Source organism: Helianthus annuus, chromosome 9 (assembly GCF_002127325.2).
Source record: "Helianthus annuus cultivar XRQ/B chromosome 9, HanXRQr2.0-SUNRISE, whole genome shotgun sequence".
Lineage (NCBI taxonomy): Eukaryota > Viridiplantae > Streptophyta > Magnoliopsida > Asterales > Asteraceae > Helianthus > Helianthus annuus.
In genome coordinates this window covers 73,110,866-73,182,954 of record NC_035441.2, presented here as the reverse complement: position 1 = coordinate 73,182,954, position 72,089 = coordinate 73,110,866, and the positions used below count along the sequence as shown (strand labels likewise).

General features: G+C 39.4%; 4 protein-coding genes and 2 non-coding genes across 13 annotated transcripts; 3 read left to right on the top strand and 3 right to left on the bottom strand.

Moving 5' to 3' along the window:
• Positions 1–3,433: 3,433 nt before the first annotated feature.
• On the bottom strand, positions 3,434–3,540 carry LOC118482511. The gene has a single exon (XR_004868545.1). It is a non-coding gene; the product is annotated as a small nucleolar RNA R71 (small nucleolar RNA).
• Positions 3,541–9,881: 6,341 nt separating this feature from the next.
• On the bottom strand, positions 9,882–9,988 carry LOC118482431. Its single transcript, XR_004868470.1, has one exon. It is a non-coding gene; the product is annotated as a small nucleolar RNA R71 (small nucleolar RNA).
• An 18,599-nt stretch (positions 9,989–28,587) lies between these two features.
• On the top strand, positions 28,588–32,307 carry LOC110899918 (ubiquitin carboxyl-terminal hydrolase 4). The gene is made up of 6 exons (XM_022146810.2): positions 28,588–29,036; positions 30,609–30,725; positions 30,849–30,947; positions 31,096–31,278; positions 31,400–31,581; positions 31,659–32,307. Exons 1-6 carry the CDS (start codon positions 28,920–28,922, stop codon positions 32,059–32,061), a joined length of 1,101 nt encoding a protein of 366 aa, XP_022002502.1. The 5' UTR covers positions 28,588–28,919; the 3' UTR covers positions 32,062–32,307.
• Positions 32,308–33,962: 1,655 nt separating this feature from the next.
• Positions 33,963–37,058, bottom strand: LOC110899917 (sugar transport protein 5). The gene is made up of 4 exons (XM_022146809.2): positions 36,823–37,058; positions 36,254–36,573; positions 35,238–35,873; positions 33,963–34,671 (listed from the first exon to the last, which is right to left on the bottom strand). Exons 1-4 carry the CDS (start codon positions 36,935–36,937, stop codon positions 34,252–34,254), a joined length of 1,491 nt encoding a protein of 496 aa, XP_022002501.1. The 5' UTR covers positions 36,938–37,058; the 3' UTR covers positions 33,963–34,251.
• Positions 37,059–40,632: 3,574 nt separating this feature from the next.
• On the top strand, positions 40,633–42,491 carry LOC110899916 (mitochondrial intermembrane space import and assembly protein 40 homolog). 3 transcript variants are annotated; one of them, XM_022146806.2, is made up of 2 exons: positions 40,633–40,736; positions 41,852–42,491. In XM_022146806.2, the coding sequence occupies exon 2, from the start codon at positions 41,861–41,863 to the stop codon at positions 42,296–42,298; it is 438 nt and encodes a 145-aa protein (XP_022002498.1). In that variant the 5' UTR covers positions 40,633–40,736; positions 41,852–41,860; the 3' UTR covers positions 42,299–42,491. The 3 variants fall into 3 exon arrangements, with proteins under 3 accessions (XP_022002498.1, XP_022002499.1, XP_022002500.1); XM_022146807.2 differs by lacking the exon at positions 40,633–40,736 and adding an exon at positions 40,766–40,921; XM_022146808.2 differs by lacking the exon at positions 40,633–40,736 and adding an exon at positions 40,930–41,037.
• Positions 42,492–44,599: 2,108 nt separating this feature from the next.
• LOC110899915 (copper-transporting ATPase PAA1, chloroplastic) lies at positions 44,600–52,575 on the top strand. 6 transcript variants are annotated; one of them, XM_035977387.1, is made up of 5 exons: positions 44,600–45,071; positions 46,259–46,312; positions 46,512–46,683; positions 47,101–47,175; positions 52,234–52,571. In XM_035977387.1, the coding sequence occupies exons 1-4, from the start codon at positions 44,787–44,789 to the stop codon at positions 47,130–47,132; spliced, it is 543 nt and encodes a 180-aa protein (XP_035833280.1). In that variant the 5' UTR covers positions 44,600–44,786; the 3' UTR covers positions 47,133–47,175; positions 52,234–52,571. The 6 variants fall into 6 exon arrangements, with proteins under 6 accessions (XP_035833280.1, XP_035833279.1, XP_035833278.1 ...); XM_035977386.1 differs by lacking the exon at positions 52,234–52,571 and adding an exon at positions 47,261–47,519; XM_035977385.1 differs by lacking the exon at positions 52,234–52,571 and adding an exon at positions 47,312–47,519 and having other exon boundaries at positions 44,603–45,071.
• Positions 52,576–72,089: the final 19,514 nt, after the last annotated feature.

Genomic DNA, 72,089 nt, shown 5'->3' with positions numbered 1-72,089 from the left:
TGTTTACATCAAATTGCAGGCGCTATCCTTTTAGCCAAAAGTTTACAGGCGGTGTCCTTAAGCTTTCAAAATCTTGCACGTTTTGTCCTTTAGGCCAAACCTGGTTAGTGTGACAACCCTCACAATTCCAGGTATCCGTACAATTAATTAATATTTAATTTGTGCTTAATGACTGTGCTTGATTACCACTGTGATTAAACTACTTTCTGTTTTCTGTTACATACATACATATGCATCACATTTCATATTGTCACTCCGTATATTACACGCAACTTTAGTGACATACTTGATGCACAAAGCACAGTTAGCACACTGAACGAATAATTCAAAAATATGCTGACAATGCCAGCAATAGACAGACAGTGTCTGTAAGACCCAGTATGGGCCAGGGACATGATATTACACTAGTATGGAGTGTAGGGAAATGAGGACCATAAAACTGCGTCACTAGGTGATAGTTACAGTGCCGGGAAGTGCCTAAAACACACTTTAAATGCAGAATTCTGCACTCATTAATGAAATTCAGCATTTTAAAATACTAGTAAAGTGCAAAATATGTCAGAATGGTCCTGTATACTTTCCTAAGTGCCGAAGATTATTTGTGTTGCAAAAATACATATAAAAGACACTTGAGGGAATAATTAAACACTTTAACGGGACAATATCTAACTGGATAACCGGGCATTACCCGGAACACTAAATTTTCGCAAGACACATTCTTTTACTATTTCTTGGCTTGTCGTGATCCCCGAACACCCTAACACTCAATAAAAAGCAACTAACCATCATATAGCATCACATTACTTGAATTCTAACTAGTGATTACACTTTAGTTGAAAAATTGATGTGTGTAAAATGCAACATATAATTTACATCAAATGAGGCATAAAACTAACCCTTTTTAAGTACTAATGTTGGAAAAAGTGTGTTTTTGTCTTCCTTTTGTATTTTCAGGATTAAATGAGTTCATATTAACAAAAGAAGCAAAAAGACAGCTAAATCTAGCATAAATACAAGAAAAGGAACAAAAGTGGATTGCCCGACCCTTCAACAGCATCCTCCCAAGCAAAACAGAGAAGGCAGAAGACTGAACACGCCCCGTGCTCAGCGAGCACGGGGCCGTGCCCAAGAAGCAGCATAAAAGACAAACCTGTAGAAGCTCCTATTGCTCACCACGGGGGCGTGCCCAGTGAACACGGGGGCGTGCCCAAAGTATTGCAGGCGCATTAATTGTAATTGCGAATTACAATTAATGAGGAGAGATAGTGTCAGACGGGCACGGGGCCGTGCCCAGCGGACACGGGGCCGTGCCCAGGCCTCTGTTCAGCCTATAAAAAGGAGTGCTTGGCTTCATTGCAACTCATCCCTTGGCACACCACCTCTCTCACACTTCATCCACCACCATCCACCATCACAACACCATCATCCACCACCACCATCATCCATTGTCCATCATAGAGTGTGTGAGTCGTCTCGGGATCCAAGATTGATCGTAAGAGTTCTTGACAATCAAGGCCATGTTTGCCTAAGTCTCTTACATCACTTGGTGAAGACAAGTGTTTAGTATAATACTTTTTATTTTTAATCTTTTGCATTTTTTATTTGGTTTTGTATTAATGACTTTAATAACTAGTTGCTTATGTTGAAGGTGACTTTTCCTTATCGTTTGTCCGTGGTGTCTTGGAATTATTTTACTGTCTATATAAAATAAAAGATTTTCACCATTCATATCTCCACGGTCTATATGGAGGTATGTTGGCTACCTGGTCGGGGGTTAAGGGAATGGCTTGGTAAGGGTCTTGCCCTTGTTCAGCGTTTAGAGGTCCTGCAAGGGACCTGGGTCAAATTTAGTAGGATCTCCTTCAATACCCAAAGGTATTGGATGGCGGGGATCCAAACTCTTTGACCCCCTCATAAGTTAACTACTATTAATACTATAACCCGGCTATTTAGGACTGTATCCCTGCTGACTCAGACTACTTAGTCGAGGGTAACGTCACCTCCAAAAGAGGGGCCTACCATAATTTGCAGTAATAACTTAATTCATTATCTTTCAATAATCCGACCCTTTAGGATTGTATCCTTGCTGACTCAAACTACTGGATTGAGGGTAACGTCGCCTTCAAAAGAGGGGCCTACTACAATAACTAAGATAATCTCTTAAACAAGTGCAAAAGTGCGAAAATAATCAAAGGTTATACTAATACACGAGTCGGATCCAAGTGATTCATCTTGTCTATCTGTTTTTATTTTTATTTTATTTTTCAGCATTTAGTTAGTTTTATTTTCTTAGTTTAAAATCTTTTTCTAAAATTTTGATTTGATTAGACGTTGAGGATAAACCGGTACTAAAAGCTCTTGTGTCCTTGGACGACCTCGGTATCTTACCAACACTATACTACGTCCACGATGGGTGCACTTGCCCATATGTGTGTTTAGTGTTAGTAAATATCGTGTTTTATAAATTTAAAACTTGGCTAAAAAGTGTAAAAAGGGCTTAAAATATATACCAAAAATATATTACACTACACGCACATCAAGTTTTTGGCGCCGCTGCCGAGGACACAAGGATTTTAAGAAAGTTAGGAATCAACGGCCTAATCATTTTTTTATTTTCTTTTTAATTTTTTTTAGGATTTTCTTAGTTTTTCAGCTTCTACATAGCTCAGCACGGGCCGTGCCTGGTCGGACACGGGCCGTGCCCAACGTTGTTACTTGCAGTTTTTAGTTTTCCAAGTTACAGAAGGCTGACCACGGGGCCGTGTCAGTGCAACACGGGGCCGTGTCCAACTCTCCAGTAACTGGGATCTGGAAAACAATCACTGTAACTCCGACCACGGGCCGTGTTCACTGAGCACGGGGCCGTGGTGAACCTTCTGACCAGCATTCTTTTCTGTTTTTGTTGCAGGACTTGGAACCAGACGCCACCCCTACGTAGTGTATGAGCTCCAGTTCTAATAAGGACATAAAAGAACCTCTAGAAGAACCCGAACGCTTTCTCGGAAAAAGACTAAAAGCCAAAAACCAAGAGAAGGTTTCGGGGAACCCACTTCCAATGGCGGACCAACGTACCCTCATGGATTATCTACGATCCATCGTAGGTAATCTCGACGCCGCTATCAATGCACCGAATGTTGAAGCCAATAACTTCGAACTTCGGCCGCATTTGATACAGATGCTTCAGAACTCCGCAACCTTCCATGGGTTTGCGGACGAGGATCCCCATCTACATATTACTCATTTCTTAGAAATATGTGATACCTTTCGTATCAATGGGGCATCAAATGACGCCATCCGCCTCCGAATGTTTCCTTTTTCACTAAAAGACCGAGCAAAAGCTTGGCTTAACGCCCTCCCAGCTGGATCGGTAAACACCTGGGATGAACTAGCCCAAAAATTTCTATATAAGTATTTCCCTCCCGCTAAAACAGGTAAATTAATGACTGAAATTAATACATATTCATAAGAGGACGGGGAATCCTTATATGAAACTTGGGAAAGGTTCAAGGAGCTATTGCGAAAGTGTCCACATCACGGCCTTGCGATATGGCAACAAGTATCCACTTTCTATAATGGATTGTTGCCACACACAAGGCAAACACTTGACACTAGCTCCGGGGGACTTTTAGGTAATCACCGCCCGCATGAAATATATAATCAAATTGAGGAAATTGCTCAAACCAATTTTCAGTGGCACACTCCCCGAGGTAATAAATCCATTGCCCCGGGCGCCCATAAGGTTGATGAAAGCACTTCTTTACAAGCTTAAATCGAGGCCCTTTCTTCGAAAATAAAAAAATTGGAAATGACAAAAACGGTCTCGGTTATGGCTTGTGAAGGGTGTGTGGGCCACATGAAAATTGGAGTTGTATGAAAGAAACAGACAATCAACAAGAATCGGTAAACTACATTGATAATAGACCTAGGCCGTCGGGTCCTCCAACGGGCACCTACAACCAAGGATGGCGAAATCATGCTAACCTTGGTTGGAGAGAACCCGGCAATAGTAGTAACCAACAAAACTGACGAACGAACTTTCAACAACCAAGAAATGAGTCACAAAATTTCCCTCAACAACAAGGTGGACGAGAAAGGCTTGAAGATACTATATCTTGCCTCATCTCCGACACTGAAAAGAAAAACTCGGAGAGGTTTCTACAATTAGAATCAAATTTTAGAAATCAACAAGCTAGTATTCAAAACATCGAAAAACAAATAAGTCAACTAGCCCAAAATTTTTCCGAGAGACCACAAGGCGCGTTACCAAGCAATACCGAAACCAACCTAAAAGCGCAAGTTCATCTCATCACATTACGGAACCGCACCGTGGGTCCTACGGAAGGCCCGCCGCCTACCGAGGAGACCATAACGCCGCCCCTACAAGAAAAGGGTTCCCCTCCCTCACCAGAGCCTACCAAAGCTCCTCCGGTTCCGTACCCTGGTAGGTTAATCCGTCAAAAGACCAACGAGCAATTCGCAAAATTTGAAAGTCTACTAAAACAATTACATGTCAACATTCCTTTTATTGATGTCCTAACTCAAATGCCTAAATACTCTAAGTTTATGAGGGACTTCCTCACTCATAAAAGGAAAACTGAAACATAGCAATTAGTTAACTTAGGCGAAGAATGCTCCGCCCTCGTACTCAACAAACTCCCCCAAAAGAAAATTGATCCCGGAAGCTTCACAATTCCTTGCTCGATCGGGGACTCCCCCGTTCGTAGTGCACTAGCCGACCTTGGGGCTAGCATTAACCTCATGCCCGAATCAATGTTCAAAAGACTCGGCCTAGGAAAAACGAGTCCTACAAAAATGAGTATACAACTTGCTGATCGATCCGTCAAATTCCCACAAGGTGTCATTGAAAATGTTCTAGTCAAGGTGGACAATTTCGTTTACCCGGCCGACTTTGTCATACTTGATATGGAAGAAGATACCGAAGTCCCCCTCATACTAGGGAGACCCTTTCTCGCCACCGCACAAGCAGTGGTGGACATGAATGACGGAACCCTCACTTTAAAATATGGGGATAATGAAGTAAAATTCGGGGTTGGGAAGAAGAAAGAGGACGATGACCCGGTCAATTACATGAAGGTTATTGATTCGAGTTTGGATGCTGCTCTCCGACGGTGCAACATGGGATGCAAGACATTCCACTCAGAAAATATATAACCTCACCTTGGGTCTAGCCAAGGACCCTTACAAACGTGGCGCACCACGGAGGCATTCCGCGGAACTATCCTTAGTTTAGTTTAATCTTTTAGTTTTAACTTGCAGGAATAAAACACACTCATGGTGGTAAAGGATGACAAGGGAAATGAGGAACATGGCCCCATGCACAAAAACAAGGCCACCCGACAACAATTTCTCCATTACAGTAAGTTCAGCACGGGCCGTGCCCAGCCAACACGGCCCCGTGCTGAACACCCTGTAGACAAATGCCCAGTTCAGGTAACTGGACCCGGGCCGTGTTCACCGAACACGCCCCCGTGTCCAGGCTTCTGTTTCTTTTCTTTAATTATTGTTACTGGCACCTGAACACGAGGCCGTGCCCGGTCCCCACGGGGCCGTGTCCAGACTGCCAGTAACATAAATTTTTTCTTTTAATACCATGTTACACATTCAATCAACCTAAAAATTTATTTTTGGGACACATTGAGGACAATGTGTAATTTAAGTGTGGGGGGATGCTAAAACCTTGAATTTTGCAAGTCCTAATAAGAAGCCTTACACAAAACTCTATTGGAACCGCTAATCACCCCAAATTTTTTCAAAAAAAAAAAATCATTTTTTTTACTTGTCTAAAGTTTAAGTTGGGAATTCTAGGACTAACAAGGTTATATTTTTACAAGTTTACAACCGATAGCGTCGTGATAAAAAGAACCAACATAAGAAAATTATGAAACGGCATGACAAACTTAGTTAAAATTCGATTATATATACTTGATCACATAAAAACCCATTCCCACAAAAGTGAATTTTGAGCCTTTATTGAGCATACAAATATACATCTTTACGCTAAATGCTCATTTTTCGTTTCTTGTGTGAATAGCCGCTTGGTTCTTACGACTCTAGAACTTGTCACGACAATTCATTCCCAGTCCTTACCAACTTAAACCCAAGTAAGTAAATGATGGAGGCATTAGGACTAACCCTTTTTCTTTAAACACCATTATTTTTATTTTTATTTTCACCTACCCAAAAACTCCTCCTAGTTAGCCCCTTTGAGCCTAAACCTTTTCATTTCTTAACCCCAAAAACCCTTTTTACCCACCAAAAACCCTTTTTATTTTTACCCTTTATTTTAGTAACAAGCTCGGTTTTCGTGTGACTAATATATATATATATATATATATATATATATATATATATATATATATAGAAAGTATAATGTACTTTAAGGCTTAACATACATTAACATACATGACAAAAAATATAACGTGTGTTATTATCATACAACGTGCGTGATTATAGGCTCATGCGTGATTATGTGGTCTCATGCATGATTATGTGGTCCCATTCGTGATTATGTGGTCCCATGCGTGATTATACCCCTGATCCAACGGTTACCATTGTCTCCTACGTGATGTATGATAAGGCTTTTTGTATGTTAACCTTACTCTATATATATATATATATATATATATATATATTTACAATGAAGTTAGAAATAAACAAACAAAGCTCCTAAAACAAAAGCTTGTTTGAAGAAAAACTTCATTAAAAATAAAAAAGTCACAAAAACAAAATGTTTTACGAAAACCGACGTTTTTTATGACTTTCGCCCTTTTCTACTAACCACTAACCCAACTACCCACCTTTAACCCAAGCCTAACCCTTCACCCAAAAAGTCCTCTTGATATTTACAAAGGTATAAAGTTAAAAATGAGGAGGATTGATTGCTTGGCAAGCTTATGGTAGGAATATGTTCCATGCCGCTCTAGAGTGATTCACTAAAAATACACCTTCGGCCGAGTGTGAGTGATTTCTCCCGTGACGTATGTGAACTTGTATATAAATGGAATTTTAGAAAGGTATGTTATGCCTTAATAAATAATTTACCTTATGAAAAGTTTTTAGTAAATCATGACGAATAGGATTGTAAATAAATAAAAATAAAACCCAATAAAGATCTTGGATTCCCGACACTCTATGACAGGCCAAAACCTTCTCTTCTACCCATTACATTTGGGAGTGTAAGCCACATATTAAAGAGTTTTGCTTGAGGACAAGCAAAAGTTAAAGTGTGGGGATATTTGATGTGTGTAAAATGCAATTTGGATTTTCTTGTGACGCTGCAGGACTTACTATTCACTTACAATATTACAGTCAATAGATTAGAGGAAATGAAAAGAGGCATAAAACTAACCTTTTTTAAGTACTAATGTTGGAAAAAGTGTGTTTTTGTCTTCCTTTTGTATTTTCAGGATTAAATGAGCTCAAATTAACAAAAGAAGCAAAAAGACAGCTAAATCTAGCATAAATACAAGAAAAGGAACAAAAGTGGATTGCCCGACCCTTCAACAGCATCCTCTCAAGCAAAACAGAGAAGGCAGAAGACTGAACACGCCCCTTGCCCAGCGAGCACGGGGCCGTGCCCAAGAAGCAGCATAAAAGACAAACCTGTAGAAGCTCCTATTGCTCACCACGGGGGCGTGCCCAGTGAACACGGGGGCGTGCCCAAAGTATTGCAGGCGCATTAATTGTAATTGCGAATTACAATTAATGAGGAGAGATAGTGTCAGACGGGCACGGGGCCGTGCCCAGGCCTCTGTTCAGCCTATAAATAGGAGTGCTTGGCTTCATTGTAACTCATCCCTTGGCACACCACCTCTCTCACACTTCATCCACCATCATCCACCATCACAACACCATCATCCACCACCATCATCCATTGTCCATCATAGAGTGTGTGAGTCGTCTCGGGATCCAAGATTGATCGTAAGAGTTCCTGACAATCAAGGCCATGTTTGCCTAAGTCTCTTACATCACTTGGTGAAGACAAGTGTTTAGTATAATACTTTTTATTTTTAATCTTATGCACTTTTTATTTGGTTTTGTATTAACGACTTTAATAACTAGTTGCTTATGTTGAAGGTGACTTTTCCTTATCGTTTGTCTGTGGTGTCTTGGCATTATTTTACTGTCTATATAAAATAAAAGATTTTCACCATTCATATCTCCACTGTCTATATGGAGGTATGTTGGCTACCTGGTCGGGGGTTAAGGGAACGGTTTGGTAAGGGTCTTGCCCTTGTTCAGCGTTTAGAGGTCCTGCAAGGGACCTGGGTCAAATTTAGTAGGATCTCCTTCAATACCCAAAGGTATTGGATGGCGGGGATCCAAACTCTTTGACCCCCTCATAAGTTAACTACTATTAATACTATAACCCGGCTATTTAGGACTGTATCCCTGCTGACTCAGACTACTTAGTCGAGGGTAACGTCACCTCCAAAAGAGGGGCCTACCATAATTTGCAGTAATAACTTAATTCATTATCTTTCAATAATCCGACCCTTTAGGATTGTATCCTTGCTGACTCAAACTACTGGATTGAGGGTAACGTCGCCTTCAAAAGAGGGGCCTACTACAATAACTAAGATAATCTCTTAAACAAGTGCAAAAGTGCGAAAATAATCAAAGGTTATACTAATACACGAGTCGGATCCAAGTGATTCATCTTGTCTATCTGTTTTTATTTTTATTTTATTTTTCAGCATTTAGTTAGTTTTATTTTCTTAGTTTAAAATCTTTTTCTAAAATTTTGATTTGATTAGACGTTGAGGATAAACCGGTACTAAAAGCTCTTGTGTCCTTGGACGACCTCGTATCTTACCAACACTATACTACGTCCACGATGGGTGCACTTGCCCATATGTGTGTTTAGTGTTAGTAAATATCGTGTTTTATAAATTTAAAACTTGGCTAAAAAGTGTAAAAAGGGCTTAAAATATATACCAAAAATATATTACACTACACGCACATCAAGTTTTTGGCGCCGCTGCCGAGGACACAAGGATTTTAAGAAAGTTAGGAATCAACGGCCTAATCATTTTTTTATTTTCTTTTTAATTTTTTTTAGGATTTTCTTAGTTTTTCAGCTTCTGCATAGCTCAGCACGGGCCGTGCCTGGTCGGACACGGGCCGTGCCCAACGTTGTTACTTGCAGTTTTTAGTTTTCCAAGTTACAGAAGGCTGACCACGGGGCCGTGTCAGTGCAACACGGGGCCGTGTCCAACTCTCCAGTAACTGGGATCTGGAAAACAATCACTGTAACTCCGACCACGGGCCGTGTTCACTGAGCACGGGGCCGTGGTGAACCTTCTGACCAGCATTCTTTTCTGTTTTTGTTGCAGGACTTGGAACCAGACGCCACCCCTACGTAGTGTATGAGCTCCAGTTCTAATAAGGACATAAAAGAACCTCTAGAAGAACCCGAACGCTTTCTCGGAAAAAGACTAAAAGCCAAAAACCAAGAGAAGGTTTCGGGGAACCCACTTCCAATGGCGGACCAACGTACCCTCATGGATTATCTACGATCCATCGTAGGTAATCTCGACGCCGCTATCAATGCACCGAATGTTGAAGCCAATAACTTCGAACTTCGGCCGCATTTGATACAGATGCTTCAGAACTCCGCAACCTTCCATGGGTTTGCGGACGAGGATCCCCATCTACATATTACTCATTTCTTAGAAATATGTGATACCTTTCGTATCAATGGGGCATCAAATGACGCCATCCGCCTCCGAATGTTTCCTTTTTCACTAAAAGACCGAGCAAAAGCTTGGCTTAACGCCCTCCCAGCTGGATCGGTAAACACCTGGGATGAACTAGCCCAAAAATTTCTATATAAGTATTTCCCTCCCGCTAAAACAGGTAAATTAATGACTGAAATTAATACATATTCACAAGAGGACGGGGAATCCTTATATGAAACTTGGGAAAGGTTCAAGGAGCTATTGCGAAAGTGTCCACATCACGGCCTTGCGATATGGCAACAAGTATCCACTTTCTATAATGGATTGTTGCCACACACAAGGCAAACACTTGACACTAGCTCCGGGGGACTTTTAGGTAATCGCCGCCCGCATGAAATATATAATCAAATTGAGGAAATTGCTCAAACCAATTTTCAGTGGCACACTCCCCGAGGCAATAAATCCATTGCCCCGGGCGCCCATAAGGTTGATGAAAGCACTTCTTTACAAGCTCAAATCGAGGCCCTTTCTTCGAAAATAAAAAAACTGGAAATGACAAAAACGGTCTCGGTTATGGCTTGTGAAGGGTGTGTGGGCCACATGAAAATTGGAGTTGTATGAAAGAAACAGACGATTAACAAGAATCGGTAAACTACATTGATAATAGACCTATGCCGTCGGGTCCTCCAACAGGCACCTACAACCAAGGATGTCGAAGTCACCCTAACCTTGGTTGGAGAGAACCCGGCAATAGTAGTAACCAACAAAACTGACGAACGAACTTTCAACAACCAAGAAATGAGTCACAAAATTTCCCTCAACAACAAGGTGGACGAGAAAGGCTTGAAGATACTATATCTTGCCTCATCTCCGACACTGAAAAGAAAAACTCGGAGAGGTTTCTACAATTAGAATCAAATTTTAGAAATCAACAAGCTAGTATTCAAAACATCGAAAAACAAATAAGTCAACTAGCCCAAAATTTCTCCGAGAGACCACAAGGCGCGTTACCAAGCAATACCGAAACCAACCCAAAAGCGCAAGTTCATCTCATCACATTACGGAACCGCACCGTGGGTCCTACGGAAGGCCCGCCGCCTACCGAGGAGACCATAACGCCGCCCCTACAAGAAAAGGGTTCCCCTCCCTCACCAGAGCATACCAAAGCTCCTCCGGTTCCGTACCCTGGTAGGTTAATCCGTCAAAAGACCAACGAGCAATTCGCAAAATTTGAAAGTCTGCTAAAACAATTACATGTCAACATTCCTTTTATTGATGTCCTAACTCAAATGCCTAAATACTCTAAGTTTATGAGGGACTTCCTCACTCATAAAAGGAAAACTGAAACATAGCAATTAGTTAACTTAGGCGAAGAATGCTCCGCCCTCGTACTCAACAAACTCCCCCAAAAGAAAATTGATCCCGGAAGCTTCACAATTCCTTGCTCGATCGGGGACTCCCCCGTTCGTAGTGCACTAGCCGACCTTGGGGCTAGCATTAACCTCATGCCCGAATCAATGTTCAAAAGACTCGGCCTAGGAAAAACGAGTCCTACAAAAATGAGTATACAACTTGCTGATCGATCCGTCAAATTCCCACAATGTGTCATTGAAAATGTTCTAGTCAAGGTGGACAATTTCGTTTACCCGGCCGACTTTGTCATACTTGATATGGAAGAAGATACCGAAGTCCCCCTCATACTAGGGAGACCCTTTCTCGCCACCGCACAAGCAGTGGTGGACATGAATGACGGAACGCTCACTTTAAAATATGGGGATAATGAAGTAAAATTCGGGGTTGGGAAGAAGAAAGAGGACGATGACCCGGTCAATTACATGAAGGTTATTGATTCGAGTTTGGATGCTGCTCTCCGACGGTGCAACATGGGATGCAAGACATCCCAATCAGAAAATATATAACCTCACCTTGGGTCTAGCCAAGGACCCTTATAAACGTGGCGCACCACGGAGGCATTCCGCGGAACTATCCTTAGATTAGTTTAATCTTTTAGTTTTAACTTGCAGGAATAAAACACATTCATGGTGGTAAAGGATGAGAAGGGAAATGAGGAACATGGCCCCATGCACAAAAACAAGGCCACCCGACAACAATTTCTCCATTACAGTAAGTTCAGCACGGGCCGTACCCACCCAACACGGCCCCGTGCTGAACACCCTGCAGACAAATGCCCAGTTCAGGTAACTGGACCCGGGCCGTGTTCACCGAACACGCCCCCGTGTCCAGGCTTCTGTTTCTTTTCTTTAATTATTGTTACTGGCACCTGAACACGGGGCCGTGCCCGGTCCCCACGGGGCCGTGTCCAGACTGCCAGTAACATAAATTTTTTCTTTTAATACCATGTTACACATTCAATCAACCTAAAAATTTATTTTTGGGACACATTGAGGACAATGTGTAATTTAAGTGTGGGGGGATGCTAAAACCTTGAATTTTGCAAGTCCTAATAACAAGCCTTACACAAAACTCTATTGGAACCGCTAATCACCCCAAATTTTTTCAAAAAAAAAATCATTTTTTACTTGTCTAAAGTTTAAGTTGGGAATTCTAGGACTAAGAAGGTTATATTTTTACAAGTTTACAACCGATAGCGTCGTGATAAAAAGAACCAACATAAGAAAATTATGAAACGGCATGACAAACTTAGTTAAAATTCGATTATATATACTTGATCACATAAAACCCATTCCCACAAAAGTAAGTTTTGAGCCTTTATTGAGCATACAAATATACATCTTTACGCTAAATGCTCATTTTTCGTTTCTTGTGTGAATAGCCGCTTGGTTCTTACGACTCTAGAACTTGTCAGGACAATTCATTCCCAGTCCTTACCAACTTAAACCCAAGTAAGTAAATGATGGAGGCATTAGGACTAACCCTTTTTCTTTCAACACCATTATTTTTATTTTTCTTTTCACCTACCCAAAAACTCCCCCTAGTTAGCCCCTTTGAGCCTAAACCTTTTCATTTCTTAACCCCAAAAACCCTTTTTACCCACCAAAAACCCTTTTTATTTTTACCCTTTATTTTAGTAACAAGCTCGGTTTTCGTGTGACTAATATATATATATATATATATATATATATATATATATATATATATATATATATATATATATATATATATATATATATATATATATATATATATTTACAATGAAGTTAGAAATAAACAAACAAAGCTCCTAAAACAAAAGCTTGTTTGAAGAAAAACTTCATTAAAAATAAAAAAGTCACAAAAACAAAATGTTTTACGAAAACCGACGTTTTTTACGACTTTCGCCCTTTTCTACTAACCACTAACCCAACTACCCACCTTTAGCCCAAGCCTAACCCTTCACCCAAAAAGTCATCTTGATATTTACAAAGGTATAAAGTTAAAAATGAGGAGGATTGATTGCTTGGCAAGCTTATGGTAGGAATAAGTTCCATGCCTCTCTCGAGTGATTCACTAAAAATACACCTTCGGCCGATTGTGAGTGATTTCTCCCGTGAGGTATGTGAACTTGTATATAAATGGAATTTTAGAAAGGTATGTTATGCCTTAATAAATAATTTACCTTATGAAAAGTTTTTAATAAATCATGACGAATAGGATTGTAAGTAAATAAAAATAAAACCCAATAAAGATCTTGGATTCCCGACACTCTATGACAAGCCAAAACCTTCTCTTCTACCCATTACATTTGGGAGTGTAAGCCACATATTAAAGAGTTTTGCTTGAGGACAAGCAAAAGTTAAAGTGTGGGGATATTTGATGTGTGTAAAATGCAACATATAAATTACATCAAATGAGGCATAAAACTAACCCTTTTTAAGTACTAATGTTGGAAAAAGTGTGTTTTTGTCTTCCTTTTGTATTTTCAGGATTAAATGAGCTCAAATTAACAAAAGAAGCAAAAAGACAGCTAAATCTAGCATAAATATAAGAAAAGGAACAAAAGTGGATTGCCCGACCCTTCAACAGCATCCTCCCAAGCAAAACAGAGAAGGCAGAAGACTGAACACCCCCGTGCTCAGCGAGCACGGGGCCGTGCCCAAGAAGCAGCATAAAAGACAAACCTGTTGAAGCTCCTATTGCTCACCACGGGGCCGTGCCCAGTGAACACGGGGGCGTGCCCAAAGTACTGCAGGCGCATTAATTGTAATTGCGAATTACAATTAATGAGGAGAGATAGTGTCAGACGGGCACGGGCCGTGCCCAGCGGACACGGGGCCGTGCCCAGGCCTCTGTTCAGCCTATAAATAGGAGTGCTTGGCTTCATTGCAACTCATCCCTTGGCACACCACCTCTCTCACACTTCATCCACCACCCACCACCATCATCCATTGTCCATCATAGAGTGTGTGAGTCGTCTCGGGATCCAAGATTGATCGTAAGAGTTCTTGACAATCAAGGCCATGTTTGCCTAAGTCTCTTACATCACTTGGTGAAGACAAGTGTTTAGTATAATAATACTTTTTATTTTTAATCTTTTGCACTTTTTATTTGGTTTTGTATTAATGACTTTAATAACTAGTTGCTTATGTTGAAGGTGACTTTTCCTTATCGTTTGTCCGTGGTGTCTTGGCATTATTTTACTGTCTATATAAAATAAAAGATTTTCACCATTCATATCTCCACGGTCTATATGGAGGTATGTTGGCTACCTGGTCGGGGGTTAAGGGAACGGTTTGGTAAGGGTCTTGCCCTTGTTCAACGTTTAGAGGTCCTGCAAGGGACCTGGGTCAAATTTAGTAGGATCTCCTTCAATACCCAAAGGTATTGGATGGCGGGGATCCAAACTCTTTGACCCCCTCATAAGTTAACTACTATTAATACTATAACCCGGCTATTTAGGATTGTATCCCTGCTGACTCAGACTACTTAGTCGAGGGTAATGTCACCTCCAAAAGAGGGGCCTACCATAATTTGCATTAATAACTTAATTCATTATCTTTCAATAATCCGACCCTTTAGGATTGTATCCTTGCTGACTCAAACTACTGGGTTGAGGGTAACGTCGCCTTCAAAAGAGGGTTCTACTACAATAACTAAGATAATCTCTTAAACAAGTGCAAAAGTGCGAAAATAATCAAAGGTTATACTAATACACGAGTCGGATCCAAGTGATTCATCTTGTCTATCTGTTTTTATTTTTATTTTATTTTTCAGCATTTAGTTAGTTTTATTTTCTTAGTTTAAAATCTTTTTCTAACATTTTGATTTGATTAGACGTTGAGGATAAACCGATACTAAAAGCTTTGTTTCCTTGGACGACCTCGGTATCTTACCAACACTATACTACGTCCACGATGGGTGCACTTGCCCATATGTGTGTTTAGTGTTAGTAAATATCGTGTTTTATAAATTTAAAACTTGGCTAAAAAGTGTAAAAAGGGCTTAAAATATATACCAAAAATATATTACACTACACGCACATCAAAAATGTTCCCCTTAACCCCCCCCCCCTAGCCGAAATCGGTCCCAAGTAGGACCCACACAACATTCTTGCCATGCTTCATATCTTCCAACTTGATTTAATCTCATTATTTTAATAAGTTGTTGCTTGTGAGTTTGGTCAAGATATGTGAAGTAATCTCTATAAGTATGGCCTTGTACGAACACCATCATCACACTCCCTCACCTCACTCTTCTCTCTCTTTCTCGGCTCCACCCAAACCGCCACCATCACCACCATAACACCACCACCATCTTCCATTTTCTAGTCTCTTTCAAGCTTAAAGGTTGATACAAGAAGGCTTGCTACTTGTGGAGCTTCAAAGGAGCCTTTGTTCTTGCTTGTTCCTCATCTTTTTCTCATCATCTTCATCACTAGTTTCTACCCTAGCCTTGTGCTAGTAGTAAGTTACTTGTACACCCTTGTTCATCTTGTTGTTATGATCATAAGTTGTAGTATGTGTATTATGTTTAAATCACAAGAAACAAGAACACTAAAAAGATTAAACATGAAGTTCTACATAAAAGATGGAAGTAAAAAGTTACTAGTATGATGTTGTAGTAAGAATATTGTTAATTTTATGTTGATTTATGATTATGTAATACTGAGCACCATGTGAATCTTGTTAAATGAGATGTAGAAGTAGGATTTAACAAGAATAAAGAGTGGTTATGTAATACATAAATAACCACCTTCTAGTTTGATCAAGAACTTGAATAAAAATAATTTTCTTAAAATATAAATGGACAAGTTGATAGATGATCATGTTAATCCAAGTTTTACAAAAGGTTTTGTAAACAAACCAAGTTCAAGAACCGATCTCTAAAAGTTTATGACTTTTACATACTCTTACATAATTTTTGTAAGTAAAATAAGTGTAAAAAAAGCTTTTATTTACAAGAAGAGTTTAAGAGTTAAATTTTTGTAAAAATTATTTACTAGTTGTAAACACTAAATTATTTTAAGAGAATGATTTTTAAAGAAATAAATACGTTTCGGAAGGTAACTAGGTCCACTAAAAGTCTTACCAAGTTGCTACGCGTTTTCGAAATGTATCAAGTTCGTGACTAGAATAAAACACATATATTTTTGCTCTTGGTAAAGTAAGAATTGATTATTGGTGATTGTTGATTGATTTCGAAAAGAAAATGATATGTTTAAAAGCATGGACACCTCCGTTTTTTAGGGGAAACTCTGGCGAAATTTTCTAAAAATCTCAAGACTTAGAAAATATTTTTCTAGCAAGTGCTTACGAATATATTTTTTTAACCTTGTTTTCAAAATAAACTTCGCCATGATTCTTATTGCCAAAAATACTAAGTGCCGGAGGTTGGTTTTCGTAATAAAATTTGATAAATATATGTTTAGAATATATATATATATATATATATATTGAATTAAGATGTTTTAAGACAAGTAATTTGAATATATTTTTCTAAGTGAGACTTAAAATATATTTTTCGGAATTACAAAGGTACATGTATAAATACCCCCATCCTTGGGAAGGAAATACACATATAAATACCTGAGAAGTGTGAATACGAAATAGTTTCCTAACTATTTTCCCAAAACAAAAGTTAAGTTAAAATAATTAATATTATTTTAACAAGTATAATATCGGAGTAACGCAACTCAAAACACTAAACCCTAAGCCAAGGCACGGCCCATTCGTCTAATAGACATTAGTACGTTGTAGGTTGCTAGGTAGCTGATCGAGTTTGAGATTGACGTTACGGGATACGCACTTCTGTGAGTTCATGTCCCCCTTTTCTCTTTACAGTTTTATACTTCGGGGGTGAAATACATGCGATAATTATTACAAACATTTATTTACATGGTATGGTTAGCGTAGGGAGGATTTTACTACTAGATCATGTGAGGAGTGGGTACAACACTTAAGGCCATTAATCCTCATTGTTAGGACCGAGGGACACAAGAGTGATAGATCTATTTGGGTGTAGCGAGCCCACACCCGTGAGGTCGGGGCGGCCCATAGAGATGACTGTGTCTTACCGCCGAAGCCCGGTAACAAATTTGCTAGGTTTGAGTTTTCCTGCACTTTCTCACACATATCAGTGGCTTTGCAACCCATTGGTGATCTCTTTTTCCTTATTGCTACATACCATGGACTTTTATTCATACATGAAAGGTTTATACATACTCACTTTTACATGAACTCGCTCAACTTTTTGTTGATTTTTCAAAACTACATGTATTTCAGGGAATTAGTGGATCTGGCAAGGTATGCAATCACGTCAAGCTGCGTAGGGAATAATGATGTCATCCAGGTTTAGGAGGTGTGACCCTTGCCTGGACGGGTTACAAGTCTTAAACCGTATTTCTAGTCAAGTCTTGTCGTGTCGTATGGACATGTTTTTTTTTAATTATGTCATGATTGTATTTTGTTTCATGTGTCGACTTTTAAAACAATGTTGTTATAGTAACTTTTAAAACTTAATGAATGGATGACTATTATGTGTTTTATTTCATATAGCATTGTCATGATTGTGCTATGGTATTAAGAAGTCACACCAAATAAACCCACGCTTCCGCAAACGCCAGGGTGTGACAGTTAGAAATCTCAGTTAAAAACTGTCATATGTAATGCACATGAGGGTAAAATGGTAATTTCCCTCACCCTTACACTTTCCCTTCTTCTTCTTCAATGATTTAAAACTTAAATTTAATTACCTCCAGCAATTCTACGGAGCCGCACAATACTCACAGCATTACGGTGTTGTACACGCGTCAGTAATCTGGCTTCATTTACAAACTCCCTTTTCCCCTGATTCGAAGTGTTTGCCAACTTCTTCACAGCAATCTGCACCCCTCCGTCCAATGTCCCCTGCAACGACAAACACCCAACGTAAATTCTCTACAATAATATCAACTCACCTTGTGTTTTCAACTAATCTTTTCTTGTTCTTTAAACTAGTTAGCATTTTGAACCATCAAGTTTGGCTCTTTGTGTCAACGAAAGAAATCGCAGTTAGCATTTTGAACCACCATGTTGCAGAAAACAATACAAAATAGACGAGGAACACAACATTTGACCAAAAAATGTTTGACAAAAACACTGATTTCTTTATTCATAATTAATCTTTTGTCAACAAGAAAAACACATAAAAGATGATCATGTTGCGTAGGCATGCGCGGAAACCCATGTGCAAAAACACATAAAAATGAAATCAAGAAACCCATGTGCAAAAACACATAAAAATGAAATCTTGAAACAAAAAAGTGAATCTTTTTACCTTTTTTTGAACTTGAATGAAAGGGTTTAATGATGTTACGAAAGAAGTTAGATTTGGCCATGCTGTGGTGGTGTTAAGTTGAGGACTCCATTAACGACCGAAAATTGAATAAAAAAGAAGCTTGTGATTCTTTGTATCGAGGGGTATTTGAGGTAATCAAATTGCAGGTTTAAATCATTGAAGAAGAAGAGAAAGTGTAAGGGTAAGAGAAATTACCATTTTACCCTCATGTGCTTTGCACATGATAATTTTTAACTGAGATTTCTAACCAGGTTTGGCCTAAAGGACAAAATGTGCAAGATTTTGAAAGCTTAAGGACACCGCCTGTAAACTTTTGGCCAAAAGGACAGCGCCTGCAATTTGATGTAAACATAAAGGACAAAACTTGTAATTTACTCTATAGGTAAATCCAAGTTAATTTTACATTATACAATTCCTTCATTACAAAAAAAAAGACAAAAAATAAAGCAAAATAAGTTGTTGTGTATATAAAACCTCATTCAAACGAAATACAGTTTACTTATTGTGTGTGTGAAAAGTAATCTAAACTATGCAATTACTTGCATTACTACGTTGCTACATGATTTGATGAGCTCGGTACCAACTGGTACCGAAAATACCGTTACCGAAATCCCCAAAAGTGAGTACCGGTACCAAATATACCTGGTACGGTATGGCTCGATACGGTCGCTACTGGTACGGCACCGGTATTTGAGGGTAAAAACTGATGAATACCGGTGCCGAACCGATACCGAAAATACACCCAGTTTGGTAAATTTGATACCGGTACAGGTACCCGATACTATTTATTCAATTCTATTTTTATTACTGTTCATTCAATTCTATTTTTAATATATAGGTAAATAGATAAAGGGATTATGAAATTGATATAAATAAAATAATTAATCAATAGTACTAATAATGGCATATACAAATTCAAATACAGAAAAGAGTTTCTCAATAGAAAGCATCCTCAAATAGTTTTTGTTCATAGAGTTTCTCAATAAAAAGTATCCTCAAAGAGTTTCTGAAAATAATCTTGATGAATTCTGAAAAGAGTCAATTACTAGAAGAGATGTGTACAGGTTAACTTCATAAATGTATTAGCGTGGAAAAGGTGTGTGAGAGAGCGCTAGAGCGGGGAGGACCATCGCGAAAGATCATCCACATTTGCATTTCATGGGGATCGAGTTGAGAAGGTTGGGAAATCTTTAGAAGTAGAAGCCAAAGGGGGAAAGGTGTGTAAGAGAGCGGGGAGGAGGGTGGGGAAAGAGGGTCGAGAACTTGCGAGAACACTGCTCACTCCAGTTGTGATGTAACTTTTTCTCTTTTCTGGAGCCTTCCCACTTACCCACTCCATCCAACATGACCATGGTGTGTGGTGAGCGCGTCAACATGAAAAACATAAATACACCTGCCTATCTTTTCCTGTGCCCAAAGTTTTTCAGTTGTTTAAAACAAGCTTGAACTTAAACATAAGTTTGTTTTATAAGTGAGCCTATTATTTATATAACTTGTTTAATAAATGGGCCGACTCCTAAAATAGTTGGATCGGTAGCCTATTATTTATGTAATTTTTATTTAATATATTAAATATAGTTACTGATATAATAAAAATAATTATTATATAAACTAATGCTAAAACTAAAAGTGTGTGTATATATATATATGTATATGTCACACCCTGCCAGTAGCGGAAGCGTATTGTGTGTGACATAAGAAAGGTAATCATTGCATCCAAATGTGTAAACATAATAAACCACAACGATGCCATAATATATTGTTTTCAAACCAAGTTTACAAGGTTCCAACATAGTTTTCTAGTTTCCACAACGTTCACAAATGTTAACCAATACATAGATATGTTACACAACACAAAAGATAGTTTTTGACATAAAACATAGTGAGGTTTTGTCCCCTATATACCCATACGGAGTTGGGATATAAAAGACAAACCCTCCAAAAGCGGCTATCGTTGTCATTGACCACCACCGTCTCTAACCACCACCTCAATCACAAACCTCCAGTAGTTCGAACAACGTTATTACTCGAAAACTAGGTTTGTGCAACTGGATCTTGGTAAGTCACAGACGGTTTTCGTAAGGATTTGTTTCACTACCATCACTGCAGTACACAACAATATATACCACATCAAAACAAAATCTCGCATTTTTCACTCGGTCAATTTATCAAACACCTAGCATGCATTGCATAAAAGTAAAACAAAACAAAAGAAAAACAGGATTTCTATATACCTCGTAAACGAATATGTGAGTTCTATTGCATCGAGTCTTCTATTAATATCCAGAACTTCACTCCGTTCAGTGTCAGAGTGTCTCTTTGCAGCAGCAATTGCTTCTACTTCTGCTGTAAAATAATTTCCTGTAGTTAATATATCGACTATACGAATCGCTTCCCATAACCCGCTCATCATTGCCCCACTGACCGCCACAAAACTCACATCCTCTTGACTCTTAACATGTTTCTGTACATTCTGCACACTCATCTGAACAAATTGCTCTTCAATTCCCCCACCAACCTTCACTTGATCCTCCACATTACTCTTAACATGTCTGCTTTCTTCTACAGTATCATGACCCGGAGTAGCTTCACTTTCATCATCATCCGATGCCTGATTGTGTTTTGGAGTTGGCGGAGGATTGTTCATATCATCATCATCATCATCATCATCATCATCATCTTTCGGGGCTTTACAAAGCCAAAGCCTGCTGATTTGTTGTTAACAATATGTGGAAAATCAGAAATTAGGGTTTCTTTTTCTAGGGTTTCGTTGAAATTTTGTTGGATAGGTGAAGAGAGAGAGGCGACGGTGACATTCTCCTACTGTCGGTGTGGCGGCGATGGTGTGTAGGTGGTGGTGGTCTCATCTTGTAACAACCTGCACGTCCGTGCGTTGTTACTACTCGTTATACTCGTTACGCCTAGCACCACAGATTCGGATCAAAATGTACCTATATCGCATATATCGCTATATCGCGGTATTTTCGCATAATTTCGCATACTTTATCGCTATCACATCACAATGCACTTGCTGACAACCACGAAGATGTCGAGTGAGGACCAACTCTACCCTCCTTGATAGCCGTGATGTGTCGCAGTGCAACTCAACACTCAAAAACGCACTAGCAGGCACGCGTAACTCGATTATCGCAGGATTTGAAATATGGATATGTATATACGACCCAAATGTGACTAATTATAAAAGATATATGAAAATGTGGATGGAAATGTGTGACCAAACTAACGCGACGCTTAACAGTCAAAACGAAATGACCATCGGAACCACTCGATCGAGTGACAGCTCGATCGGACGGTCACCCGATCGGGTTGCCACCCGATCGGATTGCCGCCCGATCGGACTGCCACCCGATCGGTGACCCACCCAACCCGTGACACTCCAGCACCTCCAATCCTCTTCACCTATAAATAGCACTTGTCACATCACTTGAACAGTGATGTGACAGCTCTCACTCGACCAGCACGCTTTGGGGCTATTTCCTCTCGATTTCTCGCGATTCTTGTAAGTTTCTACCCCAAATCTTGTACTTTCATGATCTACACGCACTCCTTCACCTTTCTATCTTTCAAATCTTAACTTTTAACCGAGAAATCACCGGATTTGAGGTATTCTAGGATGATGTCATCATGGAGTTCTTATGAACTTCCTGTTTTGGCTTCAATCCACCAAAAACAACTTAGATCTGAACGATTTCTACATAAATAAACAAAGATCTTACATAGATCTGAACATATTCATGGTAAAAAGGATTGAGAGATGGTTTTCCAACTTTCTTTCAACTCTTTTACACTCAATGCACTTAAACCCGATGGAATCGGAGCTTGCTCTAATCTTCTACACATTCTTAGTGAAGCATTAGTTCCAGATCTGAATTCTATCCGGGGAGAGATGTTGATTTCGGGTTTGAACATGGACAATCGACTCGAACCGTGAACTGTTCGGACTAGGGTGATTCCTGTTCGGCCGGGTCACTTGGGACGAGATACGGGTCCTCTTGTGCAAACAAGTTATCAAAACGTCTCATTCAAAACCACAACATTTCAAATAGAAACAAGTGATAGAACGATCAGACCGTCAGAACAGATTGTCGTCCGATCGGGTTGCCACCCGATCGGATTGCCACCCGATCGATTGGCCGTACGATCGGGTTGCACTTGGTTCCATACTTAAACTATTTCTCCAACTATTCAAGGGATCTGAATGTTGAAGCGGATTACCGCCCGATCGGATTGCCATCCGATCGAGCGACCGGCCGATCGTGTGACGTTTGAGGACTTAACAATTCTTAACATGTTCAATGCATAATGAGTTCCAAATGGATTGCCGCCCGATCGGATTGCAATCCGATCGAGTAACAAACTGCTGTGAATTTGTTCTCACTAAAGTGTCCTACTAATCGGATTGTCGCCCGGTCAGACCGCCGTTCGATCGACCGACCTGAAAGGTAGAGATACTTCTTTGTTTTCAAAATGCTACAACGAAAACTTCAAAAGGCAAACCATCATACATGAACACATCCATGCCAAACGAGGTGACAATCCAATCGACTGGCCATCCGATCGGATGACCATCTGAACGGATTGCCACCCGAATGACTGGCCATCCGATCGGATTGCCATCCGATCAGATTACCATTCGACACTTGGTTCACTGCCACCGTTAAATGCACCATTCAACGCTTACGCTATCAATCTGTAATCAGGCTATTCTCAGACGCGCTCCCTCCAATCCAACCAAGTTGTGTTTGCTTGTCGGACACCGACTGTGAGTATACTCGAACCTCTTTTTATCGCATTTTGGGTGTAACATACGTTCCTAATTAAATCAAATATATCAAAACGAATTATTCAATCAAACTGTTTATCACTTGCGAATAACTGTTATGCATATTTACACGTGATGCTAGTTACATATGTGTTAGGACTTATACTCGCGAGGTCCCGCCTTAACTAGTATAGAAATATAGCACCCGACGGGGTCTAGTTAGGATGAATAGCAATCGCAATCGCAGCTCGAGTGACTTAGCTGGTAGTATCTGTCTTTTTGCATGTATGTTGAGGTATCTCGTTTATGTATTTGGTAATTCGCAGCACTTTTTAATTATTTACGCTACTCTATCAAAACTTGTATACTCGCCAATACTTTTGTATTGACGTCGTTTTAACGTATGTCGCAGGTTTAGTCGCAGTTACATCAGATCAAGCTAGGAAGTCTAGAAACTCACCTAAAATCTATGTTGTCGGATTTGTATTGTTCGAGAGGACAAGAAATCTGTGATACCTTATGTGATTGTATGGTTTATTAGTATGGGATAATGAATACTGTCGCAATATAGTTGTTATGGATTCTCTTGAGCAATCTGATTCGCCTAGTGTCACGCCCCGATGATTCCGCCATCGGTTGGGGTGTGACACATCTGCAGGCGGTGGTTGACAGTGGCCGTCGACGGTGCGGTTTGCAGGCGGTGACAGTGGTGGTTGATGGTCAATGGAAGGTGGTGATAGCGGTGGAGGTGCGGTGGAGATGGTGGTGGTGCAGTGGTGGTGCGGTAGTGTTAATAGTGGTGGTAGGGGTCTAGATGAGATAGAGAGGAGGGATGGACATGTAGGTGTGTGTGTGAAACGTTTGTGTGTGCAGGTGTGTATAACAATATATATATATAATTTATTTTATATATAATATTAAAATATTTATGCATTAAAGACTTGTTCCTTATACCCTGTGCACATAGAGCTTGTACTTTGTCTATAAATGACCAAATTACCCTTGTAGTTAACAAACTTGGTGGATAGAGTTAGAAATTTGGACTCAAATGGTTAAAGAAAATGCTTATGGGGACTCCGGTCGTTAAACTTTTTGCTTTTGGACTCAATTAGTTAAAACCTATAAAACACAGGGACTCAAAAAGTAATTTACCCAATTATATATCTTTTCGTAGGGATCATGTCCATTTACTCACGATGATATTTGCGAAAACCAACGTTGTATGATATCCAAAGCATATACGAGGTTCAGGTGAAAAACATGGTTTTCCCGGAATGTTCAGTAGCCTGGATTGTTGTAACACCCCGTGTTTCGAAAGTCAAAGTCAAAGTCAAGATTAAAGTCAAAGGAAGAAAAGATTGTTGATTGCGGTCTGTCACTCCTTGCTCAACTACTGTTTTGACTTCTTTGACTTGTAGATAATCTATTTATTTTATCGCATTAGTTGTATTATGTGGAGTAATTGCTAATAGTCGAGGTTTAATCGCTAATTATCGCATGTTTGATCGCTTTATCGCTTATCGCATCGCAATCGCATTCGCAACCCGAATTATGCGTTCTAGATATTGTTTTACGTGTGTGTGCTATTTACGTGTTACTTGTGCATGTTTACTTATGTTTAAATTGTGGTGATTAATCGAAACGCAATCGCAATTCTATCGCAATCGAATCGCAGACGCTAAACGCAAGTTAATTATAGTGATTGTATGTTAGATATAGTAGTTGGGATTAATTGTGTAACTAATGGGTAATTCTATCGCACCGCTCACTCGAAGCGCATCGCAAAACCCAACGCACGAAACAAAACGCCGAAACTCAAATCGTCGGAGCCACTCGATCGAGTGACAACTCTATCGGATAGCCATCCGATCGGATTGCCATCTGATCGGATTGCCACCCGATCGGACAATCATCCGATCGGTGACCCACTCGACCCTTGCACTTTCCTTTTTGGGAAACCCTATAAATACCTACCTGTCACATCATTTATGATGTGACAGCTCTCACTCGACCCAGCCGCACTCAAGCTCTTCTTTCTCTCGATTTCTCGCGATTCTTGTAAGTTTTCAACCTAAATCTTGTACTTCTATGATCTACACGCACGTCTTCATCATTCTCTCTTTTGAATCTTAACTTTTAACCGTGAAATCAGTGGATTTGAGGTGTTCTAGGGTGATGTCATCATGGAGTTCTTATGAACTTCATGTTTTGGCTTCAATCCACCAAGGACAACTTAGATCTGGACGATTTCCACATGAATAAACAAAGATCTTGCATAGATCTGAACATATTCATGGTGAAAAGGATTGAAAGATGGTTTCTAAACTTTCTTTCAACTCTTTTACACTCAATGCACTCAAAACCAATAGAATCGGAGCTTGTTCTGATCTTCTACTCCTTCTTTTTGATGTGTTGGTTCAAGATCTGGGTTCTATCCAAGAGACTACCGATTTCGGGTTAAACATGAAACACCGTCTCGAACAGTTAACTGGTCAGACTAGGGTGGTTCCTGTCCGATCGGGTCACTTGAGTCTTGGCGAGGTTTCTGTTGTTTAGCACGTTGTCACATCGTCTCGATCAAAACTGCAAACTTTCAAAACAATCAAGTGTCAAGACGATCAGGCCGTTGGGATGGATTGCCGTCCGATCGGATTACCATCCGATCGGCTTACACTTGGTCCCACACTTAAGCTATTAATTCAACTTTTCAAAGTTTTAAACGTCGAACAGATTACCGTCTGATCGGATAGTAATCCGATCGAACGACCATTCGACCATGTGATGTTTGGAACTACAAACACTTAAACAATTTTCAACATGTTCTAACGGATTGCCACCTGATCGGTAGACCATCCATTCGAGTGACAACACTGCTGTGAACTTGTTCTCTGAGAAATACCTCGCCGAACGGATCGTCACCTGATCGAACCGCCGTTCGATCGATCGAGCTGAAGGGTAGAGATACTTCTCTGTTTTCAAAATGCTGCAACGAAAACTTCAAAAGGCAAACCATCATACACAAACACATCCTCACCAAACGAGGTGTCAATCCAATCGAATGGCCATCCGATCGGATGACCATCCGAACGGATTGACATCTGATCGACTGGCCATCCGATCGGATTGCCATCCGATCGGATTACCATCCGACACTTATCACTTTTGCATCGTTTTACGCACCGCTTATTGTTTATGATATCGTTAACTGTTTAGCTGGCTAATCTCTCTCAGCGCTCCCTTCAATCCAAGAGAGTGTTTACTTGTTAAACACAATCTGTGAGTATACTCGATCCCTTTTTGCTTTACGCACTTTTGGGTGTTACATACGTTACCTCTATTCAAATCACAATCGACACACAACGCAAACACTATTTATACGCTAACCGTTATTGCATGCTACGTGTTATTCGATAAATGCTTGTATGTTATGTTAACACAGTGATTGTTGCCTGACACCTTAGCAACGATAGTACTATAGTTTGGACTCAGCACCTGTCGTGGACAGGGGTTGTTAAGGGCTTTACTTCACGTGTTCCAGTGGGGACATGTGTTGCGCATTCTACAACTCGCAGTCACGTCTGTGCATATTTCTCTGTCGATAACCTACTTGCCTTCACTTTGTACATGTTACATGCTGGTTATGCGTAAACTATTTCGAACTCTATTATTATTATTATCAAACTTGTATGCTCACCTTTACACTATGTGTATTGACCCGTATTTTAACGTATGTGACAGGTGTTTAGGATGCTATCTGCTAGGATGCTTGCTATGTGGAACCAAGTTAGGAAGAGTCTAGAAACAAACGAACAATTTATTTTTATTTGAAAGATGAGTTGTCGAAACATGTTTTGTTTGGAGAATATCTATGTCTGTAATAATTAGATTACTTAATGGGTTATGGTATGGGACATAATATTAACTATTTGGTAATTTAGTCGTTATGGAATTTCTCTTGACAATCTGTTTCGCTCAGTTCCATGCCCCGATGTTTCTGTCATCGGTTGGGGTATGACAATTGTATGCATGTTGGATGGGCTATGTGTCATACGACTTGGCGAGGTTAGTTCCACCAAGGTGATCACAAGAACCCGACAATTATACTTGAAGCGGTGGCCTCACATCTTTGGATTTGACATGCGTTTTTTAGAGTTGCTGGGTCAAATAACGACCTAAATGTTATGGATCAATCCCCAATATTCGAGGACATTGTCGACGGGTTGAGCCAACACAATTGTTTTATGCAAACAGAGAACATTTCAAGTACGACTACTACCTGGTTGACGTTATTTACAACGAGTACAACTGATAACAAACCAAAGTACTTTACAAAGAAGCAAGAATTAGCAAGAAAGGATATTGAAAGAGCGTTTGGAGTTTTAAAGAAAAGATTTCATTTGATTGTCAACCCAATACAGTTTATAACTTGAGATAAAATAATGAGATCATCTACACTTGTCTAATTGTACATAACATGATTTTGGAGGACAAATGAGATATCCCAGGGGGTGATTCTACATAATGGATATGTCAAAACCACCAAAGAGATGTCTCGAAAGTGAATCGACAATCATTGACGTTAAAAAAACTCCCAAACATAAGCAATATCAAGAACCATGAGACACACGAAAACTTCACCATGAGTTGGTCGAGCATCTGTGGGCTAGATAACCCGATGATCTTGTACTAGACTAATATTATTTGTTGCTTGTAGTCCTTTTATTTTAATGTGATATTTTATAAAACTTAGTTTTCTATTAATATTACGTTACAAATTTAGAAAGAATAAATAAATGTAAAATAAAATAATAAAAAAGTCGCTGAAGCCACTGCTCACCTGAACCACAACAGGGTCATGTGCCTTTAGCAATGGTCTTAACCGGTGTCCAATCAATGTCCACTCAGCGTCAGGGAGAGCAATATTACAAGATGAATCCTGATGCTCACCAAGACAATAACGGATAGTCTTAGGTTGTGTTTTCAGACCCGGACCGGACTGGCCGATCGGACCGGAAACCGAAGGTTGAGCCAGTCTGGGTCATGGTATCGGGCTGAAAATGCATTGAATCGGAGTTGAACCGGCGACCTGGCGGTTGGACCGGGAAACCGGCCGGTCGGACCGGTTTTGGAAGGATTGGACCGGTTTTTTATATATTTTTTCAGATCTAACCCTATTAATTTTTATAATATTTACGATACCTTCCGTTTCTTACATCCACGTTCGACTGGTCGGACCATTAAACCGGTAAAAAGACCGGTTCGACGTCTGGTCTGTCTGAAAACATTGGTCTTAGGTTAAACATAATAATCTTCATCATTTGTACCGTACAAGTGGTAAATGCACATGACTGATGCTCGCTCATCTTATACAACAATTGTGGATCTTCGACACTCCATATGATGAACACCACCACCGTATCATAGTCAACCGACCCAAACAAATCCCCCATACGTATTCGATACCAAATCGATCAAATTAGATTCACACACATCTTCTTCTTCCCAATTTCTCACTCATCCAATAAACCCTAATCGATAGCACAGTAAACCTATTCATTCTCTCTCTCACACACACGTAGTGATTCTAGGTTTAATTTTAACAAACCCTAGGCAATATTCACCGACAATTTGTTACAGATTGTTGGATTAATTGAGATTGTACGAAAGAAATTGAGGAATTTTGGTATTTAGTGGATGGTCTCATGGGCGCTACGGGGTCTAAGCTCGAGAAAGCTCTAGGAGACCAGTTTCCGGAAGGCGAACGGTATTTCGGACTTGAAAACTTCGGGAATACTTGCTATTGCAACAGCGTTTTGCAGGTTTTTATTTGATTGTTTTAATTTCGTCTATGTTTTGTTGATTTTGTGTTGTTAGTGTTTTGTTTATTTGCAGTTTTATGAGGTAGATTTTACTTTGGGATTGTCATGGTTGTGTTTTTATGTAGTGGTATTGGAGATTTGTGTTATATTGTTGGTGGTAGTTCATCAGTTTGCTATGATTATATGTTTTGAATTACTAGGATGACCACATACAAGTAGTTAGAAGTTTTGGGCACAAAGAAGCCTCGGCCGATAGAAGGGATACTGTCACATGATCTTGGTTTTAAATTACGTGATGCGCTCCGATGCGGTTGGTCCAAAAATCTGACGCGTGATGCACGATGATGCGATGCGTTCTTTATAAAAAAATACGAAATTATTAATTATACATAACAATTATTAGAACATGCTTAAACTAAAAAACTCATGTAATAAGAAGATTAAGTTGTGCTTTTTGGTTCAAATCAAGCATGCTAAAATATTTCTAAAGCGACAAAAAGGTGTTTAGGAACCATAATATGGTCCACATGAAGCATACTAAGATATTAGTTATTGAAAAAACCCAACCCATTTAAAAAAAATTGAAAAAAAAAAAAAACAAAAAGCAGACAATGGTGCGTGCATCGAAGCGCATTATGCGAAATTGGCGCAATATCGTTGCATAACGTAAATGCAACACATCAGCGGTAGCGATGCATTCTTATCGGCGCAACAGGTGCATCACATATTATGCACGCAGTTCAGAACTTGCTTTAGTGCTACAGAACTTGCTTTAGTGCTACAGTTCGTAAAGTATAGCGAGACTTCACTAGTTGCTTCGTTAGTACTCCTTAGTCCTTTAGTTAACTTACATGTAATACCAAGGAAAGTTTAAAAAGAAAATATGGCAGCTAATTGATCCTAGGTATTTAGTAGAGTAGTTCTTTTTTCCAGATGGTGTGCCTATGTTGTTCTCAAGTTATCATATATATATGTTGATCATTGTTCGTTAGTATATTCTTTGTTTCTACTTTCTACTAGTTAATGAAGCATATTTTTTTGGCTTAGGAACCTTTTGAAGGTATCATTGAGGTGTATCATGTTTCTGGCTATACTTTTACTTAAATTTTGTACCCTTTCTAGTCACCCTAACATTCTGTTTTGGTGACATAGTTGTTAAAAGCCATCGCCTCTTGCGCCTAGGCCCAGTTTCCTAGCGAGGCGAGGCAATTGCGCCTTAAGTCAAGGCAATCATGCTTTAGTTCTCATTGTGATGGTTCATGCGCAGATTCCGGCCAAATTCTCTAAATCCGGCAAGATTACAGCTAGATTTCTATTTTTATCTAACGAAACTGCTTTTCTACACTAATAAACTAGCATTTTATAACTTTTGGTACTAAATAGACAATATTTAATGTTATGTATTAGCTTTAGTTTAGTTTATTTGAAGAATAGTATTGATTTTCTATTATACAAAAATATTTTATTTTATTTTTGCTGTGCGCTTTTTTTTTCTCAGGCCCACGCTTTTTTTGCGCCTTGGGTGCGCCTAACGCCTTTAATAACTATGTTTGGTGATGGTTTATTTTTCAGGCCCTTTATTTCTGTGTTCCATTTCGTGAACAGCTTCTTGAATACTATGGAAACGGTAAAAATACAGGAGATGTGGAAGAGAATCTCCTTACTTGTTTAGCCGAATTGTTCATGCAGGTAACAAAGCTAGTTAGAAATTACTTATCTATTGCTAGTTCTTTCTTGTGTTAATCAGTAAATATACTGTATGTGCAATTCTATTACGCTTGGTTTAAAAAAAAAAATCACATCTTTGTTTAGATTAGTACACAAAAGAAGAAAACAGGTGTTATTGCTCCAAAGCGCTTTGTACAAAGAGTCAAGAAAGAAAATGAGCTATTCCGTGGTTACATGCATCAGGTACATTCAGGGTTAATTATGTAAACTTTATTACACTTCACCCTCTGAATCTTTATGTTAATTCAGATGCTAATCAGTCACACTGTTCATGTTGCTCTTGGATTTTGTTAAGTTTAATTTCTGATCAGTCTTTAAAATGTTTATGTAGGATGCACACGAGTTTTTGAACTTCTTGTTAAACGATCTTGTTGACATACTAGAGAAAGAAGCAGCAAAAGGTCCAGCAGAAGGTTTATCACCTCCTCAAAAGATTGTTAACGGGCCACATGGTGGTCATGTCAACGGTGTAAAGAAAGAGCCCCTAGTTACCTGGGTTCACAAAAACTTTCAAGTTAGTTTCAAATTTAAATATTATATACCCTTCTGTATTTAACGTACATGGTTCATGGTTGTATATATTCCTTAATGGCAACTTTGACGATATGTAATTCCGCTCGTGCTTAAAAATGCAGGGTATACTCACGAATGAGACAAGGTGTTTAAGGTGCGAGACCGTGACTGCAAGAGACGAGACTTTCTTAGATCTAAGCCTTGATATAGAGCAGAACAGTTCAATCACAAGTTGTTTAAAAAACTTCAGCTCCACCGAAACCTTGAACGCTGAGGATAAGTTTTTCTGTGATAAATGCTGCAGGTCGGTACCATCTGCAAACACCAATATTTGAATTGGTGCATAGTTTAATGACTTTTTTTTTTTTTTTATTCTCACAGTTTGCAGGAAGCACAAAAGAGGATGAAGATTAAAAAACCGCCCCATATTTTGGTTATACATTTAAAACGTTTCAAGTACATGGAACAACTCGGTAGGTACAAAAAACTATCGTATCGCGTGGTGTTCCCTCTGGAGCTAAAGCTGACAAACACCATGGAAGACGCAGACTGTGAGTATTCTTTATTCGCGGTGGTGGTTCATGTCGGCAGTGGGCCCAATCATGGCCATTATGTGAGTCTGGTGAAAAGCCACAACCACTGGCTATTTTTTGACGATGAGAATGTGGAGATGATTGAAGAATCGGCTATTCAGACTGCCTTTGGTTCAGCTCAGGAGTATGCAAGTAACACTGATCATGGGTATATTCTTTTCTATGAGAGCCTTGCTAACAACTCGAGCTGATAACGCGTATGTTCATTATGATATAACTCTGTTGTTTAATTGTTCTATATTTCGTCTTTAGTGGGACTAGATCAGAGAAAGTATAATCACATTCATGTCGGTTAGATGTACAGTTGATTAATGCTCTGCCATTTTTCAAAGTACCTGTAATGCAGTGGCTGCTATGATAGTTTTTTTTTTTTTTTTCAATGTTTGGGACATTCAAATTTATGGAAATAATGGAGATTACCGAAGTTCAAAACTGTATGATTTAAAGGTTTTGTCTGGACCAGGTGTTGAATGATAACTGATTCTTTTATAATTGGTGATTAATGGTTGTGTCATTTGTATGAGTTTTAGAACTAAAGATTGATTGGTTAATAATGTTACACATATATTTATGGGTCAAACCAAATACAAAGTATAATTTGGTTGTGAAGTGTGGAATTGTTTATTATGTTATTACAATGGTTAGGATTCAGACACCGACAAGATCGTAATTAACACAAAAGGAAAAAAGGACAGAAAAGGAAAAAAACCGAAATGGCTTTACTGTTGACAATTTTTAGGTCAAGTCTAGTTTCACGAGTATTTCTAAAATCAAATAACTCATATAACCAATGGGGTGGTGGTCCATTGGCAAAGGCAATGCCTTTAAACACCTTGGGAGGAAGAGGTTTTAGGTTCGAGTCCCACAGACGACAGAAGTAAAGAAATTTGCTGTTAAAAAAAAGATAACTCATATGTAAGACGTGAAAAGACTCCGCACTTTTAGAAGTCATGATATTATAGCGTTGAGCAAGAGAATGTGTTCTAACCCAATTTCCGAACCAAGAGAATGTGTTCTAACCCAATTTCCGAACCAAGAGAATGTGTTCTAACCCAGTTCCCGAACCAACGTTGATAAAAAGTTGATTGGTAAGAAATACTATAGGCTGTAATACCAATTAAGTATTAATTGGTACCAGGTTTAATGAAATGTGAAATTACATAAGTTAATTGGCTAAGACCTAATCATTTCTTTTGAATGACAAGCTTACTTCAACCTTACATTACACCAATTAATTAAAAATTCCACTTGCTAAGACCTAATCTTTTATTACGAAATAACTCAACTTGCTAAGAGCCTAAGCCTTGATCTTTTATTACGAAGAAGCTAACTCAAAACTTCATTACAATAATATTTTAACTCTCATACATAACCATAAACTTGGCTATGTATTTAATAGAAGAAACCAAAGTTGGTCAACAAGAAAATAGCTAAGCAAAAATCTAATATGGTAGCCAAGACATTATCATAACTAACATAACTAGAAAATTTAACCAACTTGTCAAATTTGCGCCCCCCCCCCCCAAAGTTCACGGATTTATGACTTGTTTAAACTCAACATTATCAGCCCAACTCAACCAACTTCAAGTGTTATGTGAATTCCCGACTCAACAAGTTTTGTTGAATCGGGAATTCACATAACACATGGCCAACAAGCTTTACAGGTTTCCATCCCGTGTATTCACATAACACATGGCACGAAGTCCTAATGTTATAAGAAATTCTATAAGCTTTATATGTTTTCGTCACATTATTCATGTGACACATGACACGAAAGGCCTAATGTTATGTGCCACATTGCGTATGTGAGATGATGTGGCCATATTTAACTGGTTTGGATTGTATGACGCAAGAGATAAGACTCAACGTTAAGGTTTCACACCCCACGCCACGTAGACGTGTTTAATGTATGAGACACCACCCTGAGGGCATTAAAGGGGGGCGCACCCAAGGGGGCGTGAGCATGTTCACGGGCGCAAGTGGGAGATAGAGGTGGGCCCATGTGTAAAGCAACCAATCACAATTTTTTTTCATTAATTTTTAGTTAAATCACAACGTGATAGTTAAAGGATTTTTAGTTAAAACTCATTTCTAAGTGATTAGAGCACCTTGAAACCAAAGAACAATAATCTATCATCAACATGATTAGCACTCAAAACAAAATTACAAAAAACTATGGTCCTATCAAATTAACAATTTCAGATCCGTAGTTTAAGACGAAGAACGGACTCACAATCTTCATCGTTTCCCTTAACACCCGAACATCACATCATTTCATCCCTGTGTTAGGTAAATAATCTTTAGTGCAGGAGTCAAAAGTGGTCTTATCTCTTTGCTTCAGGCTCCTCATGACCATTTCAAACAGGTGCTGCTGTTTAAGGTCAAACCTGTGCGGTAACAACATACTTCCAATACCAATGCTTACACCAAACAGTGTCCATGAACTCAAGGGGAACTCCTTTGGTCTCCGGCAAGAAAACACCGATAACGGCCGTCATCAGCGACGTCATGGCACCGTAGAAGAAGAACAAACCATATTTCATAGAACATAGCATTGACATTGAACACTGAGTCAGTATGAAAGTCATAATGAAGTTTGTTGAGACACCGATGCCTGTTCCAGCTGCACGAACCTCTATTGGTAGTATTTCACTCGGGATAAGCCAAGTAAGTGGACCCCATGACCATCCAAACGCTGATGAAATTAGACACATTAACACTAGCACCGCGATCCAATAGCTATCCTCGAGTTCGTCATACTGGCCTTGTGATTGAATCGCAAGTGTGCATGCGATGAATACCTTCATTTCGATTAGTTTTTAAGTTGGTAAGTTCTTCTGAATATATATATATATATAGATATATTTGTATATGCAGTCGATTTCTACCCTCTTATGATTTAATCTCAAAGACTCGAAACGATTTGAAAATCCCCCTAAGCCTGTTCTTAGATGCACACAACTTCCTAATAAATCATTTTTATTCGGATTACTTTTGTAACAAAATGGTTTTTACAAGGCAATTAACGCGTTAATTACTCAAAAAATATCTTTAAAATGAATAAGAAAGTGTTTGCGGGTCAACCATCTAGCGTGGCCCGTTACCCAACCTGCCTTGCTTATCGTGAGACCTCTAAGAAGCGGGTTAAGCGAAGCAAAAAGGTTTTATTCTTATTTTTTATTCAACGATTTAAATTATTTTTGTAACAAAATGGTTTTTATAAGGCAACTAACGCGTTAATTACTCAAAAAATATCTTTAAAATGAATAAGAAAGTGTTTGTGGGTGAACCCAACCCGCCCGGCTTACTGTTTGACCGACCTCTAAGACGCAGTTTAAGCAAAGAAGAAAGGGAAAAATGGACATACATGACCAAAAATGATTTGCAAACCACCTTGTAAAAACATTAACCTCCTTCCAACATTATCAACCATGCAAGTTGACATGAATACAGATGCCAAATTCACAACTCCAATCACTAAAGTTCCACACAAAGACCCTTCGGTCCGCAACCCTATCGTCCTCAACACCACAGGTGCGTAAAAAGCAATCATACCGATCCCCGTGAGCTGCTGAAACCCTGCAATCAATAATGTCAACACTAGATGTGGCCTGAATCTAGGCTGCATTAGTGTCTTGTAATGCCACTCATGGTTCGATCTCACAGCCTCATTGCAGTTAATCAAGTCGTTTAGCTCGGCTTCAGCCCCCTCCCTGGTTGACCGGACCTTGGTCAATGCGGCCAGGGCCTCGTCACTCTTCCCGCGTTGGATCAAGCTTGATGGGGTGTCGGGGATAAATAAAGCCCCAATGATGAGGACCGTGGCTGGTACACTGGCGCACCCCAACGAGAGCCGCCAACCGTGGCTGCTTTTCGAGTGGTTAGCGGCTAAGTTTATTAAGCTGGCAATGACGGCGCCCAAACATACGAAGAATTGAAAAGCTGTGTTTAGAGCTCCTCGCCATTTTGATGGTGCCATTTCGGTTATGTATACTGGTGCAGCCTTGTAGAGATAGGAACAAATTATGCACATTTGTTACGGATGTTAAAAAACCGTTGGGACCGACTGATTACTGCCCATGTGGCATTCAAATTTGAATTATTTTAGTTTCTTTAGGAAGGTAAAGGGTCAAGTCGGTTGATTCATGTTGATATTTTATTTCAAACGGGTCATAGGTCCCCTAAAGTCTATATTTCATAGTAAAAAATGTTTGAAGGTCAACCGGACATGTCCGCTTCTACTAAAAACGGACACGTTTTGACTTGACCCTCCATTGTGCCACCCCTAGCTCGAGGTTGGTCTAACCGTAGGGGTACAGCAAGAGCCTTTATTAACATCAGTTGTATGGATCCAGGGACTTACATTATATAAAAAGTGCACACCTGATTTGCGAATCCGATGCCAAAGCCGACGAACAGGCGGCCCACAAGGAGTGTAGTAACATTGTCTGCAAAAACCGCAAAGGCATTGCCCGTTATGAAGAGGATTCCACTGGTAATCAAACTAAAGCGGCGTCCTATGACACGTGTAACCCGTCCGGCCAACAAAGATGACATCAAACCCGCTATGAACATGGATGCTATAAATGCGGTTAATTTATGATTATCAAACAAGCAGTATTGGTCTTCTTTGGGGTCCCTCATCTTCGCTAGAACCGCGGGGAAGAATTTTTCTAAGAATGGCGTCATCATCATCACCCCTCCTACAAGCAAACATAAATCTTGATTACATACCAAAATAATCGAGCCATGAACTGGACCAATCCAAACCAAACCGGTTTGCTACTCATATGGTTGTTGTTTAGAATAAACCATTTGGTTTTAAGCTCGAATAACAGGGTTTAAAAGAAAAGACGGGTTTTAAACCCAATCTTCTTTTTTAAAAGTTTAGAACCAATCTGGTTTGGTTCTTTCATTTCATTTCTGATAAGAAATGAAAAAAGAAAACTAACCAGAAACCGTAGTATCATATCCGTACAATACACCAGAAGAACCTGCGACGATACAAACAACTATAACCGTGTTTGTCAAAGGTGTTTTGCATATTTCTTCCTCTTCTTCTTCCATTTTTGTTGAAGAAATTTGGATCAAGATGATATGATTTTTGTCGAAAGTTGTGGAGATAGAGAGAGAGAGAGAGAGAGAGAGAGGCCGAAAGTATTTGGATTTATTCAGGATTTTTAGGAATTTAGAAAATCATTGGTCCATGACATGACTATCTAAATCATGAATTTCATTGGTCCTTATATTTAACTCTACGTGCGTTTGACATAAGGCCACTCGGGGCGGGCACGTTATAGAGAAGTTTAACGCGTGATGTTCGATAAGCACACCGCCGCCGCTGACTTTTTAACGCGTGATATATCTAACGCGTTAATCACATAACGCGTTGAAATTTCAAAAAAACGACCGTTGCACATGACCGATGGTTGATGAACGGTAACTTTAATAAAAAAAAAAATAATCCATTTTTTTTATATATATATCCACATTTTAACCATTTTTTCACACACCAAACTCTATCTTTTAACCAATTTAAACCCATTTCACACAATTTTTATATCTTTCTCAAATGGAATTCCCTACCGATTCGACGTTTCCGATGTCTAGCGATACCGATACCGAGTCGTCTTCCGACAACGACACGCTAAACTATTTTGTGTCGGTGTATAACGAGCTTGATACCGAGTCGTCCCGCCCAAAGAAGAAGATGGTCGGCCGTGATCGTATACGTGCCAACGAAGTTTTGATGAACGATTATTTTGTGGAAAACCCGCTATACAATTCCGAAACGTTTAGAGATCGTTTTCGTTTACCCAAAGAATTATTTTTAAAGATTGTTGGAGACATCGAGGCAAGCGAGGGATGGTTTCAAGAAGGTTACGATGCGAGGGGTAAACCAAGTTTCACGCCGATTCAAAAATGCACGTCCGCCATTCGCCAACTAGCGACAGGTAACCCACCCGATCAATATGATGAATACCTAGCTATGTCTGAAAGAACTTCACGTGAGTGTTTGCAATTTTTTTGCAATGCGGTCATTAAGTTGTATTCTAACGAGTTTTTACGTAAACCGACGAGCCACGACATCGAACTAGTAGGTTCTCTAGGTTTGGAGTTTCCGGATTCGGACGAGGAGTAGGTTTTTTTTTTTTTTTTTTTTAAATTGTATGTTCCTAGTATGTTAAATTCGAGGAGTAGGTTTTTTTTTTTTTTTTTTTTTTTACAAATTGTATGTTTCTAGTATGTGAAATTGAAGTAGTATGTTTTAAAATTAATGAAATTTTTAATTTTAGTGTTTTATTCTTAATTTCTAATTTAAAAATAAAAATTAAAAAAATTGGGAGGGAGTGATAGAATTCCATCACTAGTGATTCCACCCCTTCTACATTTCTATCACTAGTGATGGAAATTGGGTTAATGACATGGCATTACTTGATTGGATAGTGGGAGTGATGGAATCCATCACTAGTGATTCCACCCCTAGTCCCCTAAGCTTCAAGATTGAAGAATGTTTATGGTTTTAGCTAATAAGCTTGTAGAAGAGGAAGTGCCATTGATAATTTTAGGAGTAAACATCATAGTCAAGATTTTAGGGTTTTCCCCTAATTCGACACTTACTCTCTCTTCCTGAAAAGAAAAAAAGGTAAAAGTGATAAAGGAAAAGACGGGAAAGGAAAAAAAGATGTCTTTCCCACTATTTCCTTTCAAATCGGAAGGAAAGAAAAACTAAAGAATTTAGTCTAGTTTTCCTTTTAGTTCCTTTTTTTTCCTTCCTTAAATGAAACTCAGGAACACGACATGTTTTATTTTCCTTCCTTAAATAAAATTCTGGAACACAAAATATTTTTACTTTCTTTTTGTTTCTTTTCCTTTCCTTCCATTAGTAAACTTTGGAACACAATGTTAGGGTATGTTTGGCATGGAACTTTTAGGAGCTTCTAACTTTTAAGAAAAAACTCCTACTCAATAAAAAAACATTGTCTCGTTGAAGGAGCTTGAAGCTTTTAGCTTAGGAGCTTGAAGTTTTTTGTTGAACGCTCCTACTAGTAGCGTTTAGAATGAGCTACAAGCTTTTAGTGAAAAATGACTATTTTAACCTCTAAAGATAATGAAGTTTTTTAGTTATGTTTTTTTAGTTATGTCCATTTTGGTCATTTTATACATTTTATTAAAAGCTTCAGCTACTTTGCCAAACACCTAAATATATCTAAAAAGCTACAGCTTCCAGCCTTCAGCCACCAGCTTCTAGCCACTTTTGCCAAACATACCCTTAATCCATTCTTTGTAATAGGGATTAAATTTATAGACTCGCTTCTAATGCCTCGTATAAAATGCTTTTTAGTTTGGGTTGTTGATGAGTCGAACCAATGCCCAGACTGGTTTGTAAAAAACTGAGCTGACCAGGCTTGATTTGTGAACGAGCCGAATTGAGCTTGGTTTGGTTAATAAACGATCCTGCCGAGTTTGCTTGGTTTGCAAATGAACTGATTTGAGTTAGCTTTGGGTCATGAGCTATTTGAATAGCTCTAGAGTTAGTCGTGGCAAAGTGAACAATTAGTGGTGTGTATCGGCTAAAGCTGGAACATAAATCGAAATATATTATATGAGTTTACGACGTGGACATAAACATCGACAACCCACTAACACACATAATATTACTAATAATTTAAACTAAATAATTCGAGGCAAGCTGGATTGGTTTATAAATAAACCAATTTCAAGCAAGCATTAGACTATTTGAAAAGTCATATTTTTAGCTTTTAGCTAAATTATATAACCGATGATGAAAAACCAATTTATGGGGTATGGGGCGGGGTTGGGGCGTGGGTTGGGTACAAACGCCCAAGTCACCACTTTGGGTGAGCTTGGGTTTCGGCGTGGCCCCTTAGGCGGGGGTTCAACCTGGGCGTTGGGCGGGCCTAGCGGTCTTCCGTGGCCGGCTCTCATTGGCTGAGTTGGCTAGGCTATAGGTGGCTAGGATTTAAATGTATTTTTTTTTGTAGGATTTGGTAATTTTTAGGAAATTTTAATAATAATTTTAGGCTTTTTTTTTTAATTTTGTGTGTATTTTTATAGTAATTGAAAAAAAAAATATAACACGTGGCCAACCCATGCGGGCTAGCCACGCTCCGCCATACCGACCCAACATACAACTGACCAGCGGTGCCCCTCAAAGTCCACGTGTCAACCCATACCCCAAACCCCCGCCCCACCATACCCATGGTCTTACACACACAAAATTTAATTTCTAAACATGTGTTTTTATTGTAGACGTAGACACTCTTTTCTATGGAGTAAATTACTTTTCGAGTCTTTGTGTTTTAGTGGTTTTAACTACTTGAGTGCAAAACCAAAAAGTTTAATGTCTTGAGTCTCTAACCACTCATTTTATAAACGTTTTGAATTCAATTTTTTTACGTGTACTTTTGATTTTGAACTCAAGTGGTTAAAACCAGTGTTGTAGTAATCGCTACTCGGGTGGTGGGGTGGTGACTAGCAGGAGACTAATCGGGACTAATTTTGACTAATCGACGATTAATCGACCTCTAGTCGAGATTTTTATAATCATTGTTAAAACCACTAAAACACAAGGACTTAAAAAATTATAAGATGAGCGATTAGGAACTCACGACTTTAAACTTTTTGGTTTTAGACTCAGAAGATTAAAAGACTAAAACATGGCTTTTCTTTGTTGATGTTGAAAGAATAATAATCAAATTTAAAAGTAGACCTTTTATTCTTTTTAAAAGACTTTCATATTTTTTTTTTTGTTTTATCATTGACCTAACCAAACATTTAATCAGTCTAAAACCCCCAATTCACAGAGCGAGCTTTCCCATCGCCCCAACCAACCAACCACAAGGTATCTCTTCATTTTTTCTGTTTTTTTGTTTATGAAACTTGTGATTGATTATCGTTTCATAAGAAATAGAAGACAGATTTAACAGCTAAGGTTTAAATGTGGTGTGTATTCGGGGGCAGTTTCTGTGCGGGATTGTTTCTGATTTAAGTGTTCAATTTGATCTGATTGTGTCTGGTTAATGCGAGGTATGAAGATAAACCCTAGCGTTCTTGTATTCTATAACTTCAACTTTGGGATGGAATTAATATAGTAGCCGAAATCCTTTGTTCATCATCATCACCCAAAACAGTTGTTGCTTTTGGTAGGTTGTTAAATTAAATAAGTGGATTGTAGGTTTGTGATCAATTAAACCTAGTTCATTCATAGAAGAAGATGATAGGTGGATGTTGTAGAAGATGATGTCTGGTTATACTCAACCCCAAGCGTAATTTTTTAGTTCGATTTTTGCCTTACAAGTTCACAAGTTTTCATTGTCCTTGAACTTGCTAATGAAAGAAACCTAACCAAGCTAGTATATGGTTTTTTCATACATAGGAACAGGTCAATGTTTGAGACTTTATACTATTGGTTTGTTTGTAAGAATCCCCAAACGTATATCTCACTAAATTTGATGACAATCGACATTGATGATGCTTACCTTTTATCACCTATCTAGTTACTTACATGTACCAGATATTCTCTTTCTTTGTATACATACTTGTCCAAGAAAAAAAACATTTATAGGAAGCTTAGAAAGTGATTATGTGACTCTGCATAAATAAGATCAGCTGTAATAAATTAGATTGTCGAAGAAAATAGTGTTTGGATCAATAGGAGTGGACCCAACCACTGAGAAACAGCAAACCAAACCAGCCAGGTTTGGTGGGTCCGCCACTGGTTTGGTGGTTTGGCACTTGCTTTGAACCATTTTTTTTCTTTCCAAATTAAAATAATAAAGGGTTTATGAATACAATCATGCATATAGGTAACTTCATATTTCTAAATAAAAATAAACACATTAAAAAGGCTAAACGGTCTGGTTAATTTTCCAAACCGTTAGTCATACCGTTACAGAGTCACAACCAAACTGCATAAGTCTCAAAAACGTGTGTATCTTTTCATTTTTTTCTCTACAGTGATACAAAATGGGGCAAGAACAAAGCACGGTCATCGATTCACCTGTACCAGATCCAAAAACGGAGGACTCATCTTCATCTTCAATGGAGTCACTGCTTGCTGAAGCCACCGCATACGGCAATGAGGACGAAAACCTATCTCCGGAAGCCAAAGCTCAAAAAGCATTAGAATGCCCGTGCATTCAAAACCTTAGGACCGGGCCCTGCGGGTCCCAGTTTTCTGAGGCCTTCTTATGTTTTATGAAGAGCAATGCTGAAGAGAAAGGATCCGATTGTGTGAACCCATTTGTGGCGTTGCAGAAATGTATTCAGATCAATCCGAATGCATTCCCCAGCGATGTACTGGAAAATGATGAAGCCGAAGCACAGGAGAAACCGGTGCAAGATTACAAAATTATCCCTCCTAAATGGTCGTTAGAAACTGCGAATGCAAAACCGAAGCTTTAGTAAAAGATCTTACCCGTGAATTTTTTTTTTCGAAATTGCTAGATGTCATTTTTCTTTTGTTACTGAGTTTTACGGTTTAGGTCGGGTTATGTTATGTTGACCCGATCAACATTTTTCAAGTTCTATAAGTAATTAACGTGTTAAGTATGATTTTCTTAAGCTGCATAATAAAAGTTGTAATTTGTTGTCTTAATTTAAGCTATTTATGAATTATCCTGTTTCTTTTTTCTGCTTTACTTTTTGTAAATAATGTCTCAATTTGACAAGATGTGTGCTCATTATACATCATTGTGTTCAGGCGGTGATATCTTTCCCTCCCTCATCTCTTATTACTTATTAGCTTGTTAGTTGTCCATTAAAAAAAATTATAAAAATTAGAACTTGTTCATCCCCTGTTAGTTCTTACAATATACAAGTATAAGTATTTAAAGTCATAAAAATACAAATCATCAAATGGTTTTCCATGTGCGGTGCTTGTGAAGTCTGAAATAACACGAATGTTTGTGTTAATACATCTGCTTTAAATCACCATACTTGTGCAAGACATAACACCCAAGTGGTGACTCCAACAAAGGAGGTCCCTAGCCAAATGCTTCTGCTCCCAAAATCACAATAGGGTTTTACCATGATATCTTATTACATTGGCGAACCTACATACTAGCCAAGGGGGTGGGCACTCCCTTTAAAAAAATATTAGTTTAATTTGTAAGCAAAAATCTTGACTGCCCCCCTTAAAAGTTTGGTTAAACCCCTGATCGCCCCCTTAGAAAATAAATCTTGGGTCTGTCACTAATTACAGTATAATGCATGACTTAAATCAACGTATAATATTGAAGTTTATGTCACATAGCATCCGTCAGACATTAAGCATGTGTTTATTCGGTTTAAATCTCAACAATTATACGATAACCTACCATTATAATAATCCAATTATAGAGTTATATTTGATTATGTCTTAAGTACAATACTCTTAATTAAAAACCATAAATTGTTGGTTTTAAGGATACAAATGCCATAACCTTTTTTGAAACTTACTTATTGACTACTAAAACAGAACTTGTAACTAGGACATGGGCTATGAATCAGCATAGGGAGAGTTGGAACGCTTGTTGAAATGACATAAATGTATCTACACAAGTAGCACAAAGTTAGCCTTGTTAATTAAGCAGGTTAAGCTCAGTTGCGTTGTAAAATGGGTAGCGAGACCTACACATATTTGTGTAATATATGCGGATAATTGAGATGCATATAGGCGCGCGCCCGACGCGCTTTTGACAACATAGGGTATGATATCGTATGGTATGGGGCTTAGTAGACTTTTAATCCTTGACTAATTGATCTAGGAGTCATGTCAGAATGAGGTTTTAGGATGTTGTAGGACACATTTTTGTTGTCATTTCACATAAGCATTTAGGTAATTGTAGGACACATTTTTGTTGACTCATTTCACCTAAGCAGGTGCCTTTATATTACTAACTGAGGCTGGACGGTATGGCCGTCCTCAGCCCCGGCGCCGGCCGTCACCCCATCCCTCCCCCCCCCCCTTCATCCCGTCACCGTCCTCTCCGTCTGTTTCTCGACGTCCAGGACGGACCAAAACATGTGGGCCCCCCTCTTTCTTCTCGGCGCCGCTCCGTCACCCCATCCCGCCACCCCTGTCACCGTCCATCCCTCCGTCACCATACCGTTCAGCCTGAAGGAAAGTTTGGAAAACAAAAGGATCTATGTATGTGATAATTACATAGGATGTTTGCTTTCACGCTTTTTCACTTTCGTTCGTTGTTGCCCCCTCTCACCAAAAGTTGGTAGCACGGCTTTACCACCCCGGGAGCTTAAAACTAGTTGACATGAATTTGAAATTAGGAAAGATATTTGTTGGATTTATTTTTTTTTTCATTCTTAAAAACAGTTCCAGATTATAGTTCTTTTTTTTAAATGTTTATAAATTATAATTGTATATAAAGTTTTATATTTTTTTTGAAAGGTGTAGATCGATTGGAAACCCACTACCAACTGCGCTTCAACCTTTTTTATCGGAAGCACAGCCACCCGGGTTCGAATGAGGGGGAGTGCAGTGCAGAGCCCTTCCTCGCACCTCATGGAAACTTAATCCTGACTGCCAGGCTCGAACCCGCGACCCAACCCCACCAAAGTAGGTAAACCTTACCACCTCGCTTGTGGTTAATGAGGATCGAACCTGAGCCTCATTTGAGAATTTAAGCACTTTCCACCAGTGGACCACAACTTGGCATATGAAGTTTTATATAGCACATGGAAAGCATGGGTGAAGACTGGCCTCTTACTTTATTAAAAAAAAAAAAAGAAAAAAACGCTCTGAATCCAAGGGTCCTAATAATTAATAAGAGCCGCAGATAACGTTGCAGAAATTATTAATAACATTTCAACTTTCAATGAAGCATGGTGGTAGGTAGGTAAAACTCAAAACCTCTATAATCCTCCCTCAATCCAACCCATTTCCCATTTGAAAATGGAGTCATCATCATTGTCCACCACCACTATATTCAGTCTCTCAAAAACCCCAAATCAAATTCATATCCACCGGAATCAGCTTCCACAACTCCATGTCCGGCGAGCAAGACCTGAGTTTCGGTTAGCGTGTGTTTCGAGCTCGGCTGCTTCCGGTGGTGGTGGTGGGGGTGGAGGTGGTGGAGGTGGAGGTGGTGGTGGTGGTGATGGAGGGGAAGTGAAGGTGGATCCGATTGTAGTTGGAGTTGATGATGATTTGTCTGATGTGATTGTTTTGGATGTTGGGGTAAGTATTATTTTATTGGCATTTGTTTGGTTAAGGATCATTTTGATCAAATGATACTTGATCGTCATAATATATTTGTGCTAATCCCAACCCACTCCTTTGTACTCTGAATGTACGGTGTACCCCTTTTCAAATCAGTTCAGTTTAGTTATACGGGCCTTATAGTTCGTATGATATGTGCCGTATCATAGGGCTTAAAAGGGTGTGGGGCCCGTCATTTTTCCTCTCACGATGGGTATAACTAGCAGGGGTTTGTGCATTTAGTTACAGGGGTACATTTACCATTTGGTCAGACTTTGAATTTGAATGTCGACATATCATGTCAAATCTTTAGTGGTTCGATCCTTTTAAAGCACTGTACACACGTATAAGTACACCGCTATACCACTTGTATATGCCCCGCCCCGCCCCATTTGGTCAGAATTTGAATGTAGACTTTTTATGACAAGTCTATAGTGTTTCCATCTTTTTAAAGCACTTGTCCGATACCACTTGTATACACCTGTACCGCCGTATTCCACTTGTATACGCCCATATAAAACAGATATAAAAGTGCCAGATGCGCTTATACATATTTTTTTTTTATCATATCGGAATAGGAACTTGTTCTAAATCAGAATTTTCTATATAAAACTCTAAATGATTATATCAAAATTTTCTACATGGCTGTTCGGTATCCTCTGAAGTTAAGTGGTTGGTGTTACAACAATGAATGTTTGCAGATATAGTACAACAGACAGACAGATGTTTGACAAATCTTTGTTTGTGTACATTTGGATTAGGATTGGAGAATTCCAAAACATACGACATCCGTTTCTTGCAGTAGCGCTGCTTGACGAGCGAGCCTAGCGTGCTTCAGCTTGGGCTCAAGCTCGAAGTTATATGAGCCAGCTCAGCTCGGCTCATTTATTCTTAACGAGCTGAAACATGAGCCCGAGCTCGGCTCATAAAAACCTTGGCCAGTGCCGGCTCATTTAAATTAAAATTAATACATAATATTCTTTTTAAAAGTGAAGTGAAAATCAAAATAATCAATTATCATAAAAGTTAATATTATGGTCTCTAGTAGGCTCATGGACCATATATATGTGCTTATTTATAGATTCTTTTAGTACTCTTTTTTTTTTCTTCAATTTTAGTACTTTTTTTAGAATGTTTCTTAACTTAGAAATTCTCCTCTATATCAGGGTATGACTTGTGGCGGGTGTTCTGGAAAAGTAAAAAGGATTTTGGAGAGTCAAGTAAGAACTCTTTTCATACATTGCATATTTATGTTGTTTAAAACTTCATATTTGTATTTTCTACATCCTCGAAAAACAGAAATCACATAATTGCATATCTGAGTGAATAACTTCTTTATCATTGTATATATGTTCTCTACCGTTGTATCTGTTCTGAAATGAATCAAGTTACTGAAAATACTTTATATGTTTATTATAGCCACTTGTATCAGCTGCAAGTGTAAATCTTCAAACAAAGACGGCAATTGTATGGCCTGTACCTGAAGCCAAGGTTACACCAAACTGGCAAACAGTCTTAGGAGAAGAACTCGCAAAACATTTGACAACTTGTGGATTTAATTCTAACCTAAGAGGTCAGTATCTTCTCCATTGTAAGTCTATAATACTAAGTTCTTTGTAGAGTTCCTGTTTACGATTTTACCTGATATTTTGTATGTTCACTTGTGTTCCCTTCCTTCATCAGAAAATTTTCATCAAGCTAACGGATCAAAGGGGTTGAGTGGGTCAAAAGTCTCATAAATTTAATGCATAACCTCCTAAAGCAACTTATTCAGATATTTAGATTATTACTGAAATATCACAACGTTATCATATTTGACTCGCATAGTCACATTATGTATAAAAATAATTTTTTTCGACTAAATGTGCTTTGGCTCACCTCTGTCTGACACTCTGACCTACCCACGATTACAAAAAATGTAAAATTTGTACATGATTTCCAATATCTGTAATGTTTTCTCGGTTTCACTTAAGTCGGTAATTAATGATGATTGGTGGCTGGCTGGCAGGTGAGGCTGCAACTGAAGGAGAGACCTCTTAAAACCTGCAATGGATTCTTCGGAGATCAACCATAATCCTCTGTGGTATGTCTTTGTTACTTAGACTTACTGTTTTTCACATTTTAAACATGTTTTGTTCAAATCGTAAACTTTGAACTATATTTGAAAGGTAGGGGGGGCATGTCGTTGTGGCACTTTTAATCTAGTATTCTATCTGTAGGCGAGTCTTGTTTGCAAGGAGGCAATTCTACCGCGCAAGCACCATCACACTTAGGAAGTTTCATTTTCTTGATATATGTAGTAGAGAATCTTACTTTTCGAAAGGGTTTAGTCTGATTTTGTTTTGACTGGCTTCTGCTGGGGATGTATCCTTCTTTTTAGTTTGAAATAAATATATACCATCCGTCTGCTTATGGTCTTCATGGATTCATTCGGATATTCACATTCTTCGTATCAGCACGAGCCGATTGTATACCTTAATTAGTGTCCAGAGAAATGTATATTGCTGACAATATTTGGATGTTAGATTTATAAGGAATGTTGGATTCCATTTCATGGGTACCTTGTTTTAGGCACTATTGATCTTGCACATCTGCTACCAGTTTGGGTATTATAACCTCTTTGAAGGGGTACGGTCCCAAAGAGCATGTGCGGACGTGCACTCAAGGGACCATATCACAGAAGAAACGTCGTTCAAGTAGAGCACGAACGCTGTCAAACAGAGATGGCGGAAAACGTGGTTTATTCACGACAATGACAGGGGGAGTATATAAGACAACCAATGTAAAAGGACGACACGTGGCACCAATCATTGTTCCTCAAGCCCTGCTGCACAATCCTCAAAGGACAGCTAGTGACAGCCCGACAAGAAGAACTGAAAAACGCTGAGGTGGAACGAGTAAAACCGTGCCAGGTCAGCCCTAGTCCTGATTAACGGTTCTGTCCTGTCAGAGAAGACCAAATGGATATTCTCTAGAATTGACAGCTGGTTAAGACCCAGCTGCCTTCTACCTCCTTCACAACCCTTTGGCTATAAATAGAGAACTTCACTACCAGGTTTAAAGATCGCTTTCTTGCTCTCGAACTTTAAACACACACTTACTATTCTCAAAACAAATCCTGATTCTCACGCCGGAAGGTGGTTACAAAGAGAACCCCCAACCTCTCCTCCTTGTAACGAAAATTAACCTTCAGTCTTCTACTTCAGTTGACTGAATCAAACGCTAAAATTTTAGTAGAGGTGGCATAATGGGCAGGTAGGGTCAGGGGTGGACCTACTAGTATGTGTGGGTGGGCGGCCGCACCCCTTAGATTTCCTTTTTTTAGTGTGATCCGTCCGGTAAAATCTCGATCGCCCCCCTCGAAATTTTGTAATCGCACCCCTTGAACATGTCGGAAATGTGTGACCCAGATCTACATCATTGGTGGCCGGTGGCGGTGCAAGGATGGTCCTACGAAGTGCTCCGATAACTCAAAAGGCGACTGAGAATAGAGAAGAAGAGAATGAAACGGCGTGATATTTGTGTTTGACTTTTTAAAACAGATGGAATGGTTGTGGGCTTTTGCTTTAAAACAAAACACCCAAAGCCCACTCGTGTTGCATGGGAACTAGTCATTTTTGCTTTTATCTTTTCTTACTGATTATAGTTATTCCTTGTTTATTGATTTAGTATTTTAGTTCATATGTAGTATCTTATTTTTGTCGTACACACTTACATCATTGATTATTAAAGTTAATATATGATTTAATTTAGGATTTATTATTTTGGGTTTTTCATAATTTTATTACTAATATTTATTATTATTATTATAGATAGAAAACTCAAACTAAACAACTACTTTTATTATGTGGGTTTGTTATAACTTATAATAATGTTTGGTGTACTTTTATTGATTAAATAAAATTTGGTTTGATGCATTTTTATATGATCTGACCCGATTCGACTCAACCCGACCCGGGCAAAATGCATGCTAAACCCTAAATAACACTTATTTTTCAATTTTAAACATGTATATATATATATATATATATATATATAGGTAGAGGATCCTGTAAAAAGTGGGTCTTTTGTAAGAAGTGTAAGAAATAATCTTGGAATGACAAGTGTCCCTCCTCTTAATTAATTCAAAAGGGTAGATTAGTAATTGTATTTTTTTGTCATTTAATTGATTTACAATATAACTGAAAAAAAAACTGACTATGAGAATGTTTAGGGATTGATCACAGTTCACGTCATCTTGTTAACCTTCCGTCATCGTCTTCTCCGAACTCCGATTCAGATCATCTTCTCCGATTTGAACAAAATATATTTAGGGAGTCCAGCGATGCAGGTTAATGTGTATCATAGTGTTTTATTCTGGTGTTCTATTAAGTTGTATGGTGTTATATTCATAGAAGGTTGCTGGGGATTCCAGATAAAACACCATGACTTGAATCATGGCGTGGTGTTTTATCTGGTGACATTGTTCATGGCATAGTGTTTTAAACATCTGGAGACAAAACACCACGCCATGAACAATGTCTCCAGATAAAACACCACGGCATGAATAATGTCTCCAGATAAAACACCACACCATGAACAATGTCTCCAGATAAAACACCACGCTATGAACAATGTCTCCAGATAAAACACCACGCCATGAATAATGTCTCCTGATAAAACACCATGACTTGAATCATAGATGTTTAAAACACCACACTATGAACAAGGTCTCCTGATAAAACACCATGACTTGAATCTGGGAATGTTTTGTATTTATAAAACACTACGCCATGAACAATGTCTCCAGATAAAACACCACGCCATCAACAATGTCTCCAGATAAAACACCATGACTTGAATCTGCGATTACGTTTTAAAAATCTGGGAATGTTTTAAAGTATGAAGAAATTCGCTGATTTTTTTTTTTGGAGATTGATGGCGGTTACATATAATTCGCTGATCTTTAGGAGTTTGATGGGTGGTTTTGAAACGGTTACCATATTTGAAATGTTGGAAAAGTCACTATTGCCCTTCAATTTTACAAAAGCCCCTTCTAATTAAAACACAATTTACACTTTAATACCCTATTGATCTCAACCATTAGATCAAAGATCCAATGGCTTAAAACACTTCTTACACTTCTTACACTTTGGACACTTTTTACCATATCCCTACCCTATATATATATAGGGTAGGGATCCTAAGAGAAGTCCACCCTATTTGAGAAACTTGAGAAGCAATCTGGACCACACATTTTCCCTAAGCAAAAAATGTTGAAAAAAAGATGAAAAAAATGCATTTTTTTTTTTTTTGGAAAAATCGCAGCTTTTTCTTTAAGGATTAAATTTTTTATTTTTTTTTTAATTTTTTTTTTGGATTTATACACATGTGTATATTGTTAATCTTTTAACCATACATATATGTATATACATGTTTAAAATTGAAAAAATATGTGTTATAAATCCTAAACCTTATATTATAAACACTAAAGCTAAACCTTAATGCTAAACCCTAAACCCTAAAGCTAAACCCTAATTCTAAACCCTAATGCTAAACCCTAAAGCTAAACCCTAATTCTAAACCTAATGCTAAACCCTAAAGCTAAAACTAAACACTAAAGCTAAACCCTTAATGATAAACCCTGATGCAAACCCTAAAGATAAAGCTAAACCCAAAAGTTAAAGCTAAACCCTAATGCTAAACCCAAAAGCTAAACCCTAATGCTAAACCCTAAACCCTAATGCTAAACCCTAATGCTAAACCCTAAAGCTAAACCCTAAACCATAAAGCTAAACCCTAAACCCTAATGCTAAACCCTAAATACTAATGCTAAACCCTAAATAACACTTATTTTTCAATTTTAAACATGTATATACATATATGTATAATTGACAATATACATATATGTATAGTTAAAAAGATTAACAATATACAAATGTGTATAAATCCCAAAAAAAAATTGCATTTTTTTACATTTTTTTGCTTAAGGAAAATGTGTGGTCCAGAATACTTCTCAAGTTTCTCGAATAGCCTACTACTTCTCACATGATCCTTATCCTATATATATAGAGGCCGGTTAACATACAAATACACTAATCGTACATTACGTACGCTACAACAACAACCGTCCGATCATCTCATTTAAAGCGCGTGTTTTACAATTAAATTTATCAAATTAGGATTAATAAAAAAGAGACCGCCAAGGTTAAAATCGTCAAATTTAAGATTAAAACACCTGATAAACGGCAAAACAAAACCTCAAAAATCATAACGACAAATCCTAAAATCAAAACCAAAAACGAAATTATAACAATTAATAAAAATCGATCGATTCCTATTCACCAAATCGATCGAAATTATAACGACAAATGAACTTCTGATGAATTTAGAAATTCTGGAAGGACTGACTATCGAAGAAGATGATGCAGAATGTCAAATCACCTGCTAAATCATCGACAATGCAAATGCGAATCCAATAAAAAAGGAAATTCTTTGAAATTTCATATAGTTTGCGAATTCATGATATGCAAATGCGATTTCAGTAAAAAAGTTAAGTATTCTATGATATTTCATATAGTTTGCGAATTCATGATAATGCACATGCGATTTCAAAAAACTTTTCAAAGAACTCTTCATATAGTGTGCGATTTCAGATATAATACACATGCGATATCAGAAAAAAAGGATATTTATATGTTGGTCTCTTACAGTTTGCGAATTTCTTTCGAATCAAGTGCGATTTTGAATAAGAACACTGAAAAAAAAAACTTTCAAAAATACTTTATAATAAAAATGCAAAAAAAAACAAAACAAACTACCAATCTTAAAAACTAAAAATAATATTATTTTATATAAAAAAATTAATTTATTAACGATGTGACTATAATTTGACATGTAATGATGAATTTTACAATAAATACTACTGAACTTACCACCCTACCTATATAATAAATTTACTATATTAATATAAAAAACCTAGATAACTACCTTCCATATTAAGACATAGAAGACAAAATAAAACACACACAAAAACACAGACCAAACAAAAATGGCATCTGAAGATATAGAAAAAAATCAAAAACATTGCAATCAAAGAGCTATTGTCAACTCGCACGTTGACATAAATGTCACCTCTTCTCATCTGGTTCTTGATGTGCAGGGCAAAATTCTTGAACAAATAAAGAACAATCAAGCAGTATGGGAAAAGCTACTTCAAGAACCACCATCAAGCTTCAGAGACAAAGCTTTGGATCACATAAAAGAGCAATCTCGAGCTGATGACTTAGCCTTCTCTTTCCTGACAGATGCTCTAAACACTGTGAAGGAGAAGATGGAGTTCAGCTCTACTGAACGTGACAAAATCTTTGCTTCAAGTAACTAAATTTCTGTTTAATCTTTTATGGTTGTAGCTGTGTTTGACAATATACAACTATTTTGTATTTTGAATATATGTTTTGAACAAATCTTATGCTTTATTATAATTTAAAATCGCATGAATGAATTAGAGATCTTTGCCACAAAAAAAAACAAGATAACTCAAAATCGCACGTATTAAAGTGAAATCGCATGTGAAAAATTAAATATAAACTGATGCATTTAAAATTGCATGTTTATACTACTAAAATCGCATGTGAAAAATGATATACACAAATGAATATAAAATCGCATGTGTTTCGTGTAAATTCGCATTTACATTTAAAAAAATTACTCATCTTCGTCATTGTTTTGGTCAAAAATTACCGAAGTAATTAAGTGATCAAATTAGTTAAGTGAGGTAGTGTGCTAGAAATATGTGTGAAAAATATTCAAGTTAAGTTATTTGCTAAAACAGTTTCAGGATACGGCTCAGGATATTGAGCTGTATCTACGATCAAACAATGAGCAAAAAAGTAAAGTAAATGACACGAGATGTACGAGGAAAGCCTTTGATCAATCTAGATCGCCGGCATAAAACCTCGGGAGCTGACAATCGCAGCTGCCTTGTTCTTCTTATTGCTTGAATAACCAGGATACAGTGCTGGATAAAGCTCAGATCTCTACTAAGTGTTACAATGATTGCAAGTGATGAGTGTTAGTGTGCGATTACAAGTGAATTGTGTATGAATTCGAGAGTTAGAAGTGGAGTGAGTTGAAGTGAAGTGTCCTACGAGATCTGGCCATCCATATTTATAGTAAAAGAAACCAACAAACTATCCTATTATTCCGGGATACTTTGGAATATTCCATTCTGAACGTTGGGGGCTGCTTCTACTCGTTTTCCACGTGCTTATTGACTACAAAACCGGGTCTTTAGCTGTCACACCCCCAAAATCCACCTGCGGAGTATCACCGCTTGGGAGCGTGACTGACCAGGATCAAGCCATCAATCATATTGAACATAGCATAATATAAATAAAGTAATTCGTAAAACCCCATTCAATACAATTGACGTTTCAAAACAATCATAGTATCAGTAGCGGAAGCATAAGTAAATAACCCAAGTAAACCATAAGTTCAATTATTCGAAATGTTTAAACATAGCGTTCTTAACCCACTGCCCACAACGTCCCGCTCCTCCAGTGCAAGCTCCATAAGTACCTAAGGTCCTGCAAGGCATGCAGCAGATAATCAACAAACTAGTTGAGCGAGTTCACAGTTTATAGTTTAGTTTGGGTAACGGTGCGTTTGTTCAATTAAGTTTCGTATCGTATCAGTTCCATCGCGGCCTCACAGGCATGTGTGCGAAGATTATGTTCGTTAGTTCGCGACCATAGTCTTTACCGACCAGGGTGTGTGCGAAGGCAATTTATCAGTTCGTTCGCGACCATAGTCTTTACCGACCAGGGTGGGTGCGAAGGCAGTTGAGTAGTTCGTAAGCATCAACAGTTTAATCGTTCGTTACAGTATCAAAGTATGCACAAGTAATCATCCAACCCATTCCCACCCTGGGAACCCATGCCTTGGCTGTGTGAACTCACCTTGGTTTGCTCGGTATGCTAAGTTATGCACTCACAAGTAATTAATCACGTCCTAGTGTATGCACGTATAACAAATCAGTTCATGTTCAAAATGATACGCATGCAATTAATTGTTCACATTGCAGTCAGTTTGCATATCAGCACGGCACGTAGTATTGCACGTTCATCACTAAGCATGGCATGTCAATTAAATCAACGTATGTTCCACTGTTCAAACATTATTCAAAACCCTAGTATCCTTCGACTCATACTATCATCTTTCGAAAACAAGTGTCACAATGATCCTTCGGACCGAATGTCATGTTTCGGACCATGACATCTTTCGGTCCAAACTATCCTTCGGTCCAACTATCTGTCGGTCAACCAGTATCCTTCGGTCAACTATGGTTCGATCAGATTATGGTTCGGTCAAACTACCATGGTTCGGGCCATTGATATCTTTCGGTCATGGCAGTTACGTTTTATCCATTAACACAATTTCACTAATCAGTTATTGTCAACAGGATCAAACAAGCATAATCACAAGGTTTCACTCAAGAACCCTAATTTGATTAACAAGCATAACACTTTATCCTATACGATTCCGTTTTCAAGAACAGTGAACAATAACAATCCGTAGTGTATACATCACAACCAATCCACAAGCCTTATCATTAACCCTAATCACAACAGATCCAATTTGCATACAAATCCGATGAACATCCAAATCCTACCAATATGCACAACCGATTAACATACAACCCTAGTATCTTTCAAAACATCCATACTAACCGATCATAAAAACACATATTGCAAAACGATTAGGCAATTATAACATTCATATCCCATTAACATACATAATCGATTAGCATACAAGTCCGATTAATACCCATACACAATCATCTTACAAATCAGTTAACAATTCAAGAAATCATGTACTGTGGACACTAACCGGGATAGTAAGCAAAAGAATTGATCAGCAAAGTCTCCGTAAGTTGTGGTTGCCGTCACAAGTAAAGATGCTCTAGGGTTTTTAGAAAAATAACTACTGATTTCATGCATTCCCATATATACGTATCACAGTAATGGGCCAAGCCCATTGGAAAGACTGGGCCGAAACATATCGAAGGATATGTTTCGTGATCCTTCGGGCCGAACAATGTCGAAGGATATGTTTCATGCTCGAAGGATATGTTTCGGGGTCGAAGGTTATCCTTCGTGGTCCTTCGAATCCTTCGAACTATGTTTCGATCTAGACTAAGTGTTTAATAATAATTCTAATAATAATTCCAATACTAATTTCTATTAGCAAGTAATCACATATAGGCAAGTAATCACATATAGGCAAAATGACGATATGTCTCATTAAAACACAACGAATACAATTACAAATCCATAATTCAAACAGCTAGACAGTCAGAGTCAACGCGCATTAAATGCGAAAGTGAAAGTCAGAAACTCGAGTTGTCACATTATCCCCAACTTGAAAGAAATTTCGTCCCGAAATTTGGTACGCACTCACTGAGGAAGCTAGGTAAGTTACAAGTTACATTGTTCACTGGTTTTCCTGGGGTGTCACATCATCCCCCCGTTGATTTGGAATTTCGTCCCGAAATTCAGTAGTAGTAGCTTCAGCCTCAGAAGTGGATGCATTGGTTTCGAATAACTGGGGATACTTTTCTTGCATCTGATCTTCGCGTTCCCAGGTATACTCTGGACCACGCTGGGAGTTCCAACGAACTCGAACAAGAGGGATTCTCTTGTGTTTGAGGACCTTAACATCCCGGTCCGTGATTTCAACTGGTTCCTCGACGAACTGCAACCGCTCGTCGATAGTGAGTTCCTTAAAAGGAACTATAAGGGTCTCATCTGATAGGCATTTCTTCAGATTGGACACGTGAAATACATTGTGAACTGCACCGAGTTCAGGAGGTAGGTTTAATCTGTAGGCTACTTTGCCAATCTTTTCTAAGATTTCGAACGGTCCGACGTACCGCGGATTGAGTTTGCCCCGTTTACCAAAACGTACCACACCCTTCCAGGGTGAAACTTTCAATAAAACCCGGTCCCCGACCTCAAATTCCAATGGCTTTCTACGCTTGTCCGCGTAGGCTTTCTGACGGTCGCGTGCTGCCGCCATGCGTTGTCGTATCTGTGCTATCTTTTCTGTGGCGTCCACAACAATATCTGGACCCGTAATCTGACTATCCCCCACCTCTGCCCAACAGAGAGGTGACCGGCATTTACGTCCGTACAATGCCTCGAATGGAGCGGCTTGAATGCTGGTATGGTAACTGTTATTGTACGAGAACTCCACCAAAGGGAGGTGCTTTTCCCAGCCGTTGCCGAAATCGATGACACACGCTCGAAGCATGTCTTCTAGAGTTTGAATAGTTCGCTCAGACTGCCCATCCGTCTGAGGATGATATGCTGTGCTCATGTCTAATCGTGAGCCGAAGGATTTATGCATTGCTTGCCATAGCTCTGACGTGAATCGTGCATCGCGATCCGAAATGATAGAGGTGGGCACTCCGTGCCTCGAAACAACTTCTTTCATGTAGATGTCTGCTAGGGTAGAAAACTTATCCTTTTCTTTGATAGCCAAGAAGTGAGCAGACTTTGTGAGCCGATCAACGACCACCCAGATAGTGTCATTCCCACGCTGGGATCTAGGTAGGCCAGTAACAAAATCCATGGAAATTTGCTCCCATTTCCATTGTGGTATTTCTGGTTGCTGAAGTAGGCCTGATGGTTTCTGGTACTCGATTTTAACCCTTGCACAAGTTAAACACTTGCCGACGTAAGTTGCGATAAGAGCTTTCATGTTTGGCCACCAATAAGTTGTTCTGATATCGTGGTACATCTTATCCGACCCTGGATGTACCGAGTAGCGAGACTTGTGCGCTTCATCCATCACAAGTTCGCGTAAACCGCCATAAAGCGGGACCCAAATACGCCCCGTTACATAGTAGGCGCCGTCTTCCTTTTGTTCCATTTGTTGCCTTGAACCGCGCAAGGCTTCAGCCTTGACGTTTTCGGGTTTTAGTGCTTCTATCTGAGCAGCTCGTATCTGTGCAGGAAGACTGGACTGAATGGTAAGCTGTAGCGCTCGCACGCGCTTAGGTAGAGTGTCTTTCCGACTGAGGGCATCAGCCACAACATTGGCCTTGCCTGGATGATACTTGATGGCGCATTCGTAGTCGTTCAGAAGTTCAACCCATCTTCGTTGACGCATGTTCAAATCCTTTTGCTTAAGAATATGCTCGAGACTCCTGTGATCGGTGTAAATCGTGCACCTGGTACCGTACAGGTAGTGTCGCCATATCTTAAGCGCGAAAACAACAGCTCCCAGCTCTAAATCGTGCGTCGTGTAGTTCCGTTCATGAACCTTGAGTTGCCGAGAGGCGTATGCGATAACTTTATCCCGTTGCATCAATACACAACCAAGCCCTTGTATCGATGCGTCACAATAAACCACGAAGTCATCCGTGCCCTCGGGCAGTGAGAGAATAGGCGCGCTGCAAAGCCTATCCTTTAAGTACTGAAAAGCGGTCTCCTGTGTATTACCCCATCTGTAAACGACACCTTTCTGTGTAAGCATAGTGAGTGGTTGCGCGATCTTGGAGAAGTCTTTAATAAATCGCCTGTAGTAACCTGCCAAACCCAAGAATTGGCGTATTTCTGTCGGTGTACGTGGTGCTGGCCAGTTTCTGATCGAATCAACCTTGGATGGATCAACATGAATCCCATCCTTGTTCACCACATGGCCTAAGAAGTGGACTTCACGAAGCCAGAAGTCGCATTTTGAAAACTTTGCATACAGTTGCTCCTTTCGAAGAAGTTCCAAGATAAGGCGTAAGTGCTGCTCGTGCTCCTCCTGACTCTTGGAGTAGATCAAAATGTCGTCGATGAAGACGATAACAAACTTGTCGAGATAGGGTTTGCACACCCTGTTCATAAGATCCATGAAGACTGCTGGCGCGTTCGTAAGCCCGAATGGCATGACAAGAAACTCGTAGTGACCATAACGAGTTCTGAAAGCAGTTTTGGAGACGTCCTCATCCCGGACTCTCAGCTGATGATACCCTGACCTCAAATCGATCTTGGAATAGTAACACGACCCTTGCAACTGGTCGAATAGGTCATCTATGCGCGGAAGAGGATAACGGTTCTTCACCGTCACCTTGTTGAGTTCACGGTAGTCTATACACATTCTGAACGTACCGTCTTTCTTCTTCACAAATAACACTGGAGCTCCCCAAGGCGAAGAGCTTGGACGAATAAAGCCCTTTTCCAAGAGCTCTTGCAGCTGTTTCGACAGTTCTTCCAGTTCGGTTGGAGCTAAACGATATGGTGCGCGGGCTATTGGCGCTGCTCCAGGTGCCAATTCGATCTGAAACTCGACTTGACGATGAGGCGGTAAGCCTGGTAAATCTTCAGGAAACACCTGAGGGAAGTCACGTACAACTGGGATATCCTCCAGCTTCTTTTCCTTTGCTGATGCATCAGTAACGAGAGCCAGAATGGCAGTATGCCCCTTTCGTAAACATTTCTGCGCCTTCAGGTAAGAGATGATGCCAACCACAGCACCACTCTTGTCGCCCTGAACTTCGAGAGGTTCTTGACTGGAGCGAGGAATACGAATAACTTTTTCCTTGCATAAGATCTCTGCGTGATGTTGAGATAACCAATCCATGCCGATGACGACGTCGAAGCTACCCAAGACTATGGGTATGAGATCAATCGTGAAAGTCTGACCCGCTAGAACAATACTACAACCCTTGACTACCTGTGTGGCTTCTACACTTTTACCATTGGCTAGTTCTACGACGTGTTTGGTGTCTAGGGGTGTTGGTGTACGTTTTAATAATTTACCCATTTTCAAGGACATATAGCTTGTATCAGCACCCGAATCAAATAAGACAGTAACATAAATATCGTCGAGAAGAAACTTACCCATAACCACATTGGGATCATTCACTGCATCTCCTCGACCCAACACAAAAGCACGACCACGAGCTTCATTGCCGTTGTTGTTGTTGTTTCCCCCGTTGTTGTTGTTACCATTACCCTGATTGTTGTTATTCCCGTTGCCCTGGTTGTTGTTGTTATTGCGATTCTGGTTCAACTGGGGACAATCGCGTTTGTAGTGACCTTCAGCCCCACACTGGAAACACCCCCGGTTTCCACGCTGTGGCTGCTGCTGCTGATTCTGTGGAGCTGGCGGTGGAAGTTGCTGGTTCTGATTCACTGGTCGCGCGCTTCTACAATCTTTGGCCTCATGGCCCATCTTGTGGCATCTTTGACATTGACTCCTGCGACATCTTCCACTGTGGTGTTTGTTGCACCTGTTACACCACGGGTGATTTCCCTTATAGCCACTATGTCCCTGACTGCCCGATGACTGCTGACTCGGACTCTGGTAATCGTTGGTGCGACGTTGCTGAGTTTGGGACTGAACAGACGCTGATCCCCTGCTGGAATCCCCGTCCCACTTTCTTTTATTCTCGCTGGGTGTGGCAGAAGTAGCAGCAGTTGGAGTGACTGAAGTAACAGCTGTAGCAGTAGCGCCGACACGCTTTGGCAGTTTATTCTGATCCACTGCCTGATCAGTGATGCGATGAGCGAGACGCTGGATCTCCTGAATGTTGTTGAGGTTAGCCGAGGTAACGTGGCTCTGAATCTCTGGTACAAGCCCCTTGAGATACAACTCAATGCGCTTGTATGGTGGGTCTACCATGGTTGGACATAGCACAGCCAACTCGTTCGACCTCTTGGTGTAAGCTTCAATCTCTGAACCCACCATCTTCAAGTTGTACAACTCATCCTCCAACTTGTGAATGTCTTCTCTAGTGCAGTATTCTCTCTTGATTAGTTCTTTGAATTCATTCCAGGGTGTGGCGTTAGCAGCTGCCAACCCTAAGATCTGCACTTGTGCGTTCCACCAAGTGAGCGCAATCCCTTCAAGTGTGCCAGTGGCGAACTTCACCCTGCGAGCCTCAGGGCATTCACACATTTCGAAAACCGACTCGAGCTTTTCAAACCAGTGGAGGAGTCCAACTGCTCCCTCCGTGCCACTGAACGAACTGGGACGACATTCCATGAAGTTCTTGAAGGTGCACCCAGGTTGTTGCTGAGCGGGTTGACCTATTGTGTACGAATAGGGCAAAGTTAAGTACGAGAATTAATGTAGGATCTAAAGATCCTAGTGTTTATACTGCAGGGTACACTACCTGCTTGGGCGGCTGCAACTGCCGCAGCAACGAGAGCCTCTAGCTGGGCTTGAGTCATGGTAATTCGTGCGGCCATTGATCTTCACATCAAAGGCAACATAAGTGAGAAAGGTTCGCGAGTAGTGCGATGACAGAAGAGTGTAAGCACATAAGTATTCTCATGCAATGTCAAGTTGTGAGCAAGGTAATGTAAGCATACTACGAGCAAAATTCTATGCAAATTCTAGCATGTAGGCAATAAACATAAACCTTATTACCTAGGAAGTTGAGTCTTGCACGTGGAGCGAAGCGTCGTTGTGGATCGTTGAGAGCACTGTTCTGGTTATAGTCTGGTTTTAATAAAACGTTTTCCCATATTAAAACCAAGTTCTCTATAACCAATGGCTCTGATACCAATCTGTCACACCCCCAAAATCCACCTGCGGAGTATCACCGCTTGGGAGCGTGACTGACCAGGATCAAGCCATCAATCATATTGAACATAGCATAATATAAATAAAGTAATTCGTAAAACCCCATTCAATACAATTGACGTTTCAAAACAATCATAGTATCAGTAGCGGAAGCATAAGTAAATAACCCAAGTAAACCATAAGTTCAATTATTCGAAATGTTTAAACATAGCGTTCTTAACCCACTGCCCACAACGTCCCGCTCCTCCAGTGCAAGCTCCATAAGTACCTAAGGTCCTGCAAGGCATGCAGCAGATAATCAACAAACTAGTTGAGCGAGTTCACAGTTTATAGTTTAGTTTGGGTAACGGTGCGTTTGTTCAATTAAGTTTCGTATCGTATCAGTTCCATCGCGGCCTCACAGGCATGTGTGCGAAGATTATGTTCGTTAGTTCGCGACCATAGTCTTTACCGACCAGGGTGTGTGCGAAGGCAATTTATCAGTTCGTTCGCGACCATAGTCTTTACCGACCAGGGTGGGTGCGAAGGCAGTTGAGTAGTTCGTAAGCATCAACAGTTTAATCGTTCGTTACAGTATCAAAGTATGCACAAGTAATCATCCAACCCATTCCCACCCTGGGAACCCATGCCTTGGCTGTGTGAACTCACCTTGGTTTGCTCGGTATGCTAAGTTATGCACTCACAAGTAATTAATCACGTCCTAGTGTATGCACGTATAACAAATCAGTTCATGTTCAAAATGATACGCATGCAATTAATTGTTCACATTGCAGTCAGTTTGCATATCAGCACGGCACGTAGTATTGCACGTTCATCACTAAGCATGGCATGTCAATTAAATCAACGTATGTTCCACTGTTCAAACATTATTCAAAACCCTAGTATCCTTCGACTCATACTATCATCTTTCGAAAACAAGTGTCACAATGATCCTTCGGACCGAATGTCATGTTTCGGACCATGACATCTTTCGGTCCAAACTATCCTTCGGTCCAACTATCTGTCGGTCAACCAGTATCCTTCGGTCAACTATGGTTCGATCAGATTATGGTTCGGTCAAACTACCATGGTTCGGGCCATTGATATCTTTCGGTCATGGCAGTTACGTTTTATCCATTAACACAATTTCACTAATCAGTTATTGTCAACAGGATCAAACAAGCATAATCACAAGGTTTCACTCAAGAACCCTAATTTGATTAACAAGCATAACACTTTATCCTATACGATTCCGTTTTCAAGAACAGTGAACAATAACAATCCGTAGTGTATACATCACAACCAATCCACAAGCCTTATCATTAACCCTAATCACAACAGATCCAATTTGCATACAAATCCGATGAACATCCAAATCCTACCAATATGCACAACCGATTAACATACAACCCTAGTATCTTTCAAAACATCCATACTAACCGATCATAAAAACACATATTGCAAAACGATTAGGCAATTATAACATTCATATCCCATTAACATACATAATCGATTAGCATACAAGTCCGATTAATACCCATACACAATCATCTTACAAATCAGTTAACAATTCAAGAAATCATGTACTGTGGACACTAACCGGGATAGTAAGCAAAAGAATTGATCAGCAAAGTCTCCGTAAGTTGTGGTTGCCGTCACAAGTAAAGATGCTCTAGGGTTTTTAGAAAAATAACTACTGATTTCATGCATTCCCATATATACGTATCACAGTAATGGGCCAAGCCCATTGGAAAGACTGGGCCGAAACATATCGAAGGATATGTTTCGTGATCCTTCGGGCCGAACAATGTCGAAGGATATGTTTCATGCTCGAAGGATATGTTTCGGGGTCGAAGGTTATCCTTCGTGGTCCTTCGAATCCTTCGAACTATGTTTCGATCTAGACTAAGTGTTTAATAATAATTCTAATAATAATTCCAATACTAATTTCTATTAGCAAGTAATCACATATAGGCAAGTAATCACATATAGGCAAAATGACGATATGTCTCATTAAAACACAACGAATACAATTACAAATCCATAATTCAAACAGCTAGACAGTCAGAGTCAACGCGCATTAAATGCGAAAGTGAAAGTCAGAAACTCGAGTTGTCACATTAGCTCATATAACCATTACAATGTCAATAACATTGACCAACATCCGATATTCTCGCGGAATATGCCTTTCTGACCGTTACAAGACCCATTCTTCCACCATCAACGTCCATTTTTCAACCACCTTGAGCGAATCTTCAGGTAGATCAAGTCTTTTAACGTTGGTACCTTGCAACCAACGTTTTACAAGCCAATCGTTAGTAATAGTCAGGATACTGCCTCAGGATATTACCAATATCCTGGCCCGGTATCCTGATACGGTATCCTGATCCGGTATCCTGATCATATACAACTAATAAAAAATCAAGATACAAAGTCAGGATATGGGCTCAGAATTTCACCCATAACAATTGTCCCCAAAAATTATAACTATTGGATATCCTGATTCCAACGGGTATATTTTTTAGTCATTCCAACATGTCTGGTAAGGATATCTGTTTTAAATATTCCTGCATAGATTTGGTTACTTCAGAATACTATCATGTAATGAAATTTAGAATTACTCCCTTTTACGCAGATTCCATCAAGGACCCTGCTACTTTTGATCCAGAGGAGCTTGGCAGCTTTTCTAAGCCTGCCTTGGTGAAAAAGGAGCCATATGTTGCCATCAGCTCTAAGCCCTCTGCTGCTGCTGCTGCCGAAGGTTTCTCTAGTGGTGACCTTGGCTTCATGGAATCCATCGAGCCCATGATCTCCTTCCCTAATAAGTTAAGTATCCAGATCCTGTATCCCGTACACATATACTGAACATGTATCCCGGTTAGTTTGTCTTTAGTGATACTTATATTTTGTAGGGTCTAAATTATCTAGTCGTCCTGCACTTAGAACAATTTTAATTTCCTGCAAGTAGAATAGTTTGACAGTTGAAGGTGGAGGGATCCTGTGTTTTCAGGACGAAGCCTTCAACTGTTTATGTAAATATGTTTTAAAAACTTAATTGTGTTCTTGGTGAATGGGTCGCTTTTTGAGACGAAACCAAGAATACAATTTTTTGGACCAATAACAATAAACTAACCTTTTCGACCTTATCTCCGTGTTATATGTTATTTTGAAAAATTTGTTCTGAATATCCTGATCAGGATACTGGTATGACACTTAATTGCTTTGTCACCTTTGTTCAAAATGTTTGACAAAAACTTAGTTAAATACAAATTTTCATAAAAACTTAACTTACTCAGATAAGGCCTTCAAACTTAGGAACAGTAAGAATCCATACCAGAAACACCTAGGCAATAATCTTCATTCTTAAACCTTTGAATCATTCGCAATGTCCCCAGTGGGATATAATGTTGGCATAGGTTTCCTTCTCGCTCCAGCATAAATGTCCCCAGTAGGATATAGTATCAGCATACGTCATGTTCCATCACGGATGTCCCCTGTCTGTGCAAGACTAGTATGTTGTACCGGGATATGATCCTTTAGCAATTCTTCAACCAGTTGTTTAAACTTAGTAATCTTTTTTCAAAAATTTATGTAGACTCGTAAATGATTATGTTTTTTTTTTTGAAAATATACTTCGGGATTATCCAAAAACTTTGTATTTTATTAGGACTAAACCCATTTTCCACGCATTTAAGCCGGAGTATAAGAACCTCAAGACTTAAAAAGGTGAAAACCTTTAAGTCTTTGAGTTTTACTGGGGATTTTACCCACGTTTTGTGCGCTACAGGCGAGGGTGTGGAAACCCCAAAACTTAGAAAGGTGAAAACCTTTAAACCTTGGAAGAGTGTGAAAACACTCTTGTTTTTGTGCGCTACAGGCGGGAGTGTATAAACTCCAAGACTTAGAAAGGTGAAAACCTTTAAACCTTAGAGAGTATGAAAATACCCTTTCGTGAGAGAGGGTGATCAATCCTCATATACCTTTAGGATCCAGGGTATAGCCAACAGTAACGAAATTGTCAGCCACTTTTACATGAACTGGTCCTGCCACCTTGAACTATCCCTGGATAACTTGCGCTCCAGGCGGGGTGTTTAAACCCAATTCGTGAGAAAGGTGAATACCTTTAAACCTTTGAAGGGACCAGGATCCCTTAAACGTGAGAGAGGGGGCCAATCCTCTAATCTTCCGAAGTATCCTGAGTGTGTATCCTGGAGCTATATCCCGAGGCATATACTACAAAACAACTTTAAACTAAAGTGGGTGTTAGCCTGGCTAGCACCTCTCTGATGCTTAAGTCAGTGTTGGGTTCAAATACAATAGAATTATATCTAAAAGAGATAGAATTCATACCATCCCGAGTTAGAAATTAAATTCTAAACTCACTTGAAATAGGCTTTGAGATGTATAACATTCCAGGATCTTTGTAGTATATCCCCCCTCCATATTCTTAAGCTGGTATGCTCCTTTTCCGGATTCTGATTCAATCTCATAGGGTCCTTCCCACTTTGGAGCCAACTTTCCATCAGCAGGATTCGTAGTATTCTGAAAAGCTTTCCTTAACATCCAATCTCCGACTTGGAACCTTCTAGTCCTTAGATTCTTGTTATACGCCCTGGATATCCACTGTTGATATGCTGCCATCCTTAGCTTTGCTGCATCCCTTGTTTCATCCACAGTATCTAATTCTTCACACATTGCTTCAGGATTCTGCCCAGGATCCTGAAGATTGGATCTTGCTGTAGGTATCACCATTTCTGTTGGGATCACCGCTTCTGCTCCAAATACTAAGGAGAAAGGGGTTTGGCCAGTTGCACTCTTTATTGTTATTCTATCGGCCCACAAAACAAAGGGTAATTCTTCTGCCCATCTTCCTTTTTTGGCTCCAAGTCTCTTCTTTAAGTTATTGACAATTATCTTGTTTGAGGATTCTGCTTGTCCATTTGCTTGAGGATGTACCGGAGTAGACTTGATCATTTTGATTCCCCAACTCTTGCAAAAGTCAGTAGTCCTCTTGCTTATAAACTGAGATCCATTGTCACAAATAATTTCAGCTGGTACTCCAAACCTGGTCAGGATATTCCTCTTTATGAAGGATATTACTTCTTGGTCTCTAACTTGAACAAATGCTTCAGCTTCAACCCACTTAGAGAAATAATCCGTCATTGCCAGCATAAAGACTTTTCCTCCCGGAGCTTTTGGTAACTTCCCTACTATATCCATCCCCCATTTCATGAACGGCCAAGGGGACGCTACAGGATATAGTGGTTCAGCTGGTTGATGTAGTATGTTACTATGTCTCTGACATGCGTCACATCTTCGAGCATATTCTGCGGCATCTTTTCTCATTGTTGGCCAATAATATCCTGTCCTTAATACTTTTGAGAATAACGACCTGCCCCCAGTATGGTTACCACAATCCCCTTCATGTATATCCTGAAGTACTTCTTTGGCTTCAGGATCCTCCAAGCACCTCAAATACGGTCCTGCAAGAGATTTCTTGTATTATTTATAATAGTGAATCGTGATACCTTCATTCTAAATGCCTTAGGATTTTCATCTCCAGGGATGTGTCCTTCTTTGAGATATCTCATGATTGGAGCCGTCCAGGATATAGGATCTTCTTTAGGATGCTCTGCTCCAGGATCCTGAATATCCACTACTTCTCTATCCTGAGGATTCGTTGCAGGATATAAGACATGTAATATTGGTATTTGGGTCCCTTCAGGTATCCTGATCGATGATCCCAAATTTGCTAAGGCATCCGCTTCAGCATTATCCTCCCTTGGTACCTGTTCAAGTATAAAAACATCGAAATATCCTGCTAATTTTTTGAGAATATCGAGATATTCGATTAATTTCTCACCCTTAACTGCATAGGATCCATTAAAATGGTTAGTAATTAACAAAGAGTCAACATATACTTGCAAATTTTTGATACTCATACTCTTAGCCAATTCTAATCCTACAACTAAAGCTTCATATTCTACCTCATTGTTGTTTTGGTCAAAAATCGCACAAGGATAATGCAACCAAACTCTTATGTAAACGGGGAATGATGCTTGGTTTGTTGAACAAAGTAAATGATCACTTTAATGTAAAATACGCGAGTGACACAAGGATTTATACGAGGAAAAAGCCCTTGATCAATGAATGATCTCCGGCATAAAAAACCTCGGGTGATGGCAACTACCGATCACCAAGCTTCAATATAACAAACAATATTTTTACAACTTCGGATGGTAACGAGCTAAGTACAAGGATCACTATAGTATCGCGTGTCAAAGCGTGTGAGAAGTGTGTTGTGTCTTCCGAATGTGGAAGAGTGCTATTTATACAAGTGTGAGTGGTCGTATTTTAGGTAAATAACCTAACTATTAGCTCGTTACCCCTTTAGGAATAGAAGTAAATCTAGCCTATATTATCGCCCTTAAATTATGCTGACTTTCCATATCGTCCACAACGTCCATCTTTGATTATGCATATGCCAAAGTTGTCGTGACGAGTTCCTTGTTTTTGTTGCTAAGAGCGGATCCTACTCGAAATTCCTGCAAGATAACATTAAATCCAAGGAGAACAACTGTTAATATGAGGATCCCTAGGACGGTCCGTGATCCTGATCCTGGAACTCTTCTGAGGATCACTATCTGCCAAAGAATCAAGGATCACTGGTTAGGATCACATGTAAGGATCATAAGTCATAAAAATCCAGCCCTAACAATTGCCCCCAAAATATAAGGAGTAATATTGTAAATAAACGAGTTGTATTTTGTTTGATCTTATCCGCAACAAGTTAACGGATAACTAGTCGTTGGAGACGGACTAGCCGTTGCAAACCTTACGTCACAGAAGTGACAGCCCTGCAAATCATCATTATAAATAGGAGTTAGAGATAGGATCAATTTGCATTTAAATTCAAGAGAGACTCCCTTTATATTCTCGTCCGAATATCAATCAGGTATCTCTTTTCCTCTTTCTTCCTTCTCTTACTCTGTTTTTCTATCTCTTTCCATCATTCTGCAAAGATGTTGCTTCGGAACTCCCCGCATAAGGATCCTAAGAAGAACAGCCCCTTGAAGGGTCAAGGGATCATCAAAGACTCTCCCACCGAGAGGTGCTGTTTTACTGATCCTCAGGTCGACAGAATCCGTCATCGTTTTCCGGCGAACACCATCTTCAAGTCTTCTACTCCCACTGCTTTGAGTGATTTTATTTCTGATACTTGGGTAGCTTTTCCTGTTACTCCGTTCTTGATAGGATATTCGTATCCTTTCCCACAGTTCACTCAATCCTTCTTCTCTCTCACCGGCATCTGCTATATCCAGGCCATGCCCATGATCTGGAGGGTGTTATATACCCTTGAGAGGATCATTGAACAAGAGGGGATTGACCTTGGTATGGCGGAGCTGGCTGAGATGTATGATCTTACCACTTTCGGATCCCATCGTTATTTGTTTAAGCGAAAAGCCGGAGAGGATCACCCTATCTTCAAAGTCACCAAGAACGACACAAACTGGAAGCGTCGGTTCTTTTTTGTTAGGAGAGATACCATCCCTGATTGGAAGGATCTGCCCAAAGAGTGGGCTACTCATGGTAGGATAGAGGATCCTGGAAGGATCATCATAAGACCTGTTCCTTAGGATGAGGATCACTAATATTTTCTTGTTTATTGTGCAGCTATCTCCATCTCTCATCTGAAGTTGACACTTGCTGCAAAAGAGAGACTTTTGGCCTTCAAGAAGCTTGATCCGGAGACAAGAACTTTCCAGGTTGCTACCCAGGATTCCCAAGAAGTATCCTCTGCCTCTGTCACAATGTCAAGTAAGTATCCTCATTTAGAAAGTAATTCTATGCAGGATTTTCAAGTTTAATTAGAAAACTTATCTTATTTTGGTTGTATAGGTGCTGGAAAATCTTCTAAGTCTGCCTCAAATTTTGGCATTGATGATCTTGCTAATGTCAAATCTCCAAGGAAGAAGACTCCTGCTGCTAGCCCAACTGCTTCAGCCCCTAAAGCACCTATTAGGGGTAAAGGAAAGAAGAGAAAGGCCTCTGAGGATTTACAAGGCCTGCCCCTGCTCCGCCAACAGTTTCTGGACTACTTCAACAAGGTAAGGATCACTGCCCCTGTTTGTTATCCTGACAGTTTTGAGGATCACTGGTTTCTGACGTTATGCCTTGTTTCCCTTGTAGAAATTTGCTGAAATAGAGACTTATGTTGGCCACGTCGAGGATCAAGATCGCCAAATTGCTGACCTCCAACAGATGGGTGTGCTGAAGGATCTCAAGATTGCTGATCTTGAGAAGGAGCTCCGGGCTACCAAGGATGATGCTGCCAAAATGCTGATCAACTTTGATTATGAGAAGCATGATATCACCCAGGAAGCCAAGGTTTCTGCTGCAATAACCATGTATAAGATCCAGTTGCAGATGGCTGCGGAAGCTCAAGATCCTGCCTTCGATAAAAACACATGGGACGTGGAGGGCTGGAAGGCGAGGCTGGCAGAGTTGGAGGATGATGAGGAGGCTGAGGAGATCCCGATGCTTGAAGGTGGTGATGCTGGCAAGGATCAGGGTGGAGAAGCAAGTGGAGCTGGTGGTGATGGTGCAGCGAAGGTTTGAGCTGCAGGATTGGGCGATGAAGGAAACTTCTAGACATAGCCGGAGCCCAATTTTTTTTTTTGTGTTTGTTGGTGTTTTTAAACAATTATGGTTTGTATTTGAATAATAGGTTTAGGGTTAAGGATCCAGGATCCTTCAGACAATAGGTAGGATTACATATGGTGGAGGGATCCTCTGTTTGGGGGATGAAGCCATTGTGATCCTGCCGCCTTTTATATATACCTGCATGCTATGACCGCAGAAACAATGGACACCCTTTGCCAACCCATGTGGACGGGCCACGTTTTGTTGGTAGAAACGTGGGTTGGCAATTTTGACAACTTTGAAGGGTTTCAAACCTTTGTTAATAAAATAACTCTAATCTTTTTGGCTTATCTCGTATTGTTATCCTTTTAATTTCCAATTGTTTTGATACATGTTTGTTTGAGTAAGAAAAGTTGAGCAAATTATGTTTAAGAAATTTAGGATATGATCCTGGATCAAATATCCTATAATCGAAAATTTTCAAAGTAGTTTATTTCAAGGATCATAGGTTCAGTTGTCAAGGTCTAAGGGTTATTCAAATGAATAATGAATGAAATTAAAAATAGTTAAGGATCATACCTGAGGATCCAAGTTAGGATCCTAACCTTTAACCATAAGTAAAACTTTAATGGATAATAAGGATTAAGGATCCTTAATTGTTTAACTTCGAAAACCTGAAAAAATGGAATATAACTTGGGACTAAGCCAATATAAAAGATAAGTTAGTAACTGGGGACAAGCCTAAAGGATAACTGGGGACAAGCCCAAGGATAACTGGAGACAAGCCCGAAGGATAACTGGGGACAAGCCCGAAGGATAACTGGGGACAAGCCCGAAGGATAACTGGGGACAAGCCCAAGGATCGTATGTAAACTGGAGTATGGCCCTTACAGGCGACTATCCATACTTAGTGACATGAAAATGCCAAAACCTTAGCTAACGTGAAAACGTTAGAAACCTTAGGAACAGATGTATGGTACATCTACCATTATACGTAGGATCCTAGGCATAGCCAGTACGATGAGGTTATCAGCCCTTGGAGTGGGTACTGGTCCCAAAGACATGAACTATACCAGGATCATCGTGCGCTACAGGCGAAAACTGGGGACAAGCCCAAGGATAACTGGGGTTGAACCCAAGGATCTGAGATGCTTTTAAAGACTATCAATAATATGCTGAGGATACCTGGACTATCAGAACTCAAATTCTCGTGAGAGGAGGATGAAGGATACATGATCCTTATCCTTAGGTAAAAATAAGAAAATGGAATAGTTTAGGATTAGGATATTACCAGAGTAAGGATCGTTGACATCATCGGGATCCTTCGAGGATGCTTTCAATGTAAGGATCATATGTGCCAGGAGGATCCTGTTCACATGAAATATTTCTTTAAGTGAACAGCATTCCAGGCTCTTGGTAACAAATTTCCTTCCATGGTTAGCAATCTATATGCCCTCTTTCCTGCTTCGGCTTCAATCAAGTAAGGGCCTTCCCATTTTGGTGCCAATTTCCCATCAGCAGGATTGGTGGTATTTTAGAATGCTTTTCTCAATACCATATCCCCAACTTGGAATTTCCTTATCCTGACATTTTTGTTGTAAGCACCAGCCATTCTTTGTTGGTAGCTAGCCATCCTTATCCTAGCCAGATCCCTGATTTCTTCAATAGTATCCAAGTCTTGAGCCAGGTTTGCATCATTCTCCTCAGGATCACGGGTACTTGTTCTAACAGTTGGAACCACCATTTCTGTTGTGATCACTGCTTCTGCCCCAAACACCAAAGAGAAGGGTGTTTGACCAGTAGCATTCTTGGGGGTTGTCCTATCAGCCCAGAGCACATAAGGCAATTCCTCTGCCCATTTCCCCTTCTTGGATCCAAGTTTCTTCTTCAGATTGTTGATGATGATCTTGTTGGATGATTCTGCTTGGCCATTGGCTTATGGGTGGACTGGTGTTGATGTTATCATCTTAATCCCCAACTGTCACAAAAGTTAGTAGTCCTGCTCCCAATAAATTGGGAACTATTATCACATACAATTTCAGAAGGAATGTCAAATCTAGTTATGATGTTTCTTTTAATAAATGATATAACTTCCTTTTCTCTGACTTGGTCAAAAGCTTCAGCCTCTATCCATTTGGAGAAGTAGTCAGTCATAGCAAGCATGAATACTTTTCCACCAGGTGCCTTAGGGAGCTTGCCAACTATATCCATCCCCATCTCATGAATGGCCAAGAGGATGGTATAGGATGTAGAAGTTCAGCCGGCTGATGAAGGATATTGCTGTGTCTTTGACAAGGATCACACTTCTTAGCATACTCCACAGCATCCCTTTTCATAGTTGGCCAGTAGTATCCTGTCCTTAAGATCCTTGAGAACAATGCCCTGCCCCCAGTGTGGTTTCCACAATCTCCTTCATGGAAGTCTTTTAACACTTCTTGAATTTCAGGATCCTCGATACATCTTAAATATGGTCCTGCAAGAGATCGCTTATATAGCACATTATTTAAGATTGTGAATTGAGATACCTTAATCCTGAAAGCCCTAGGATTTTCTCCATAGGAATTTCCCCGTGTTGTAAGTATCTCACGATTGGTGAGATCCATGATCCTGAATAAGATTGAGTATCCTCACTAGGGATCATTGCAGTATCCTCTTCTATTTCCATGGCCACCTAATTTTCAATAGCAGGAGCCAGGATATGGATGATGGGGATACTTATATCCTCTGGGATCTTCAAAGATGATCCTAGATTGGCTAATGCATCAGCTTCTTTATTTTCCTCCCTTGGTACCTGTGTCAAACTGAAAGAAG

Excerpts from the sequence above, each read along its gene's own strand:
- LOC110899916 (XM_022146806.2), top strand. The coding sequence starts at position 41,861 with ATGGGGCAAGAACAAAGCACGGTCATCGATTCACCTGTACCAGATCCA.
- LOC110899917 (XM_022146809.2), bottom strand. The coding sequence starts at position 36,937 with ATGGAAGAAGAAGAGGAAGAAATATGCAAAACACCTTTGACAAACACG. Across the intron at positions 36,574-36,822 it reads ATATGATACTACGGTTTCTG|GAGGGGTGATGATGATGACG; the intron begins GTTAGTTTTCTT and ends GTTTGCTTGTAG. Across the intron at positions 34,672-35,237 it reads TGCAAATCATTTTTGGTCAT|GTATTCATCGCATGCACACT; the intron begins GTATGTCCATTT and ends ATCGAAATGAAG.
- LOC110899915 (XM_035977387.1), top strand. The coding sequence starts at position 44,787 with ATGGAGTCATCATCATTGTCCACCACCACTATATTCAGTCTCTCAAAA. Across the intron at positions 45,072-46,258 it reads TGATTGTTTTGGATGTTGGG|GGTATGACTTGTGGCGGGTG; the intron begins GTAAGTATTATT and ends CCTCTATATCAG. Across the intron at positions 46,684-47,100 it reads AGGTCAGTATCTTCTCCATT|GTGAGGCTGCAACTGAAGGA; the intron begins GTAAGTCTATAA and ends GCTGGCTGGCAG.
- LOC110899918 (XM_022146810.2), top strand. The coding sequence starts at position 28,920 with ATGGGCGCTACGGGGTCTAAGCTCGAGAAAGCTCTAGGAGACCAGTTT. Across the intron at positions 29,037-30,608 it reads ATTGCAACAGCGTTTTGCAG|GCCCTTTATTTCTGTGTTCC; the intron begins GTTTTTATTTGA and ends TTTATTTTTCAG. Across the intron at positions 30,726-30,848 it reads TAGCCGAATTGTTCATGCAG|ATTAGTACACAAAAGAAGAA; the intron begins GTAACAAAGCTA and ends ATCTTTGTTTAG.